At 42.5% G+C, this 72,089-nt stretch overlaps 3 protein-coding genes and 4 pseudogenes across 3 annotated transcripts; 3 read left to right on the plus strand and 4 right to left on the minus strand.

The window, feature by feature from the left end:
* Window positions 1–14,530: 14,530 nt before the first annotated feature.
* Window positions 14,531–16,411, minus strand: LOC147436611 (uncharacterized). Its single transcript, XM_086487878.1, has 2 exons — window positions 15,791–16,411; window positions 14,531–15,367 (listed from the first exon to the last, which is right to left on the minus strand). Exon 2 carries the CDS (start codon window positions 15,287–15,289, stop codon window positions 14,531–14,533), a length of 759 nt encoding a protein of 252 aa, XP_086344004.1. The 5' UTR covers window positions 15,290–15,367; window positions 15,791–16,411.
* Window positions 15,717–16,411, minus strand: LOC147436612 (uncharacterized; annotated as a pseudogene).
* A 732-nt stretch (window positions 16,412–17,143) lies between these two features.
* LOC147436613 (uncharacterized) lies at window positions 17,144–21,703 on the plus strand (annotated as a pseudogene).
* A 13-nt stretch (window positions 21,704–21,716) lies between these two features.
* Window positions 21,717–41,548, plus strand: LOC147436614 (uncharacterized; annotated as a pseudogene).
* On the plus strand, window positions 34,026–34,844 carry LOC147436615 (uncharacterized; annotated as a pseudogene).
* LOC147436616 (uncharacterized) lies at window positions 35,530–36,036 on the minus strand. Its single transcript, XM_086488238.1, has one exon. It carries the CDS (start codon window positions 36,034–36,036, stop codon window positions 35,530–35,532), a length of 507 nt encoding a protein of 168 aa, XP_086344364.1.
* LOC147436617 (uncharacterized) lies at window positions 36,091–37,444 on the minus strand. Its single transcript, XM_086488854.1, is given in 4 exon segments — window positions 36,091–36,314; window positions 36,637–37,099; window positions 37,231–37,312; window positions 37,386–37,444. Coding segments are annotated over 4 exon segments (828 nt in total).
* Window positions 41,549–72,089: the final 30,541 nt, after the last annotated feature.

Consider the following 72,089-nt stretch of genomic DNA (forward strand, 5'->3'; position numbering starts at 1 on the left):
AAGTGACAAAGATGAAGATTTGGATCTCAAGGGATGTCGCAGGTTTGTGGTAAATCACATAAATGATTGTGATAAAATTTTGTCTAGGCTGGAAGAAGTGAATCTTACATTGTCAGGGAAAAGGTCTATGTTTGGTGTCAATGAAGTGCTCAATGTGGGCACATGTGCGGGCCATATGGTAGGAAACCTTGTGCAACAAATGTAGATGCCATCAAAAGAATGAAAGAAACATGCACTAGCATCACTGAGGTTAGAAGGTTTCTGGGAGCATGTGTCTTCTATGTTATTTGGATTCCACTTTATGCACATGTAGTTGATCCTCTTCATCAGCTGCTTAGAAAGAATCTAAAGTTCAAATGGACAGAAGCATATGTAAAATCCATGAAAAAGCCAAAGGAGTTGCTCCAATCAGCACCAGATTTGAGAAAGGTAGACTATGAGTGTCAAAGGCCAGTAATTGTGATAGTAGACACCAGTCCTACAGGGATTGGACGGGCAATATGACAAGATGACGAAGAAGGACACAGGTATGTGGTGAGATTTGGAGGAAAGGTGCTAAGTGCTCGCCACAGAAACTATCCATAGATAAAGAGAGAGTTATGGGGTATGGCTATAGCCTTGAAAAATGGGAAAGAGTACCTAATTGGTGCATGTGTGGTTGTAGAAACAAATTGTCTACCACTTCTTGGGATGATTGCAAGCTGCTCAACGCCAGACATTGCTATGTTGCGGTGGATTGCCTACATTAAGTCCTTAAACCCTGAGTTTAATCACATTGCAGGTAAAGACAATACAGTGGCAGATATGCTATCAAGGGAAAGGTATGAAGATGAGTCACAGATGATTGATGAGGGAGATGATGTGGGTACAAAGTTCTATTCCATCTCTCATGTCAAAGGTAACAAGCATGACTAATCCACTTGAATTTTTCTTGAAAGAGATTTATGAAGGTGATTGGCTTCTTATTGAAAGCTAGTTGAGTACTCTAACAAAACAGGATTATTGGTCTGAACATGAATTCGAGAGGAAACGCAGGAAAGCATATGGTTACTTTTTGAAGGATGGCTACTTGTGGAAGCATCCTAAACAAAAGGGTGCTACACCATAAAGGGTTATATGTAAAAAAGAGACTCAAGTATAGCTCATGCACGAGTTTCATGAGAGTATATGGACCAGACACAGGGGCGTGTGGGCAACCTTCTCCAAATTGAAAGAAAAATACTAGTGGAAGGGAATGTACAAAGATGTATCTCAATTTGTAGAGTCATGTGTAACTTGTCAAATTTATTCAAATGTTTGACATGGTGATGAATTGCACCCTACATATCCACTAGTGGTGCACTATAAATGGGTTGTGGATCTGGTCACAATGCCTTTAGGACCCTGGCAAATGAGATACTTGGTTGTTGCATGAGAGGACCTAACTAATCAGGTTGAAGAAAGAGCATTAAGAGCTAAAACCACGAAAGCTGTGTCCAAATCCCTTCTTGATGAGGTGATTTGCCGTTATGTTTGTGTGGGAAAGACCACTGCAGACAGAGGTGAACTGGATGCCGAAGAAGGAAGGGAGTTCTTTTCCAGATTAGGAATCAAGCTTTCTCTTACTACAGCTTACAACCATGAAGGCAATGGAAAGAGTAAAAGAGGGCATCCTCATATCATTAAAGCTTTGGCCAAGGCTTGTGAAGGAAGAGTTGGAGAGTGGCCAAAATTGTTACCATATTCTTTATGGACTGATTGTATAACATATAGCTCAGTAACTGGCTACATGCCTGCGGAGCTAATGTATGGTCAAAAGCCAGTGATGCCGATTGAAGATACAATTCCCACATGGAATGTACTACCTTGGCAAGAGGAGCTTAGCAAAGAAGGCCTCCTTGCATTGCGCATAAGGCAACTAGAGAGAAGACCTGGAGACATTGAGGCTGCAAAAGAACGACTCAAAACTGCAAGATTGAAAAACAAGGACTACTTTGATAAGCGGCATCGACTTAGGAGCAAAGCAACTGACAAAGGTGACTCCGTTTTAGTGTATGACAGTAGCCTTCATAACCAGCATATAGTCATGTGTAAGTTCTCAAAAAGATGGTTTGGACCATATGTTGTAAAGAATGTGCATGAAAATGATACTTACAGCTTTTTTGAACTAGCTGGTACAGAAGTAAAGATTCCCATTGCGGGAAAAAGGATCAAAATGTTTAAGAGAAGAGGAGACAATGATCCAAAAGATGTTGATGAGGAGGAAGCACAAAACACAGGTGAAGATCAAAGTGAAGATGAAGCTTTGGAATCACCTAGTGAAGAAGTAAGCAAGGAAGATGTACAAGAGGGTTAATCTTACAAAGAGACAATGGGGCACATACCGGAGGATGTGAAGGTTTAGAGGAGGTGGATGTCGTGTTGTGACACGTACATAGTGGGAACGCATGCTACAAGAGTTATCTTGTAACTTTTTAGATACATAATTTTATTTCCTATAATGTACATATGCATATTTAACTATAATAATAAGATTTCTGTTTCATCCTATTATTTATCTCAAGGGTAACATATTCTTACTTTACTATCAAAAAGTACTATGAAAAAAGCGTTAATAGCTCCGCCTCTTTAACTTGGGAAAAAAAGCATTGATTCTTTAATTCTACCATGTCATTATCATCCTACATCCTAGCTAGATCCTATATCTAGGGTAAATTTCAGTATATATATATATTCTATATATTTTTTATATTTTTCTTATATTTCTTTTAAATAGCTACTAGGAAGGAATCAAATGCTAGTGGCACACTAGCTTCCATGATTATCAAAGATATCCCTATTTTAATGCATTATTGCAAGCATGATTAAACTTTGTCAAGGAGCAATGCCATGCTTTCATATGGCATGAGGTGTCCATTGCAATCAAATAAAAGTCTAAGCTAAGGGGACAACAAGAAGACTTTTGCTGCCAAAACTGTACCCTATTTTGATGAATTTTGTAGACAAGGTTCCAATCCGAATTGAAAAAACTATATAAAATGGGAGTCGTAGACAATGAGCTGAATTTTATGCCCATATTTTTATGTTTTTTTTGGAGCCAGAGTTGAGGAGATAGGATCAAAATACTGGACCCCAATCTACCCACATCATGGAAGGACGGCTCATTTCCAACTTTTCCAATTTTTGTTCACACTGTCTCTTCTCTTCTTGTGTAAACCCTTGGGTGTTCCCTTCACCTATAAAAGGGAACCTATTATTCCTTGAAAACCATTGAAGCATTCAAGCCATTGATGAGAGGAATTCATGAGGGAGTGAGTAGTAATGCTTAATTGCACTTAGCCATTAACATAAGCTTAAGCCTGCACTTTCTCCTAGAGGAAGACTGGCCATTCTTGGAAGCTATCCTTGGAAGATCAACTTCAATCAAAGAAGTTTTTGGATTTGGTGTATCAATCAAAGTTGAATACTTCCCTCTTCTTCTCTCTCCATCAAAAATGGTGCCGAAGGGTTTGACAAGTAAGATGTGTTCTACATTGATATTTTGCTGATTTCTTGTTGTTTTCTTTTTCATCTCTAATCCAACATATATATATCTAATCTCATCTCCTTAACTAAACCTATATCTCTCACTCTTAGAAATTCATTCTCTCTATTCTCCTTGCTACAGGGACATCTCTCCGTGCAGTATCCTTATTGCCTATGGGCAAGAATAGGGCTTGGGAGGGAAACTTCTCATCTCTTCACTTCTCTCATATCTACATGTCTTACATACTATTCTAGATGAATAATCCACATGATGAAAATTTCTATCGCTTACACTCTGTGTGATCTATTAGAATTAACATATGGATTAGCAGTAAAATACACTTTCAACAACGTATAGTGTTTCTCTTTGGTCCAGAAAGGCTCAATGAAATACTTATTTCACCGGATCCCATCATACTACGTCTTATAGACTATAACTTTTCTTTTGACGTAAGTGTAGTTATCTTGCCATGAACCAAGAGGATTTGTAGACACAGTTAATTCCAATCACTAAACAAAATATATATATTATGGTAAACACAAAACTACAACTCCAAAGAACAATGTGTAGCCTATTTGGTCGGCAAAGATTGAACGCCATTAACTCATGTATTAACCCTTTCATATTACCTATGATATGTTTTGACCATAGCCTTGATGTTTTCATTTTTGTGTTGTTTTGATATTCTCTTTTGTGTTCTTTCTTTGTGTGTGTGAGTACAAGAGAGAAAGAATGAAGCTTCTTTGATTTCACTTCCTTCCAAACCCTATACTTCATGGCATCTATGCTTTAACTCCTTCATATAGTTTTTGGAGTTCTCTCACAAACTCTCATCGCCAAAAGCCCGGTGCTTTTCTGGCAAGACCGCAAATTTCTCGACAGCGTGCACTGCCCTAGAAGTGGTCAAAAATGGAATGTGGGGATGTGGCAAAGTGGTTTGAGTATCAAGGATCAAGCATACAAAATTTGGTGAATTTTGGAGTTCGTTAGGGGTTTTTTCCACAAATCATACCCGCCGGGGGTTAAAACTGGCCAAAACTGAGTTAAAAAAGGTCAAAAAATGACCAATGATGGTGTGAAAAGGCTTCAATTTGCCACATCATTCACGGTGCCGTGACTGTTCCAGCTGAAGAGTATTTTTGAAGCCAAGTATTGGCACTTTCACCTCTCTGTGTGGGGAAGGAAGCAGGGTTTATACAGGCGGTCTAGTGCAGTCCCGTTGCGTTTGCGTCCTGTTTTCGAGTGTGTGGGGGAGCCAATGAGAGCTTTCTGTCTTCAATTTTTCACTTGGGAGAGTCTATGAAAATTTTGAGGTTTTGATGGATGTGTGTGTGCAAGGAATTGATGGAAGACGGTGCGGCTTTCTGCAAGACTATGTGACCATGTATCGGTGCCATTAGCGTTGATGCTACTCCAAAGGGTCCAACAGAGTGGAGTTTGGTGAAGATTCTCCAATGGTTTGAGAGAGGACTTTTGTGTCTGGAGTTTTTGAATTTTTGATGGTTTTTATTGTATATTTTGGTCACCATCAAGTGTGATTTCAAGTGTTGATCAACTTGACTCACCTTGTAGTGTCTGGAAGCATGCAAGGGCTTGTAGGTCGAGGCGTTTGGAGTTTGAATTGAGCTTGTGGGTAGTATTTTTATTGAGCTGTTGAGTGGTGTTGGGTGTGGGTTGAAATTCAAGTAAATTTCTTGTGTGGTGTTGAGTTGTCTGGGTGTGTGAGTGTGCGCACGGTGTCTTTCGATCCATCATCCTTTGGCAATCCTACTCGGGAGCGAAAATTTTCCAGTTGTGCACCCAGGTGAAGCAGTTTTGCTGTGAAGTTCAAGCTTGAATGAAGAAAATTCGTGGTTTGGTTGAGGTGCAAGACTTCATCTTTTGTGGAGTTACTCACGCAAGGGAGAAACGACTCTACAGAGATGTCTTATAGTCGGCCCACTGTTCACAAGAAAGGAGGATGTGAAGGACTGGATTGCGTACTTTGAGTGGCATATGCTTGGTATGCACATTTATGAATGACGAAGCAAAGCTTCATGTATTTTTTCTTGTGCTCAAAGGATAATATCGGGAGTGGTTTGAAGGTTTACAGGAAGACAAAAAGCAAACATGGGAGCAGGTGAAGCTGGCAATTTTTGACAAGTTTGGAAAGAAACTAACCGCAACAGAAGTGACAGCAAAATTGAGATGTTTGCAACAAGATGTTCATGCTAACTTTAAAGAGTTTTTGCAACACTTTAAAGGACTCTGGGTTCAATTAGAGGTGGCATCCCAAGTACCTCCAGTGGATTTCTTTAAAGTGCATCAGTTTATGGATTATCTCCATCCAAGTGTAAGGGATAAGGTCGATCAAGATGAGCCTGCTACATTTGAAAGAGCTGTGGAAATTGTCGAGGCCAAGAGAAAGAAGATCAAGAGAAGGTGGGATCAAGGCATGCCACACGCTAAGCCAGTTGTGGTGCAACCAATGGTCCCTGTGGCAACAGATGATAGAGTGGAACAAGTGGTTTAAGGTCCAGATCTTGTTACGGCCCGAGTTTGGCATGATCTTACCGATCAATTGCAAGAATTAAGAATTAACATAATAAATAGGAACCAAAGAGAGGAGCGGCCAGCTGGGAGAGGCAGGGGGCGAAGGCTACAAGGTAGATGCTAAAATTGTGATGAAGAGGGTCACTACACCCCTGATTGTCCTAAACCACCAAGAGAGAGAGGAGGGATATACCCCTTATATGGACATGGTCGAGGGAGAATAGAAGAAAATCATCAAGAGCGGGCACTAGAAGCACCACGGCCGTAACCACAACCACAACCGTTGCCTAGAAATGGAGAAGATAGAGCTATTAACATCATTACCCTTGAGCAAGATGTGAATGTTTTGGCCAATAAGAGAGCTAGGCATGATACGGAGAAAGAGAAAGAAGAAGAGAGGGAAACAAGAGCAAGGAAAGGAAAGGCTAAGGTAGAAGGAAAACTAGAGAGTAGCAAGAGGCGGCGAAGAAGGAAAATGGGTCCAAAGGACAACCTCCTTGGCCAAGGTGTTGAAGACAATGATATTTGCGATGACATACAAAATCAAAAGGAAAATATTTCTTTTGGTCAGTTGGTGGCTTTGATTGCTAAATTGAGGAGGCAGTGGGCTAAGTGTGTGAGTATGTGGCTTCCTTCCAAGAAGGAAAAGCATCAAAGCATGGTGTCATCTTTGAGGGTTGGTCACCCAGTGGATATGGTGCCAATAGTTGAATCTATGCTGGGAAAAAAGACGAAAGTGCAAGTATATGTGGATGGTGGTTCCCAGGTGTGTGTCATGACCAAGGCTATCATGAAGGAAGCAGGCGTTAAGATGTCAATGAATGCTTTGATCCGTATGAGGATGGCCAACCACAAAAATGGAAGGTGTCTTGGAATAGCTAAATATGTGAAGATAAAAGTCTTCGGGATTGAGTACTTGGTTGATTGCTACGTGATGCAAGCGGGTGAGAATGCTTATCCGATAATTTTAGGGAGGCCTTGGCTTATAACCCTTGGTGCTAAGCAGGATTGGGGCATGGGCTTGATGAACATCCTCGATAAAGAGAAAGGAAGGACCACTATCTACAACATGAAGACACATGAGAGCCATACACACCTATTGGAGATGCAAGATACAGATTCAACAGAAACCACGTCATACAATAGTGGTGCTTCGTCTATGACATCAGAAGAAAGTGTAGAGGAAGGCTTGATGCAATTATGTCCTGATCTTTTTGGGATAAAAGTGTTGAAAAGGAAGCATTGGTGCATGATGTGAAGGTCAAGGAGGAGGAGGATAGTCCAAAAGAAATTTTAGAGCCTGCCAAAGTGAACGCAAGGAGCATGCTAGGAGAGGACTTGAGAGAAAAATAAAAGGAGTATGAAGACATGTTTATAGAGTTTCCAAAGCTATTTGCCACTGAATATACAGATTTGGAAGGAGCTAAAGGAGTGGAGCATAGAATCAATTTGAAAGAAGGTACCAAGACAAAGGTTCAAAAGCTTAGGAGGGGGTCATTCATGAGAAGGCACTTCGTGAAGAGGTGACGAAGCTTTTGGAAGCAGATTTCATCTTTCGAGTAGAGGAATCCAAATGGATCTCTCCATTAGTTATTGTGCCCAAGAAGAACGGAAGATTTAGGATATGTGTTGATATCAAATTTTTGAATGCTGCCACAAAAGGGAATCATTATCCACTACCCTTCCTAGATGAAATCCTCAATCAGGTTGCAGGTCATGAACGTTACTCAATCATGGATGGATTTTCTGGCTACTTTCAGATCTTGATAGCCATTGAAGATCGATTGAAGACAACCTTCATTACTCCGTGGGGTTGTTTTGCCTACAAAAGAATGACTTTTGGGCTGGTTAATGCATATGCTACCTTCCAAGGATGGATGAATAGAGTGTTTGGTCCCTACTTGAGTAAGTTCATTCGTGTTTTCATGGATGACATTGGGTGTTATAGCTCAAGGGTCACACATTTGGAGAAGCTCAGGTTGAGTTTTGAAAGGCTTCAACAAGAGGGTGGGAAACTCAACCCAAAGAAGTGTAAGTTTGCTCATGCCTGAGTCCATTTGCTAGGACATGTGGTTTCCCAAACTGGAATAGAAGCTAACCTAGAGAAAGTTAAGGCTTTATTGCTTATGGATCCCCCGAGCAACACAAAGGATTTGGCATCATTTGTGCATAAGCTCAGGTACTTGTCACGTTTTTTTGGATGCTATGTCAGTATGTGTATCCTCTCCAGAAATTGAGTCAAAGAGTTCAAGAGTTTGAGTGGAATGCAGACATGCAACAGGATTTTGATAGTAGCAAGGAGGTATTGTGTGCTTTACCAACAGTGATTCCTCGCGACTTGCAATCAAATTTCTATTTATATATTAGAGTGGGGTCAGTAGCTTCTGGGTCGGTTCTAAATTACCAACGCAGGGAAGGAACATCAAGCCTGCCTATTTTAAGATCAAGATGAAGAATGTAAGTGAATTCTCCTACACAGAAATGGAACAGTGGGTATTTGCCTTGGTTCTTGCTTGTTGCCGGTTCAAAACCTACCTGTTGCTGCAAAAGTTCTATGTGCTCACCACATCGAATCTTTTTCCTGATGTAGTACAAAATTTGAAGCCTAGCAGAGCGCATCTTAAAGTGTACTTTGGAGCTTAAAGAGTATGAGTTTGAGTTTAAAGTGGATCATTCTGTTAAAGCTCACTTGGCAGACGTAGTGGTACAAAAAGGGGGGGGAGCTTCCATCTTACCCAAGGGTTGACAAGGATGATCATGAAGAGGAAGTAGATATTACAAATGTGTATACAATGATGTTTGATGGTGCATACACGAAATTTATTCAAAAGGCAAGTGGTGGGCTAGGCATTAAGAACCCAAAAGGTGATGTAATCTTTTCTAGAGCTTACGATCTTGATGAAGCTAAAAGCAACAATGAGGCTGAGTATCCCAGGCTTTTCCTTGGGTTGAATCAGTGTGTTGAGTTTGGATTGCAGAGGGTCATTGCAAGAGGGGATGCGTTGCTAGTCATGAATCAGCTGCTTGGTTTGTGGAATGTTAAAAAAGACAATTTGAAGAAGTGGTTCTATGGCATCAAGAAGCTTTTGCATGAGTTTGAGAAGATGCAATTTAAGCATGTTCCTTTTGAGTAGAATAAAGAATCTAATGAGTTGGCTAGGGACAATTTGGATGCCTTGGTAGCTCCTTCAAAGGTCAAGGAAGCCTTGTATACAGGAAGGGAATCATTGCAAGATGTAGAAGTATTTGTTGGTAAAGGGCAATGTCTAGAGGCAATGATCATGGACCAGGATTTAGGGGAAACCTTGTTGCTTCTCTCATGGAGAAATTGAAAATTCAGCATAGGCATTCTTCTCCTTACTACCCACAATGGAATGGATTGGTTGAGAACCGCAATGGTCAAATTGTAAAGATGCTATCAAAGTATGCTAGAGAGCATCCTAAAGAGTGGGACTTGGACTTGGAAAAGTATTTGTGGGCTTATAGAATTGCGTATAGAGTATCAACACAGTTTACACCATATGAGCTTATTTATGGAAAGAAGCTCTTATGCCCATACAAGTGCAGTCGGATGCCTTGAAGTTGTTGTCAAGAATGCAAGGTGAGCATAATGTCAAGCTCCAAGAAAGAATTCTTTCTCTAGAGTTGTTGCGAATGAATAGAGAGAAAGCCAATGATTATTATCTTCAACAAGAAGAGACAAAGATGGATAAATGAATAAGACACTGCCAGAGAAAGAGATCAAAGAGGGAGACTTGGTGATGAAGTATGATTCTCGCTTGGATTTTACTTTTCCGAAGAAGTTGAGGGACAAATAGTTGGGTCCATACAGAGTGAAGAATGTAGTTCCTAATGTCACTTATGAGTTGGAGAAATTGTCTGGTGAACGTTTACGCTATAGAATAAATGGTCATATATTGAAGAAAGGTTTTGCGAGGGATGTGGTTCCAGATGCAAATAGTCTCTTGGTTGAGCATAAATGCCTACCTAGAGGGTGGCCAGGGTGGGCAATGATGATAGACCGCTTTTGGCGTGTACAAAGTAGAATTTATATGCATGGTCATATGTACAAAAATATGTAAATACATTCTTGGGAGCTTTGTGAAGTGGTTTCAAGTTCTAAAAAAGATCCAACATGTACACATTGTGAATAGTCAGATTTGCGTGCCAGCAGTCAAGCACATGTACATGCCCGGATAGGGTATCGGGGCCTTGGATATGGTTCTAGGTGGCTTATTTTGGCTCTAGAGAATGTTTTTGAGCTTTCTATAATGTAAATAATGCAAGTGACAAGTATGGGTACTCTCATCCCGCTCGAGAAGTTTGGGACATGCAGTAACTGTCTATTTACAGTGCCTTATCTGCGGTGATGCGTGCACCACCCTAGAAGTTCTCAAAAATGGAATGTGGGGATGTGGCAAAGTTCTTCGAGTATTTAGGATCAACCGTATTAAAATTTGGTGAATTTTGGAGTCCATAGGGGGTTTTTCCCACGAAAAATGCCCGTCGAGGGTCAAAACTTGCCAAAATTGGGTCAAAAAAGGTCTAAAATGACCAAAAATGGTGTGAAAAGGCTTCAATTTTCCACATCATTCATGGTGCAGTGAGTGTTCTAAATGAGGGAGTATGTTTGAAGCCAATTCTTGGCACTTTCACCTCTCTGTGTGGGGAAGGAAGTAGGGTTCCTACAGGTGGTCTACTACAATCCCGTTGCGTTTGCGTCCTGTTTTTGAGTGTGTTGGGGAGCGAATGAGACCTTTTTATTTTCAAATTTTCACTTGAGAGAGTCTATGGAATTTTTGAGGTTTCCATGGATATGTGTGTGCAAGGAATTGATGGAAGAAGGTGCGGCTTTCTGCAAGACTATGTGACCATGTATCGGTGCCATTAGGGTTGGTGCTACTCCAAAGAGTCCAACAGAGTGGAGTTTGGTGAAGCTTTTGCAATGGTTTGAGAGAGGCCTTTTGTGGCTGGAGTTTTTGAGTTTTTGATGGTTTTTCTTGTATATTTTTTTCAACATCAAGCGTGATTTCAAGTGTTGATCAACTCGACTTACCTTGTAGTGTCTGCGAGCAGGCAAGGGCTTGTAGGTCGAGGCGTTTGGTGTTTGAATTGAGCTTGTGGGTAGTATTTTTATTGAGCTCTTGAGTGCTGTTAGGTGTGGGTTGGAATTCAAGTAAATTTCTTGTGTGGTGTTGAGTTGTCTGGGTGTGTGAGTGTGCGCACGGTGTCTTTTGCTCCATCAACGTGTGATAGCAAGGTCTCAAAGTTGAGACAATCACTTCTCAAGCTCAGTTATGCGAGAAAGTCAATGGGCATAATCGCCTTGTATAGGACCCGAGAAAAGGGGCTATGGTTTGGATTTCGGGTAAAACTATAGTGAAATGCAAAGTGACCATGATGTATGAACAAATTGAAGACATTGAGTTTTGTGTGGATGCCATTGACAACCTCACAATCTGTTCTATCTTCCAGACATTTACTCTCTTTACTTTGTCCCCTCGCATTTGCCACATGAAAATTGGTTATAGATAGCAGCCCTTTTTGGCAATTCATATGCATTCCCGACTGACCCAAATCCCTCATGGAACTACCACCTTCATTGGGTTGTTCTTTTGCACCTAAATGATGAGCTTGACATAAGGACCAGAACTTGCTGTTAGATCCTTCACTGACAGCCCCCTTGCCTCCACCAGTTTGCACACAAGTATTGTATTTTTTCCACCAGATCATGGCCTCATACTTTCAGGAATAATCCAATAAAAACACCAGAGCTTACAGATAATCCCCCCCATGCTCAGCTGGACATTTGTGTGCATGGCATTGAGTTAGAGAATGTACTGGATATCTAGCACATGGTGTCATGGATGCTTGAGAGTCAGTCGTTGCCTACATCATCACCTGTTTCATTGCCTATATCATCACAAGAAGGATTTAGAAGAATCTAGAAGCATCTAGAAGATTCTAGAAGGTTCTAACAATATCAAGGAGATTCTAGAAGTTTCTAGAAGCATGGAGAAGATTTCAGAAGAATCTAAAAGCCCCTCAGTCTTGCCAGCACCAATTGTGAGCCTCCTATGAGGAAATCCTTCTTCTAGTTCTTATGTTGAAGTCTTGTCCTTGCAATCAAGCCTTGTCTTGTACTCAAGTCATGTAATCCAAGTCATGTATCTAGCTCTCTCAATAAAGTATTAAGTCTTGTAATCAATATTAAGCTTATCATCAAATCCAAGTTCTTGTACATTGTGAGCGCCTCCTCTTGCTCTCATCTAGCTCTATACGTGCTCTGAACAGTTTGGCAAGAGTGACATCATGGCTTACCTAGCCATGAAACAATCTATTTTGGAAAGCATTGATCTACCTTGCAAAAGGTGCAACAACAAATTCAAGATCTACATGCACAACAAAAAGAAGAGAAATCACACTTGCCAAGTTTAGTGGTCCAAGAGATTCAACCCCCATCCCATTCCCAAGAGGTTCAACCCCAAGTGCAAGAGCTCCATAAAGCCATTATGTGCCAAAATCCACCCATGATTTCGGCTAGTCCAATGGGTCAAGTAGAGAAACCACACTTTAAAAGTCCAGTGGTGCAAGAGCGTCAACCACCAGTCCAAGAAGCCAATATGTGCCTAAATTTGCTCGTGGTTTCAACTCTTTCACCACAACAAAGGAAGGAACATGAGAACAACCTACCTGAAAAGTATGATGGGAGAGAATCAAAGTTTAGAGGCTTCTTCCAACAAGCGGAGTTGTTTATGTGCATGCAACCAATTTATTCGGATGTTCCTTCTCAAATTAATCTCATTGGCGCACTTCTCTCAACATGCTTTGGAGAAGTAGTAGTTGAAACCAAGCTTAGCAAGCTACACCAAGGCTATCATCCTTCTTCATTCATTGGGGAAGGAATGGAAAAGCTTTTCTTTGAGGATATGTACCACTATCATGAGCTTCCAGGTGACATTGTTTCAAACCAAGGACCAGAGTTGATATCAAGATTTTGGAGAGGCTTGTTTAAGCTTCAAGTTGTAAGGATTAATCTCTCTCTATCCAATCATCCACAAAGTGATGGACAAACAAAGGGGGTGAATGAAGCCATAGAACAGTATCATCGATGAACAATCAACACCTAAGGATGGATGTCCACATGAATCATCGAGTGAAGAATCAAAGTGCCACAAATCTAGCCATACATCTCCAAAGCATTCATAAAGAATTGATGATGAATATTAGAAAAGCTCAACAAAGATATATGGTCAACACAGAGGAGCACAGAATGCAACAATTACCTTCCAAGGTTAAGGATCGAGTGTGGCCTCTCTGCCATGATCTATGTACGTTTTTCCCTTTTCAAAATCTAAATTATCAAAGACTTGGACCATTCAAGATAGTTGGCCAAGTGAATCCACTCACATATCATCTCCAATTTCCACAATCTATACAAATTTATCCAGTCTTCTGTGTTTCAGTGTTGGAGCCTTGTCATTGGTCCAAATTCATGAGTTCTATCAACAACATCCATGGAAACCCAAGTCAAGGAACACCACTGCTCCTCGTGGAACTCGTCCCTAGAGGAGGGGGTAATGTCATGGATGCTTGAGAGTCAGTCGTTGCCTGCATCATCGCCTGTCACTACTAGCCATAGGGGGCGTTTGCGAGGGACTAATAATTGACGGGCGTCATTTAACCGATGAAGAATGTGTCGCATAGATGAGGTTTCATTCGTATAAGCAAGGATATATTTTTAGAAAAAAAATCGGCCGTCGCATAAACAACCACTGCCGTTGTATAATCAAAGACTTGAATTTGTAGCCGTGGCATAATCGCCGCTTCAAATTGGCCTTGCTTAAACGACGCTGTGAAGCGAGGCTCCTAGTGACGCCTGCGCACTTCCCTACTCTCATGCGACGAGGCACTTTTATAATATTGTTGCAATCCTTTGAAATGTAACTCGCAAGAAATTACATAGCAGCGAGCTCCACGGTAGCGCTACAGCAAAACGAGAGCAGGTACTCCTCCCTCCCCCCCCCCCCCCCCTCCTCTTCTTCATCACTTGCCTCTTTGGGTGTGAGAGCAGTGAAAAATGCAATACCGCAAGTTTACTGTAATCCAAAGGTGTGACCAAACTTAGGGGTAGGGGATCCGATCACTGTGGAATTTCTACAACATCCAAAGCAAAGTCCATACCCAACCTCAGAATGTCTTCAAATGAAAGTGCCTGCAAAATAGGTTCAAAGCTATGTTTCAAAAAGACAGTTCAATGTGTGAGTGTGCATGTGTGTAGGCATGCAGGTGGTGTGTGAAGGAGACCTTAATACTGCATGCATGTACAAGAGTGTGTGTGTGTGTGTGTGCGCGTGAACGCGCACGGATATCCAATGACAACTCAAAAGCAAACCTCTATCATCACACAACTTCACCATCATATAAGTAAGAGTGTGCATTTATACAGATAGAAGAAGCAGAGCACAATATATAAAGGGGCAAAAGCTAGCTTCAAGTAGTGTATGTGTATACACCTGCGTGCAACTTGGCAACAACTAAGCTGTAGGTGTTGCTGTGGTGGAAGGATACACCCACATCTTGAGCTTGAGGCGACTGGTTTGGCTCTGTTTTGGTAGGGAAGGCCTCCTTCTTATCTTTAACAGGATCCTTTAAATACTCCGTTTTTGGCACATGGTAGAGGCTCGTCTTGCTATCAAAGCGAAGAACGTATGCCTGAATACATCCCTCATAAAGCCTCTCCCCCAGTGTGTCAATAATGTAGTAAGCTTCTTTGCATACCTTCAATAGGAAAAAATGATCATTCCAGCTCACAATGTAGAGTTGAAATCCCCCATTGGGCTGCAAGCCTACACTCTGCTGATCTATTGATGCCCAAATCTCTTCAAAATACTTCACGCCTTGCAAGAAATTGTTGTAGGTGTCATCTAGCCCCTCAAGTTGGAAAAAGCCAATGAAGGAACGCTCATGATCCACTGCTAGTGGTCGTATTCTTGCATTTATGACAGTCTCAAGTTCAAAGTGGCCATCCACAAACTTGCTTCTGTAGGCCTCAACATCAAATAGCTTTTGCTTCTCTGCAGATCTTTCTCGAATGAGGGTGTCATATTCGGCCTTGATGGGCATACAATTTGGGTTCTTGTGTATCCAATCAGCGATCACTGCAACAAGGGCCGTGCACGCACTCTCGCCGGCTACTCTTTCTCTCCTCTGATCAATAGAGGCAAAAAATACAGATGTAGAGAACTTCATGTTACCATCCCTTCTCACCAAATCATTGCTAAAGAAAGCATTCAGATGTCGCTAAAGAAAGCATTGCTTTCTCCTCATAATGACAAACACAAAAAAAACTTATTTCCATATACAAGAGCTTTTGGAAAAATTCCTAAGAATTCTCACATTGTGACCTACCATAACATCATGGGATTCTATAAGCAAGGGTGCCACATACCTAGTTAGGTGCGGTTGGGGGCAGGAGATCACCGACCTAGTGGGCAGGCTGGTGGTCCCCACGCGCACTAGCTAGGTATGTGGTGCCTCCCAAGTGGAAGCTCGTGATGTTAAACAGTACATGCAAACAATGAGAAAGAGCCCATTTTCCTACATAAGAAAATATCAAAACCTTCTTGTGATAAATTAGGTTAAGTTAGCAAAGATTTTGTGCATTTTTTACATTAGACTAGCCTTGGCTTTGCATTATTCGAGTTACCTCATCCATCAAAATAGATATAATCGATCCATGCATATTACGTAGCAGAGAACAGCATGGCTCTATGGGGCAGCCTAACAAGCGCCTATCGCAATCAATGTCATCACCACCATCCTCTCCATATGCCTTGATCAACAACGGCTCTCCACATGCTGACGTCCGCGATCGGAAATTCAGATTTCTCCTTTTCTAGGAGAGGAGACTCCACATTGTGGTACTTTGATCCAAATCTGATGTAGATGTCTCGCTTCCGCCAGCGTCACTAGAGGCTTTGCTGCTTGTTGATAGTGAAACGTTCTCTTGGACATGTCTGTTATCTGTCAATTGAGGAAGTGCCCCTTTAACAAAGAGATTGACACCTGCAAGGGGCCATGATAGCTTTGTAAGATCATCTTGTATTCTCCAACTGAGACTTTATCCTCCTTGTGATCATCAAGTGAGTCGGAGTCATAAAGATCACCGATGTCACTTGAGCTTTCTTCGCTTGTGGCAGAGAGTTTACCATTGCACATTATATTATCTATTTCCCCTGATGTCTTCTTCCAATTGAGAGAAACTGATCTCTTCATGTCCTTGACTTCCTTCTCATACATGACGCGTATTTGGTGGTCACATAATAAAGGCCCACTAAGGCAATGTAGAGAAGGTGAGCTGAACCTTTCCATGCTAGGAATCTCATGGAATTGGAGGAGTTAACGTTGAAGGAAGAAGAGCTGAGGAATGGCAAGAACACACCGCCCTTGAGACTGCACGTGTACATCCCAAGCTTCACCTGGCCATTGTTGAGGTTGAATCCAACAGGGAGATGCATGAAGGAGCTGCTCGACAAGCTGTCAATATGTTGTGAGTGTTGGTGCGCTGCTGCTGCTTCGGTGCTTATAAGCCTGCCCACTAGTATAGCAGGAGTCAGCAGTAATAATAATATTCTTAAGCACAAGCTCAACAAATCAGCCATTCCCTCAATACGTCAAGCTTCCTAAGAACTAAGCTGCATGCTTGGAAGGCGATTAGTTACACTACAATTTACCCTATCATAATAATTATTGATGTGGAACCTTGCTAGAGCCGATTTTTACACATGAAAATGACCTATACAACATTACTCATTACAAGCACAGTTCAATTCAGAAGATGCTCACGCTCTTCCGTTTTGGTAAAGTTAATTTACATCAGCAACAATACGAGGGAGGGACCACATGGCACTAAGTGAAATGAGTCCGCACGTGGGGTGGAGTAAGGTGATCAGCGGTGGAGAGGGGCTAGCCCGAATCTCGAGGTAAACATGATCCCCCAAAAATTTAGGGCTATCTTAACTAGCCATAGGGGGGGTTTGCGAGGGACTAATAATTGATGGACATAATTTAACCGATGACCAATGCGTCGCATAGACGAGGTTTATGTCGTACATTGCGCGAGATTGTGATGCAAATGAAGGGATAGTAGTGCATAAGAAACATTCTTCAAATGGGTGTCGCCGAGTCCGGCCCCTCAACCCACTCTCGTTTGCTCGTACAGATTGTTCAAGTCACCCCAACTTGCTTGAGATCATGCTTGGGCACAAGCTTTCCATTGAATGAAAATGACTCAGATGACATGATGGTGTATGGCATTCTTAAAGAAGCTGTCAACAAGACAGGCTGGGTTCCGCGCACCCCAAAATGCGAAGATGCATCTACGAAGAGTCACCTTGCACCCAGATCATCAACACCGCAAAATACAACTCCTCCAAAGAAAGGCATGAAAAATGGTGCTGCCTCTACATTGTGCTCTGCCCCTTCAAGCTCATTATTAACACCCGTAGGCTTTCCAAGAGCTCCAACAAGAAGCATTACCGAGGAGTATGGCATCGGCCGTGGGGCAAATATGCGGCCGAGAGCTGAGACTTTGCAAGGCAAGGGGCCCGTGTTTGGCTAGGGACCTTTGACACGACTGAGGAGGCGGCTTTGGCATATGATCAAGCGGCATTGAAGATGCGTGGGGTGCGCGCATTGCTGAACTATTTAGTCAATGTCGTGTCTCCAATGCTAGAGAAAGAGGTGGAGACAAAGAGAAGAAGAGAGTGAAACGAGAAGCACCAGTCGAAGATGGAGTTGCAGGCATCGAGAAACAACGTCAACAACGCAAGCACATGCAAGAGCCATCATCATCTTCACCACCATCAAGTCTGGTAGTGAGCTTTGAAGGAGAAGGGGTGAAGATAGAAGATCTAGATGATGTGTTTTCTTTGCATGAGTTGCACGAGTGTTTCTTGCTTTTCATCGCCTCCTCATTTGCTAGTGCCATGGCTACCATGGCCAAGTGTGATGCAGCCTCTCATTTGGTAGCCTCTCATGTGATAGTAGAGTGCTTGTGCCTGTGTGTGTGTGTGTGTGTGTGTGTGAGAGAGAGAGAGAGAGAGAGAGAGAGAGAGATCTCAGTACGTATTTTTGGGCGAGAGTCCGACCATCATCAAGGACATGGTGGCAGTCCATGAGAATTAGGCGTTGGTTCCTAGTGAGGGAGTCAGTGAGAGCTTGCAGCCTCTCATTTGGCTGACAAAGAGTTGAAACTCATCGGCGAGCTCATCTACAGAGTCAACCTTGAAGGCATGTGGTACTGCACAAGATGCTGATATGGACAAAAGAATTCACTTGATATTGTTAGTCAATGGTTGTGCTTGGAACTACCTTGATCAATATTTATGCCTAATGTGGTGCACTTCATCGATCACAAAAAGTACTTTAAGAGCTTCTTGTCGCGGATGTCCCCTGATTGCGGGATATGCCTAACTTGGACAGGGCTCAAGATCTCTAGGCTGTTTTCAATGCAATGGGACATCGTGCTTGCCACTGCCTTGGTCGACATGTATGCCATATTTAGTGCACTTCATGAAGCACACGAAGTGCTTGAGGAGCTTTCTGTCTGAAATGTCATTTCTTGAGATGCACTGATTGGGGGATATGCCCAACTTGGGCACGACCAAGGAGATCTGGTCGTTTTTTAGTGGATGAAGTGAGGGTGTCTCTCTAGACACAATCACATATTCTCTAGCCTATTTTCAGCTAATGCGAAGTGAGGGTCTCTCTCTAGATGTAATGTTATTTCAAGCAGTGCATTGATTGCTACAAGGTTAGGTCAGGAAGAGAGAGAGAGAGAGAGAGAGAGAGAGAGAGAGAGAGTTTTTTTAAGCAGATGCAGAGAGAAAGTTTTTTTTTATTCTCTTCAAATGCAATCATGTACAATGGCACCTTGAGGGAATGTGGTAGTGCACAAGATGCTGATATGGGCAAAAGAAGTTAATTATGATGATGTTGTTAGTGAGTGGTTGTTGAAAGAAAATGTTGTGCTTGGCACTGCCTTGGTCGACATGTATGCCAAATGTGGTGCACTTAATAAAGCGGAAAAAGTGCTTGATGAGCTTTCTGTCTAGGATGTCGTCTTTTGAAATGCACTGATTTGAAATGCACCGCTGCACGCACAAACCCTCTCAATCTGAGCCGCTAGAAGAACCTCTTGGATGCTAAGGAGCCAATCCCATCTTCAAACCACAACATGGATCTGAGAGTGCCACTCGAATGGGGCTCCCCTGCCACTCGAGCCACACCCCTTTCCAAACCCAACAGAATGCCAGGAACCGAGGCTTACATGTTGATCTCCGAAGGAGAAAGGAGTGCAAGCCAACTCCTGCTGTCAAAAAAAGAAGAGCCAGGGTAGTCGAAGAGGATTCTACAGCCAAGTGCCCCCACCCAAGGCATTCCTCTGCATTGGCCTCAGCCCACAATCCACCCTACCTCCACTGCAAGCCCACGTGCCGTCCGTCAACCCACCCCATTGAGCCTTCCCTGCTCTTAGTGGTGGGCGAAACGAGTAGAACGAGCCTATAGGAAAAGGCTCTTGAACCCTTGTCTTGACCTCAGACCACAATCCACGCTGCCTCCACTGCAAGCCCATGTGTCATCTGTCAACCCACCCCAGCAATCCTTCCCAACTCTTAGTGGGCGAAAAGAGTAGAACGAGCCTGTAGGCGAAGTCTCTTGAACCCTTGTCTTGACCTCTTACTTTAAGTATACTTTTCGTGATCTATGGACTGCACCACATTAGGCATACATGTCGACCAAGGTAGTGCCAAGCACAACCACTAACTAACAATATCAAAATGAATTCTTTTCTCCATATCAGCATCTTGTGAAATACCATATGCCTTCAAGGTGCAAGTGTACTTGATTGCATTTAGAGAAGAAGAAAAAGAAGAAGAGGATTTTAACGTCGTAGGAAACTATCCCAAGAGACCTCAAAGACTATCCAATGAGAGTTAAACTCAAGATCTGTTATTGAAGAGAGATGCCCTCTCTCTGCATCTGTTGAAAACAAATCTCTCCCTTCCTGAACTGAAAGTACTGCAATCAATGCACTCCTTGAGATAACATCGCATTTCGAGAGATGCCCTCTATCTGCATCAACTGCAAACATTCTAGAGCATATGTGATTGCATCTAGAAGAGAGCAAGAGTGTAGGCTATCATAAGCTGGCAGTTGTAGGTGAGACATTGAGGGAGACGGCCTAGTCACATGTCCTAAAAGCTCGAGTCAATCTGCTCGATGGCCTCTAATTGCTGTTGCTCATATGTGACTGCGTCTAGAGAGATATCCTCGCTTCGTCGAGTGAAAAACGACCAGAGCTCCTTGGCCCTGCCTACGTTGGGCATATCTTGTAGTTGCTGCATTTCAAGAGACATCTCGGACATAAAGCTCTTGTTAGGTGCAGTGGAATGATTGTTTGCGCTTTGCTCAAGATGAGTGCTCCGAAATGTGCTCAAGATTCCTTTTGTTTTTATGGAAGGTAGAGTCTTCCATTCTTTATGAGAAAATGCTATGATCACAAACAAAGTGAATGGACACTGTGCGTGCAAGTGAATGAGACTGAGAGATAGAGAGAAGAGAGATACGACACCAAAGACGTTGTAAAACCCTCCTCCGAAGGTCCCACTCTCGTCGGCGAGAGTGGTCTACTTTTTGATTGCACAAAGTGGTACAATGCGTATGCAATGGACTGATGCAACCTGGGACCTGTCGATGACGACGACGGTGATGGTGATGACGACTTTAGGGCTAAAATCTGTGGTCTTCTAACTGCTAAAATTTTGCAAATCTTTGGGCTGTTTTGGGTGGCGGAAAATGACTGTTTTGGCTGCGTTTTTATGGCTGAGAATGGGGGTTCTCTGCATATGCTTCAAGGGCTTGATCTGCTACTGTGTCTAATGCTGAAAACACTGCTGCAAGTGCTTCATCAATGGTTGATCTGTGGTAATCCCTTTAGGGGTGAGAGAGAAGGGAGTAGCGATGGCTAGGGTAATCCCTTCAAGGCTGAGAGAGAAGGGAGTAGCGATGGCTGATCTGGCTCCATAGCACAGAAAACGCAGCCTAAGAGGTGAAAACGCTGCTATTTGTAGAAAACACAGCCACCAAGGGAGAGCGATCTCATTTTTGAGGGAGTTTTTCGTTACGGAAGCAATCAACATAGAATCCTCTCCTTAGGAGAAGAACCTCATCGTCTGATACCATGTGAGAGTAGGTAGCAAAAGCGAAAGCGGAAGTGCTTCCAACAACAACATATAGCTCAGATTGAGTCCTTTTCAGGAATACATCCAGGTATGCTTCATTTTGTCCACATCTGCCATATGGTTATAAGCTCGTCCTGCATTCAACCACAAACCATCAAATCTCTCATGTAGCTTACTCTTGCACTGAATTTGTTACTGAGCATGTTTCTCTTTTAGTTTTGCTACCTGATCTTACATTTGATTCATAACCTTTTGGAGCATCTGTAGCATTTTTGTTTGATCTATTTTGTTGTAGTCCACTCCATTCATGGCTGCTTCGACCTCATCTGTAGATTCTTCATCTATTAATATTTTTACTTGCATTGATGTTACATGCAGATACGATGTTTGTGTTAGTCTGACATATGGTTTGTTTTAAATATACAGATACGATGAGTGACCAGGGTCATAGAGTGAATTTGACGTTCATGAAGACTTTGCTACGTACCACTGGACTATCAGGAGAGGCTATGTCAGATTATATGGAGATGGATGATGCCACTTTAGACTACTCCATTGAGTTTCTTAGGCGATTCAGTTTGCCCGTACATCCTAGAGAGGGTACATCCTCCCAGCCACACACAGGAGTGGAGACTTCCTCTCATGCAAATCAGACGATAGCACATCGGTAATCTTCTCGATTGATAAAGTAGTAATGTCATTCTTTTTTTAATATAAAAATCTTAATATATGTATTCCCTTGATGTCTTTGTTTGCTTAGGACTCCTATTCCAGGTACATCACATCATGAGAGTCAGTGGCTTACTCCTAATGTACCTCCTAGTACTCAATTGACACCTGATTCACAGGCTAGCGGCCGTCAGTCTCAGAGGTATATCTATTATGGTGATTATGGATTAAATATCAAGTAGTTTTTAAGAACTCTCATCTAATCTGCCGTATGTTTATATTGCATGTAGGCATCATCGGTAGAGTAGCACGCCACCAGGCCGATCGACTCGTGAGACACCGCCTCAGCCGCCATCTCCCCCATCAGTGCCTCCACCTCCACCAATGCGCACGTGCATTGGCAGCTTGGGTTTCACGTGCAACATCTTGCCTGACAGGGCTATCCTCTAGCTCAGAGCCGGCATTGCCCTCAAACGTCGGATGGGAGACCTCTGCTCCTCTTATCTAAAGCAGGTTCATATACAATGGGAGTAAGTATGAATTAACATAAAAAATATAAATTTTAGTTTGTTAGTTGAATTACTAATCGACTTTATTTGCATTGTAGTGATAAGCATGAGGATGACAAGAAATATGTTATCAACACACTAGAGAAGGAGTATGGGACAGGATGGAGTTACAAGTGGATGGTCAAGCAAATGTGCAAACTCATGGGTCATCGACGCGATGCAGCACGGTAAGTAGAAAGAAAGAAATATTTTTAACATCTATGTCTCTCTCTCTCTCTCTCTCTCTCTCTCTCTCTCTCTCTCTCTCTCTCTCTCGCTCTCTCTCTCTCTCTCTCTCTCTCTCTCTCTCTCTCTCTTCTCAATTTGTCAAGGTGGAAATCGATCGGAGCTGCTCTCTGAGTAGGTGTAGCGTATAGTAGAGGTAGGCTGTAGGCAACTCTCGCAAGGGTGCACCGTGCACTGTTGGGGTGCATGATTTTTCCTCTCTTCTATCATGCTCGCTGCTTGGGACCATATGAGACAAATCAAATGTACATGGTGTCTAGCCAAATGAGCATCCTCAACACTTCCAGCTATCCTAGAATTTTCGTCTGTTGATGGCACAAGGTCTAGAAAAGGTGCATTCGTTGCAGCAGCCACTCCTCTTAGATCAAAATCTTTATCTTCCCAATGCTCAGGTCCTTGAACTATGGCACCTCCTCCAAAGATGCTGCAAGTGCTTCTTCAATTCATTTTTCCTCACTTGTTTCACAAGAAATTCCACAAATCCCTTTGACAATTGCATTTGAAAATGGAATTCATGGAGTCATGAGAGGACATCATGATAACTGGAATGTGCTTGAGGGCCCAATGGTTCATAATTCATCCCAATATACATATGCCTGATAAACAAGGCATCACGACCTCCGTCAGAACATGATCGTCTTGGTTTTTCTGGTCCATCAAAAGCTCCCATGCTAGTAACCCATTGGAGGCAGGTGTAACTTCCTAGCTGCAATCGCGTAGGAGAGCACCAACTGGATCAAGCTGAATGCATGGAACTGATGCAAGTCTAGGCTATGTCGGCAATGACAAAGGGGATGACGACACCGTCCTAAGGGCTGAAATCTGCAATCTCGTATCTACTGTCCAAAAAGGCTATGGGCTGAAATCTGCGACTATGTCCAAAAATGGTGATTCTGGGATTGTTCTGTAGGTCTTTGACATTGAAATTCTGCAGGTTTAGGGCTGAAAAATGAGGTTTCTTGGGGCTGAATGTGCTACTCTTCAGGGGCTCAATCTGCTGGTCTTTCATAGCTGAAAGCCGTCATGCTGAAAACTGTCAAAAACGCTAGGTGATGGGTCTCCAAAAACGCTAGGTTGCTAAGCTTCTGCTGCCGATGTATATGCATGTACACTAAGTGACTTCATAGCTTCAATTTCATAAGAGAAGTGGCATCATTGATTCTACTGTTTTAAGGGCCAATCTATTTTTTCAAGCTTTTGGATATGGCCTTACTAAAGGCATGGTTCAACGTGGAGGTTGCCCTCTTATGCTTTGAAAGAGCGATACGACGCGTGAGGGAACACTTTGCTGGATGGAGCGAAGGAAAACCAGGATATGACTGGGATGAGGTGCAAAAGGCTATGTAGACCTCGACTCAGACACTCTTGAGGACGACTAAGAGTTACTACAAGGATGTAGAGGCGATGCGACTGGAAAGTAGAAGAACGAGAGAAGAGCTCGAGAGAAAGAAAATGCTTATGGATGCCGAGCTCCGTCGGCAAGAGCAAGTGATGACCTAGTTTTTTGAAAAGGTTTCAATGATGCATGCCAAGCTGAGTGAAGAGGAAAAACAAGCAAAAGAAGAGAAGGAGACGGATGCCCCGTGTATGGACGAAGGAGAAGAATGTATGGATGTCCCGTGTGTGGACGAAGGAGAACAATGCATGAGTGAGGAAGAGTTGACAAAGAAATTGGATGCGATGTTTCCCGGCTATGTTGATGCCCGTTATGAGGAAAAACTATTGCATGAAACCGGAAGTAGTGCTAGTCATATCCTGTTGGATGGGGAGTTGTTGGCTTGCGAGCCATACTTAAATGGTACGTATTGTATCATTGAAGAAATTGAGGAGGAGCACCAGGTGAACCCTGTGGAATCCTATCCCCCACACAAGAGGGGAGAGCTAGAGCATGCGACACGCAGCGACCTACAAGCGGCTACCTTCGAATTGCCCGAGAAGGGGATTGTGGAAATCCGTGGCGATAAGCCATTCGTATGTGAAGAATTGAGAGCAGATGTCGCAAACCTGGAATGTGGCACTGTGGTCGTGATACTTGATTGTGAAGTGAAGATAAAGGATGTGGGCCAGGAAGGGTCTGCTGATATGCGTTGTTAGGAGTTTTTTGGAGCAAGAGATTTCACATACGTACATATACATGCATGGTGCATCAAATAAAGAATTGCCCATTTTTCAGAGCCATGTGGTTACATGGGGCCCACATGTGTACAGGTAGGACAGGGTGTACATAGTGCATCGATTTTCACTATTACCAGTACCACTGTGTTTTTTCTACAATAAGGAGGAGTTGGTAGCGCGTAAAACTTCTCGAGAAATCTATCCACGCGCTGACGACATGAGGTAAGCAGGTGCGTCAGATAACATCGAGTGGCGTCAGGAGGTCGAACGGGGTCAATACTTGCACGCGGAGAAGTATGGACACGACTTGGGTGTTTTCTTGTGATACTTATGCAGAAAGGTCATCATGAGGACCACTTTTTGGGGTCACTTCACGTGGTCGCGGGATGCATTATTTAGAAAAACTGAGTGCCAGGTGTGCGGATGATGCAAAAAGGTGACAACTATGCATTGCAAGGTCAGTTTTTGGCCTGTTCGGGGTCCGTTTCAGGTCATCTAAAAGGCCACGGGTGCCCAACTAATAAAGCTAAGTGTGGAAACTGAAAAAACTGAGAGAAGACCAGAAAAAATTTGGAGAAGAGAGGAGGAACAGCCGGAAGTGTGTTTTTGCTGTTTTTGGAGCATTTTTTGGCCCTAAACTGCTCATCCGAGGTCGGATTTGAGCACTTTGACATTGTATACTAAGGTTTTAGGCGGTTCCGAACGCGATGGCACTGTCCACTTTTCCAAATTCCTCATAGATTTTCTATTGTTCTTCTGTGTAATCTTCTCTGATGAGTGAAGCCTCTGCTTAACTTTGTGGTTGTATCTGGTGTATTTCCTCAATACTGTGTAAACTGTTTGCCCCATTGGTGTTGGGCTGATCTTCATTGAGTCTAAAAAACAAAAATTTTCCTCCTTTGTGCTGAATTGAGAGTGTGTGTGTGAGTGTGTATGTATGAGTATTGAGTGGGCAAGTGGGAAATCTCTCTCTTCTCACTTCGTCTGTGTGTTTCTTGTCTCGGCCAGGCTGGTTGTGTAAGCCGAGTGGTGCCCCATAATGTGTGTGTGTATCATCCCAAGAGTGTGTTCCATGTCATTATAGAAGCGTTGTGTGTGTTTCCATCCCGCTCACATTCTTTTGGGGCCCCCACAGAGGATCTTCTTTGAGTACCTTCTGCTTCGAGCTTCAAGCTTCGAGATTCGGGGCTACAGGTTACAGGTTATAGGGACAGGTACAGGTAAAGGTGATTCACACATGTACAGGTAGCTAGAGTACAGTGATATACTAGCAGTGATGTCACTTGCAGTTGTTGTGGGTATGCATCACTTGGCGCCTATTTGAGCGCATTGTTTGCTGGATTGTACGTTCCTTGTGGAAACTGCCATTGTACACATTTGTGGAGCCATACTTGGTTGTATTTGGCAGTCCCAGCCATTTCTGAGACTTGGTCTCGAAGATAGTCATTTCAAAGACTTGACCATGCGCGATTTGCATTAGCCTTCGTGTGATGGTCGATAGCGTGAGGTTTTCTTGAGCTGGGGGATTCTCAAATGTGGAGATCCTTTCGGTGATACAGGTAGCTGGAGCACCCTTTTTGTGACCTCGCCATAGGCTATGTACTAGTGAGTCCTACTTGATGCTCGGACTCTATTGTTGACAGTTTATGCATACATATAGAGTCTATATTTTGGGTTCCTACTACTCTACTTCTGGGGAAACTCTGCCAAAATTTTTCCGAGTTGTGATGGCTGGTTTTTTGGTCTTTTGAGCCATTTATGTTGTTATGCTGCTGAAATTTTGGCAAAATCAGAAGATAAGTCAGGTGTGCCTTCTTGGAATCTTCATGGTTGGCTTTAATGGATGATCAAAATGGCCCTCAATTCACTCCATTTAATTTAACTCAAAGAATCCAGATAAATGTTCATGTGTCCAGGAAGATTTTTTTCCAACAGCGCATAGTCTTTATGTTCGGGTCAAGAAGATTATGAGAGATCTTGGAATGTCCTTTGCTTGTTGTAATTCCGATGATCAACTATGAAAACTCATTTGATGTGCATGTGTTTGTCCTTATCTAAAGTTGAGCTCCATTGAAGTTTCTAGGGATTGGGTAGTCAAAAGTTTTGGGTTCTTGCACGTGTGTTCAAAGGGGTTCTCAAAGCATTGTAACTTGGGTAGCCATGGCTTTCTCTTATCTGGAGTTTCATGGAAGAAGTGATGAAGATGTAGAAGATTTTTTGGAAAAGATGGAGGTTGCCTACATTAGCAACCAGATTCATGACCCTGCACAGATGTTACGTCTTCTCCAAATTTGTTTGAAGAGTGATGCACGAGTCTGGTCCAAAACATTTGAAGAGGAGTTGCGTGCAGCGGATCCACCTGTAAGATTGAGTTGGGACAATCTAAGGCATGGGTTCGAAGTGGAGTTTGTGAAGATAGAAGATCCTGACAAAGTGTGGCAAGAAGTACAAGGTTTGGTGCAAAAGGAAGGTGAGCCAGTAGATGCGTATATACGTAAGTTGTCATTGGCATGGGAGCGGATGTGCAAGGCCTTAGCACCATAGGTACCCCCGCCTGACATGATGAAGAAGGACAGGTTCTTGGCTGGTCTTTGGGACAATATAAGTTGGAGAGTGGAGCTAAAGAAGCCTAGGACATATGAAGATGCACTAGAGGTAGCAAGGAACAAAGAGTGGAAGCTGAGGAAAATGAGCTAGTTAGGGGTGGAGTCTTTTCCCATGAGGTCTGAATTTCAGCCTATGGACTCTTTACAAGGTCGCATGTCACGGGTTCATCATGAACCAGTGGTTCCTGTTACTACTCAGGTTATGCCAGCAGTGGTCACTACATCGGTGCAAGATGATGGGGTAAGGCAAGACATGAGGCAAGTGGTAGATTTGATGAAGAATCTCAGCCTAAACATGCTAGGTCAAGTGGGAAATAATCGAGGTCAAGGAAGGTTTGCAAATCAGCCAGGAGGTGAAGAAAGGCCTAGAAATGGTGTTGGAAAAAGCAATGGTAGGTTTTGCAGGCAGACGCCCACATGTTACAATTGTGGAGAGTTGGGTCACATCAGCCCGCAATGTGATAAGCCACCAAGGATGGGGGGAGACATGTATCCATTGCCAAGATAGGTGCTAACTAGGTCAAATGATTATGGCATCGAAATTAAGGGAGACGAAGGAACCAGTGGACTGACCCAGGAGGAAAAGGGAACGACAAAAGTGCTAAGTGTAGTCACCTTGGAGAAGGCATCAAAGCTAGAGGATACATTAGTGATGCCTATTGGGAAGAGGACCACAGAGGATAAGGAAGGAAGAAGTGCCCCCGGTCCTAGTAAGAAGAAAGGAAAGAGCCTTGGAGGCGAGGATGTCAAGGCCAAGAGGAAAAGGAGAGCTTGTCGAAAGTTTCATGTTTCAAATTTTTCACTAGGGGATGGGTAATTAAGCTATGACTTGAAGGAGGATATGACGAGCAGGAAGGCAGATGTTACTTTTGGGCTTCTTATAGAGATGGTGCCTAAGCTAAAGCGACAGTGGAAGAGGATGGTTAATACAATGGAGAAAGAGCCAGAGAGAGGTTCAGTAAAGGTATTGGCAATGGATGAGCTACCAGACATTTGCCCAATAGTAGATGTGTGGCATAAAAGGAAAAATTTAGGACAAGGTTATGTGGATGGTGGAGCCCAAATATGTGTCATTACACACTCATGCGTTGAGAAGATGGGTCTTACAGTGTCTGGGGTGTCAGGTTTCCGGATCAGATTGGCAAACCATCAAAAAGTAAAATGCTTGGGTGTTGTAAAGAGCTTAGAAGTGGAGGCATATGATGCAAAGTCAATGGTTGATTTTCATGTGATGCCAGCAGGGTTGGGAGCATATCCTATTATACTGGGTAGACCATGGTTACGTGCAGTGGGAGCTATTCAAGATTGGTGACATGGTATGATTAGCCTCTATGGAAAGACAGGTACCAAGAAGCTTTATAATATGGACACAAGGAAACGATTAGACGAGCTTTATGAAGATGAGAATGAGTCTAGTGATGAAGACTCTTCCACAGTGACAGATGAGGACAGTGATAGCACTACCAACAGTGATGAGGATGTTGATGTTGCATTTCTTTTGATGGACAAAGAAATCCAAGAGTTTGGTTTAGTTGCATTTGCGAATGAGGTTGAAGATGAAAGTGAAGGGCCTTATGAAGTGATTGAAGGGCTGATGCAAACCAAGGTTGAGTTGTCAAAGAAGCAGGAATTGATGACACAAATGATCAGTGGAGACCTCTCAGCTATGGAGAAGGATATATATTTGCACATGTTGGCTAGTTTTCCTGATTTGTTCATTACTTCATATGAAGAGATCAGAGGGTTCAAGGGCAAAGAGATGCATATAGAGCTGAAAGAAGGTGCTAAGCCAGTGCGGCAAAGGATAAGAAGGATGGGTCAAGAGCAAATGGAAGCCTTGCGAGAAGAGGTGGACAAGTTGTTGAAGGCAGGGTTCATAGTCCTTGTGGAGACCACAGAATGGGTGAGTCCAGTTGTAGTTAGTCCAAAGAAGGATGGGAAGTGGATAATTTGTGTAGATTTTAAACCCTTAAACGCAGCCACTAAGAAGAACCTATATCCTCTTCCATTCATTGATCAGATCTTGGATTCAGTGGCAGGTTATGAGAGGTACACTGTGTGTGATGGTTTTTCAGGCTATTTTCAATTGAAGATTGCTCTTAAAGACCGCACAAAGACCACTTTTATTACGCCATGGGGCTGCTATTGCTACACAGTATTGCCATTTGGGTTGTCAAATGGACCTTCCTTCTATCAAGAGAGAGCAATTTGGGTGTTGGAACCATTCATTGATAGTTGTGTTAAAGCTTTTATGGATGACTTCTGTGTTTATAGTAGTAGGGCTGAACACCATGAGAAGCTGCAGATGGTATTGGCTCGATATGATGAATGTGGAGGACAACTAAATCCAAAGAAATTTCATCTAGCACAACCAAGGGTGAAGTTATTGGGCCACATGGTGTCAGACAATGGCATTGAGGCTGATCCAGACAAGGTTAAGTCTATTATTCTTCTTCCGTCACCTACGAGTACTAAGCAATTGGCAACCTTTATACACAAAGTGAAGTACATGGCAAGGTTTATTCCATTGTCTTCTCAGATTCTTTATCCATTACAACAAGTGGCAAAGCATGATCCATTGCAATGGAATGACAAGTGTGAAGAAGTGTTTCAAGAGGTGTTAGGGGGGTTGTGAGCCATGCAGGCTCCTGATTGGGAGAAATTTTTTTATGTAAATCCCTCAGTAGGGGATGATTCCATTGGAGCCATGCTATTGAAAAAGGGGAAGGGCAGCCATTATATGAGGCCAATGTATTGTGCAAGCCGAGTGAAGTTGGTAGCAGAGAGAAAGTTCTCGGAAGTAGAGCTAGTGATGGCCAGTGTAATATTTGCTTGTCGACGATTTCGTCATTACTTTCTACCACGGCCTTTTGTTTTATTGACGAGTTATGCCTTTTTGCCACAGCTAATTAATGGTACTAACATGTCAAATGTGGTGAAGAAATGGGTAATTGAGCTACAGGAGTTTGAGTTCTCTTTTCTAGTGGAAGATAGTACAAGGGCTACCCTAGCTGATTTGTTGACCTACAAGGAGAATCCCCTTATTCTTAAGGAAGAGGTGGTGAGAAAGTTAGTTGAAGAAGTGCCACAGATCAGCAATGCACATGTGTTGTTCTTTGATGGTTCATACAGAAAGAGCCATGATGCAGCTTCAGGGGGTATAGCACTTTATGACCTAGAGGGGAAGCTAGTATGCAAGAGAGGGTTCAAATTGGATGCTCATAGTAACAATGAGGCTGAATATGCTACTCTGGAAGCCGGATTACACATTTGTTTGAAGCATGGGGTTCGAAGGTTGAGCATAAAAGGTGATGCCTTGTTAGTGGTGAAGCAAGTGCTGGGTGTGTGGAAGAGCAAGAACACCTCATTGAAGGAAATGTGCTTCAGAATTAAAGGCCTGTTAAAAAATTTCAAAGCATGGATCATCAGACACATTGAACGTGCTCTAAATGGAGACGCACATGAAGCAGCTCAAGGCATGATTGGGGAGCTATTTGTGTTGAGGACCACTTTACCTCTTTATCATGGCCGGGAAAGTTTGGCTCAAGAAGAGGAATTTTTGCTAACAGGAATCATTCCAAAGGAGATTCAGAAGTCTAAGAAGTATGGCTTTGTACGTAGAGCATACAAGTACAAATTGATTGGTGATGTCTTATACATGAACGGGGCTGATCTCGTGTTCAGACGTGTACCTTGGCGGGAGGAGATTTACAGAGTGTTGGAAGAGAATCATGAAGGCTCATGTGTGTGGCCATTTTGCTCTAAAGATCACCTTGCATAAGATTTTGCAAGAGGGGTATGTATGGTCTAGTTTGCACAAGGATGTTCACCATTGGTGTAGGTCTTGCAATAGGTGTCAAGCATTTGGGAAGAGAGTGTTGAAGCCACAGCTACGAAAAACCATTATGGCGTTTGATGTGTTTGAAAAGTGGGGGATTGATGCAATAGGCCCATTACTTATCACAAGCAGGGCAAAAGTTATATCTTGACGGGAGTGGACTATCTCTCTAGATGGGCAGAGGCTATAGCAGTAAAACAGATCACTGCAAAGGATGTGGCAAAATTTGTGTATGATGAAATATGTTGCAAGTTTGGGGTGCCATTAGAGCTACTTTCAGATAAGGGGCCAGTATATTGAGCTAAACTGCTAGAGTTCTTATGCACAAAGATGAAGATTAGGCACCAACATACCACTCCTTATTACCCGCAGTGTAATTGCTTAAATGAAAGATTCAATGGTGAGTTGGTACAAGTTCTTTCTAAAGTGACAGAGCACCGAGGAAATAATTGGGATTTGGAATTGCCTAGTGCATTATGGGCTTACCGTACTTCGGTGAAGACAGGTATAGGGTTTACTCCATTTCATTTGGTGTATGGAAAGGAAGCACTATTGCCTGTGGAGGTAGAGTTTCCTGCGGTCAAGATGTTAGAGAAGTTGCTTGGGCCGCCTAGTGATGCATTCAAAGAGAGGCTCTTGCAGTTACAAGAGGTCCAGTTGGATAGGATGAGCGCAATGGATCATTATGGGTAGATGCAGGATCAGGCTTTGGCAAAGATAAATGAAAAGGTCAAAAGTAAGGGTATCAAGAAGCATGACTTGGTTTTGCGCTACAACAGTAAGCAGGACAACACCTTCCAAAAGAAGTTTCAAATTAAGTGGAAAGGCCCTTTCAAGGTAGTGGAGTGTTTTCCGAATGGTACATATCAGTTGGCTAACCTGGATGGGGTTCTACATAAGTCAAGGGTAAATGGATTGTGTCTTAAATTGTATTATGCCAGGTTGATGATGGTGGAGCAAGATGAGCTGTCTGCGGATCAAGCAGTGTTGGTGAGGGATGAGGAGACCTGTGATGCAGCGAGTCTCATATCTCTCTTTGCTGCTGCTGATCATCAATGATCTAGCAGGCTAGGGGATGGGCAAATTATGTCTAGAGTTTTTTGGAGCAATAGATTGCGCATATGTACATATACATGCATGGTGCATCAAATAAAGAATTGCCCATTTTTTCGAGCCAGGTGGTTACGTGGGGCCCACGTGTGTACAGGTAGGATAGGGTGTACATAGTGCATTGATTTTCACTATTACCAGTACCACTGTGTTTTTTCTACAATAAGGAGGAGTTGGTAGCGCGTAAAACTTCTCGAGAAAGATATCCGCGTGCCGACGACATGAGGTAAGCAGTTGCGTCAGATGGCATCGAGTGGCGTCAAGAGGTCGAACGGGGTCAATACTTGCACGCGGAGAAGTATGGACACGACGAGGGTGTTTTCTTGTGATACTTATGCAGAAAGGTCATCATGAGGACCACTTTTTGGTGCCACTTCACATGGTTTCCGGATGCATTATTTATAAAAACTGAGTGCCAGGTGTGCAGATGATGCAAAAAGGTGACAACTATGCACTGCGAGGTCAGTTTTTGGCATGTTCGGGGTCCGTTTGAGGTCATCTAAAAAGCCACAGGTGACCAACTAATAAAGCTAAGTGTGGGAACTGAAAAAACTGAGAGAAGACCAGAAAAAATGTGGAGAAGAGAGGAGGAACAGTCGAAAGTGTGTTTTTGCTGTTTTCGGAGCATTTTTTGGCCCTAAACTGCTCATTTGAGGTTGGATTTGCGCACTTTGACATTGTAGACTTGGGTTTTGGGCCGTTCCGGACGCGATGGCGCTGTCCATTTTTCCAAATTCCTCACATATTTTCTATTTTTTTTCTGTGTAATCTTCTCCGGTGAGTGAAGCCTCTGCTTAACTTTGTGGTTGTATCTAGTGTATTTCCTCAATACTGTGTAAACTATTTTCTCCATTGGTGTTGGGCTGAGCTTCATTGAGTCTAAACAACAACAATTTGCCTCCTTTGATCTGAATTGAGAGTGTGTGTGTGAGTGTGTATGTGTGAGTATTGAGTGGGAAAGTGGGAAATCTCTCTCTTCGCACTACATCTGTGTGTTTCCTGTCTCGGCTAGGCTGGTTGTGTAAGCCGAGTGGTGCCCCATAATGTGTGTGTGTATCATCCCAAGAGTGTATGTCGGGTCATTATAGAGGCGTTGTGTCTGTTTCCATCCCGCTCACAGCGTATAACCTATGGTATACCGCTGAGTTGGGGTGTGTGCATGAGGCCGAACCCCTCAGCAAATGGTGTTCATAGTATGGCTACGAATATCTTGGACCAGATGGCGGTCGGGAAAACAGGAAGGTTAGCAACAAGCCAACTAGCTTGGAGCACACATGGGAAGGATGATTGTGGGATTACTCGGAAAAGGTGGTCAAATTCCCCGCAACTGGGAGAAATGAGCAAAGATATGCCGGTAGTGATGAGTGCGATAGTGATGCGAGTGGTCATTGAGGTGCGAGGTATAGCAAGGTGTGATTGGGGTTAGGAATTGATAGTGGTGCAAGGTCATTGGGTCATGAAGGAGGTCATGGAGACCCGACTGGGAATGTCCTCAAGGGGCCTTATAGACTAGTGTAGGCGAGCCATAAGCTAGCTGAGGCAAACCCAGTGGGATTAATCCCCGCGTGGTTACAGTTCACCGCGTGGTTCGATGACGGGTGTTAAAAAATGCTTGGGGTTGTGGATAGTGACCTACTAGAGTTGAACATATGCATATGGGACCCGGGAGAAGGTTATTCATGCGGGGATGCATTTATTTACGGAATGACCCGAATGCGCAGAGGTGCTGAGTTGACAGCACGTTGGAATATACTTGGCCGATGCGGATAAGCCCGAAGGGTAAGAGCCCTTTGCTGGTTCTAATAGACAAAATGTAGCAAGATGAGTGATGGTACGAATACAGGCCACAGATGGCCATTGGATCCCAGCGCGACAAGGCAGGTTGCAAGAGGATGCGGAGCAAGTCAGGTGGACTCGTCATCATACTAAGCAGCCAGGGACTAGATCACATAATCGGAGATGTACCACAACCAGGAGGTATCGGGCTGCTTCGGAGAGCCAGCAAACAACTAAGGTGTAGGGTGAGATATGCAAGTACGAGAAGAACAGCATGTTGGGGCAGGTTATGTATGGCTGATGTGTTTCCCCTCGAAGAGACGGGCGATCCTTGAAGAGACGGGCGAAGCAGTGAGTACGAATGCAACACGACTACGCATTTCAAGAGGGCGCGATGAGTACCAGCCCGTCTTTCATTCGGGGATCTGTGATGTGCGAGTGATTAGGCACTTGCTATTGTACCGTAACCGATACTCGCCCGAATGGGGTTATTCGACATCGGGCAGCGGGCTGTATGCCAGGAAATTTTGGATGAGATTACTAGTAGGCCTACGGGCGTGGGGCTCCCAAGTAAGTAGTGGGGGCACAGTGATGACGATTATGCTACTGGTATGGTTGGCACTTCATGGAGGTTACAGTCAAGGGCAATGAAAAGGGAGGAATTCCAATGGGGAGAAAATGCTGCAGAGAATCACTCAGGACATACCTGAGGGCGTGAAGAATGCGTAGGAGTTGGCGTTGTCATCAGCCATAGATACACGATGGATCCCTCCACTTTGCAAGCACTGTGAATGTTCGGAGATGGGTAAAAAGTACGATGAGGATGCATGGTTGGGACAATCCAAAGAGAACAGATAGGGTCGTCATCTCAAACAGGGAACAACAAAAGTTCCTTGGATGGTTGCTTGGAAAGAGTGGGTAACCTACTCGGTTAAAGCAGACAATAGGGACAAGGCTACAATTTTGCTCAAATCGAATATACTCGATGAGGACATCGAGCTCTCTCGTAGGCGGGAGAGTGTTACGGGTCTCTATGCGTAGGTGGGTTCCGAGACCCCTCCACAGTCACTCGTCCTCTTGAGTCGACTTCGTGAGACGCGACCTCGAGGGCCCTTGGCCGACGAGAGGTCTCTACCTCCGGTGATCACCCTTGCGGAGGGAAGCTATACAAGCCACACTCGAGAAGGAAAGCTATACAAGCAGTAGAAAAACGCAAATTCAGTAGTATAAAAACACAGCAGACTCCACAGTAGAATCATTTTAATCTCACAGTAGTTCATTCTAGACCATAGTTAAACACAGTAGACTCTGCTGTATAAAATGAACTACTATGAGATTAAATCTTACCCAATATAGGTTGATTTGTGAGTTGATCGTCATCTCTGAGATTAACTGTCAATAAAATCTCATCTTCATTATCTTTGTTTACTTCTTCAAAATCCTCTGCCGTTAAATCTGTGTTGACGTTCATTTCCTCCATGTGCTCGAGATCCACTATTTCTTCCTCTTCGGTGTCTGTAGTGGCAGAGTATGGATGGTTGTCGTTCTCATCATCTACAATGTCATCATGATCGGCAAGGGAAATTCTATTTGTCTCTAACATGGATGTGTCTAGATTTGAGGATGTTACCAATTCATCCCGATTTGCTTCCTCAGGGTCAACGCAATCAAACAACTGACGACCTCTAGGTTGGACATGCACAACTTGCCACCATGGATGAGAATCTGGGTTCTTGTAAAAGAACGCTTGCTCAACATGAGTTGGCAGAATGTAAGGCTCTCTTGTTGCACGCATTAACTTTGAGGAGTCGACGGACCAAAATTTGGACGGTTCTCTTCTCATTGTGGCACTATTGCCTTTATATTCGGCACGAAACCAATCCACCTTAAGAATCACCTATCGAAATGCACGAATCAAAACTTTAGAATAATGTATAACTTCAAGAAATCTACATGTCATTGTTGTATGAAGAAGGATTTCATTCACCTGTTTGAAGATCCCATACGATATTTCATAAATGCCGACTATGGTTCCCACATAACCCAATTCACTATCAACAAGATTTGTGTCTCTTGAACTTGCAAGTGATAATTGCTTGAAAGAGGCAGCAACGGAAGAATCTTGAGTTAGACATAAGTTGTCAATAGCTTTTATTCGAAGATGTTGACCATAAGCCCACATGTTTGTATACATTCGAGCCTAGATCCATATATAAATGATATAAGAAAAAAAGGAATATTCCTTGTTTAGTTTAAAGTTTTCAAAACCCAAAAGTTACCTTTCTTTCACATCCAATCATTAACTCTCTCTGTTCCCTTGAGATTGTCTCATGATCTCTATCCGCCCGTTGCATACGAGTGTATAACCAATCCATGAAAGTAGGTACGTCTTCGATGTTATTTACGTTGGTTTGATGTCTGGATCTCCTGTTTTTACATCTGCCAACTCGTTGGTTCGCAAGTTTCTCCTCGTACTCCTCAACAAATTGTTGCATGCATTCGCTATTATAGACAATGAAAGTAGAAATATCCAAATTATCTTGGATCTTAAGTCGAAAAGGGACTCCCTTACCAGACAATACCTCGTCTAACATGGTAGAAGAAGACTCATTTGTCCATACATGTGGAGCTTCAAAATTGGTTTGCTCAAGATATTCACATACGTAATACATGCATTCTTCAAGCATCCATCCTTCCGCCATAGAACCCTCTGGTCTTGCTTTTTGACATACATAACCTTTCAGTACTCCCATAAATCTCTCGGCCCAAAACATCCATCGAGTAGAAACAACACCATCAAGCTCTATCTTGTCCACTAGATGGATTAGCCGATGAACTTGGATATCAAAAACGGAGGTTGGAAGTTCTTTCTCCATTAAACAAAGAAGCTCTATACATTCACACTTCTTTTGTTGAATTAACCCTTTGTCAATTTCTTTAGATGTAATCCATCTATCAATAAAAGAAAGAAGATATTAAAGTTATATTTGAATTAAGAACTTATCAACTAAAATTTAATGAGCGATAAATACCTTGCAAGCGATCCAAAGCGATATATTACGTCTCAGACTCATTGGGTAGCACATCCATCAATAACAAGGGGTAGAACATGTTGTATACATGATTAATCCAATCAACAAAACATGTAAGAAAATAAATACTTACAAAGATTAATAAAAAATTACCTTCACAAACTTGTGCCAATCATGTGTTTTTAAACCAGACAAGCTCTTGTCATCTAAAGTGAACATGTTTCAACAAGATGCTCTATATCCTATAGGCATACGAATCAGTTGAATCCTCTTGTTTTGATAGTTTGCACCTCTTCTGCGCTGAGTGCCCATGGGGCATGCTCATAGGTTGTGTCACGTCCAATTTCATCAGAAAGTGGCCATAGATTAGGCTTTGAGTTTCCATCCTTTAAGTCATTTCTTGTTGCCACTGTGTCTTTCAAGCCAACAAGGTGTTTCCATAACGAATGACCAACATTCTTAAATATATGCATAGGATCAAGAAGATGAAATATCTTCAAATCCGTCCAATATTCCAAAGTGTACCATATCGAAGGACTTTGAGCCAGAGAACGTTTTCCTGTGGCTCGCACCTTCACATCGTCATCATCATCACCGCTTATGATCTCCGACTCCGGATCGATAGCGGGTCCAACATTCCACTTTAGATACCAATCCTTTGGTGTGTTTGGTATTGGACATTTCCCTTCTTCTACCTTCCCGTTGAAATGTATGGCTTACCTTCTATTTCGTAGATGATGCTCTTCAAGTAAAAATAATCTATGTCGAAGATATATATTTTTGTTGAGGTTTTTGCTATAAGTTGATCTCAACCAATCACCACACATTCGAGAAGATTTATAACCCTTGGTACATATTCCTGCATGAAAAACATAACAAAGATTATTAGCGCAATAAATATACAAAAAACATATGAGAAAATGTATATATCTAAATCATTTACCTGAGCAAAAACCATATCCTTGAAAGTCGTGGATAGTCCATGCTAAAATCCCACGAACAATGAACTGTCTTTCACCAATGCTTCTTGACATATCCATGTCATCAATCCCTCTCCACAAACCTTGAAGATCATCAATGAGAGGAGCCAAATATACATTCAGGTCTTTAACTTGTCACTTTCTAGGGATTAAGAGTGAGAGCATTAAATGCTCTTTATTAATACTAAGATATGGGGGTAGATTATCGTTAATAACTACCACCATCCATGTAGACCATTTACTTGATTTTATAGAAAATGGATTCACATCATCTAATGCTACACCCATCTTTAAATTGCGTGATTCTTTTGCGAAATCTGGCCATAGAAAATCAACATGCTCAAATGCAGGACTATCCTGCGGAATTCGCATTACTCCATCTTTGCTCTTGTTCTCCGCTCCTCATGTCATAAGCTTAGTTAATTCGGGACTTTAATACGCGGAGCCAAGGGAAAATGTCTCAATACCTTTCTAGGGACCTTACCTTTCTCATCTTTATACAAGGAGTTTAACATTTTGGGCACGTCACATTGTCTTGGTATTGATGTCTATATAAAATACAATCGTTGGGACATGCATGTATAGAAGAATAGTCAAGTCCAAGACTACTTATCATCTTCTTCACCTCATCGTGTGATGCAGGAAGGGAATTGCTTGCCGGCAAGAAATTTTGAGAGACTAGCCTGCAAGTTGATTAAAAATATGATCAATAACAAGCACCAATGTTTAGAGTGTAGCAAACAAATATGTTAGATGTATACATACTTCAATAGTGCTGAAACAGATACATTACTCCATCCATTAATTAAGCTTGCACTTAGTCGTGTCAGTTGGCTTCCTTCATAGATATACTTTAGATCTTCTTCTCGAAGATACTTCTCATTGTTAGGAATATCGCTCGCACTATCATTTTGATGCCAATCCTCAATAAAATCAGCCATGCCATCGTCATTATCAAAGATATTATCACGTCCATTAAAGTCCTTAGAATATTGTTCCTTTAGTATTGCATACATATTAGGATCACTCCTGCGTAGGATCCTCATGCACTCTATTGACATTTGAGATACGTCATGTGAATGTTGATTTGTGACGCTATCGATGTCATAATCTGGAATCTCCATATTTGAAGGTAAAGAAGATTGTATCAATATCATGCTTACATATAAAAGGAGAGAGAGATGTGCATAATATCAATAACATTTGGAGACAACAAAAAATAATATCAAAATAAATTAGCGACAGTACAAAACGTAATGCAAATTAAAGTGTAGAATTAGGGTACAAGAGTTCAAAATAACATTAGTAATTGTATACAATGAGTTCTTAACCCTCATCTATTAAGGGTTCTCGTGGAGGTCTATGCCATCCATAATTGACTAGAAATTCATCACCAGCATGTAATGATTTAATAGCATGGACAACTATATATCTTGGTACATCCCTAGTCATGTGTCTTGGTTCATGACTATTCTCACACTCCACAAATGTGCAATTGGTTCTTGCACTTCTCCCTCGACTACTATTGATTAAACCTGTTATGTTTCCTTGAGAGTAAGGTCTTCCATCAACACAGAGTCTTTGGCCTTCTGCATGTGTAGCCCCTCTAGCAGAAAGAGAGGCTGCATTGAGACATAATCCATAAGTAGTCATGCTCTGGATGTAGCGAGTGAGCTAATTCCATGGACCCCATATATATATAGGTCCAAAAAAAGACATAAGGGTGACCCTTGAGTGAGGGGGCACATGCAAATCCTTTGCAATAAAGACGCCTCGTCCCGCTCCACTGATGGTGGACGGAGCAATCATGTAGCGATTGCTCCAAAAGCCAAAAACCACTCCATCTAAAGGAAGTGGTCCTCCCTGCCACCCTCTGCCGTATCGTCTACAATCGTAGCTCTGTACTAGATCATGTAAATGAGTAGGCAACGGATGATCTCCACCCATCTCAACCTCCAATGGAGGAGGTAGAGGATGTCGAGAAACCTCAAGCTGCAAACTGACAAATGACATGTCCATGCCGTGTGCGAGAGACGTGTGCACCACTACTAGTAAAGTCATCCTCGTCATCAAGTGAAGATACCTACATATATAATCTAGCTACATTATATATATCAATCTTTGATTTTTAAAACTCCAATATCAAACAAAGGGAGATCAGAAATATACCATAGGTCGATGTCGCTCCTCAGGTGGTGGTGCTTGCTCAAAAGTACCATAAGTCATTTGATGTGAAAAGCACTCTCGTCATGGCCTGCGATACGTGCCACAACAACGAGCACACCAGCATATAATAGGCTCATCATAGTAGAAATCATCGTAAACGGGTTCATGTGCAGTATCCAAACTCTGTGCACCCCGGCTACCACTAGTAGGAGGTGGTGGTGTACCCTCTAATTGATCCGAATCTGGATTTCAATTACCATAAAAACATGAGACATTTATCAAATGACCAAAACAAAAAATTCAATAAAAGTAACAAAACATTGAAGTCTAATAGCTATATGGTATATTCTTACGCTTATTGTAATTTAAAAAATAAACAGGCACTATTGAATGGTGCCGTCAAACAAGAGAAAGGCAACCATTTGCATGGAGACATGGCAATTCTTCCGCAAGGAGAGGCGCCTACGCATTAATTTTCCCCAAAAAAAGGTGTGTTCCTTTGGTAATTTATATTAGAATTAATATAAACTTTCCTAGATTGATTCTAACTTTTCTCTAATCTATGTTATTTTGTTTATTCAAATTTGCTTAGGAGGCAGCAAGAAAGAGAGTAGCTTTACGTCACACATCTAGACTAGGGCGGACAGGACAGGATGGATTTGTGGCCACATTTGTGAGTATAGACCATTCACATTTTAACTTTTAAAGGTAGTATTATTGAATGAAAAAATTAATAAGTCTTTGGTTGTGTCTTACTGTAGACGAAAGACTATGGTCGTGCACCGACGACACAAGAGATAGAGTACACCACATACTGTGGCTACCGTGCTTTGTGTCAGACACTTACTGACACACAAGATCCACTTGTACGTATCTTTGTTTTTCTTTGTAGTTTTTTTCATGGTAATTGTAATATATTCTTTTTTTATTTCACTAACTAATACACGAGCAGCATGGAGAGGCTGATATGACAGAGGTGGCTCGACAGGAGGCCGAGGGGCGACGTCGAGAGGCTGAGAGGAGCAACGGACCAATCATTGGCCATGATGGTGACGATCGCGGAGATGGGGACAATCGTAGTCCCATGGTTCGGACCAGTGGTGGTGGGACTAGCGATCATGAGACCGATGATAGTGATTCTTTCAGTAGTGATGGATCACATAGTGATCCTGTGTAGAGATTTCTTTTGCATATTTGGGATTGTTATATATGTATTTTTCAGTGTGCATTACTACATCGTATGTGATGATGAGATTTTTTTTGTATATGTGAGGATTGATCACCACACATTTTGGACACATGTACATAAACTTACTGATGATATATACTGACATATGTTTGTTGCATCACTGAATTTGTCTATTGTCAAATAATTAATTATTTTTCGATAAGATAATTAACCTAAGTAACCATCTCAATGTTATTTATTTGTCTTTATATATATATTTTTAAAAAATATGGAATGAAATCATGGTCATTGTGCTACCAAATGATGATGTTGCATGTGAAACCTAGTCCTAAGTTTTCTGTTAGTTGCTCTACTTCTCAAAATTAAGGCATTTTGATCTTATAGAACTCTTGTGCAAGTCTTTAAGAATATAAAAGAAATATCTCTAGGGACGCTGTAAGAACTAGGGAAACTAGACCTGAGATCCTCCTCGTAACCTCCCTTTATATAGGCGGGCTCCTAGCCCCTTGCCCTAGACGGATCCCCTGTCCACACTGCCTAGCCCGACCCTTGGCTGTAGTCCATGACTATCCTAGTTCTTAGGGTACAGGACCCTTGTCCTGACATTACTCCCCCCTTAAAGAAGATTTTTCTTCCTCGAAAACAAAAGTGGGAAACTTCTTCTTAAGAACACTAATGTTTTCCCAAGTGGCACCTTCTTCAGGCCAGTCTTTCCACTTGATTAAGGCTTGTTGTCGTACATGATGTCATGTATGCAACTCATGGTAATCCATAACACGTTCAGGTTCATGCCACAAAGCAGGAGGTTCAATGTAATCGACCAAAACCTTTTGGTCAATGACGTTTTCGTCCCCATGTAACCGCTATCGTAGACGCCTTACATGAAACACCGGATGAATGCAAGAATGTGATGGTAGTAATAGTTTGTAGGCACGATCATCGACTCGCTTGAGTATTTTGAAAGGCCCACAATATCCAGGAGATAATTTAGGTGTCAGTCTAGTTTTAAGACTTTTTGAATGTTCTGGCATATGTAAAAATACTTCCTCCCCTTCTTCGAAGGTAATTTGCCGACGTTTCTCATCAGCGTATTTCTTATACCAATCCTGTGCTTGCCGGACATTCTGACGAGCAAGTTTCAGCATATCCATGTGGTCTTGGAGAAAATCCTTAACCTGTTGGAGTTTTTCGGTTGCCAACCCCACCCTAACTGGTGACCTAGGTTGAAACCTGTACATGAGTATAAAAGGACTAAAACCTGTTATGACATGCTTAGAACTGTTGTAGGCAAACTCGAGAATAGGTAAGTATTCTTCCCAGTCTGTCTATTTTTTGCTGACGTATGCTCTTAGCATATCCTCTAGCACCTGGTTAACTCGACCATCTGTTTCTGGATGATCATCTGTACTGAGGTTGAGTTGTGTACCCAATCGTTTAAATACAGCTCTCCAGAAGTGGCTGTTAAACTTGGGATCATGGTCACTAACAATGTTACTTGGCAGCTCATACAATTTGTATAGATTGTCCACAAATAACCTTTCTAGTTCCGGTGTCTTAACCGTTGATTTGGCCAGAATAAACTTACATAGTTTAGACAACCTTTCTACGACCACCGAGACTGATTCATGATCTCGTATGGTGGTTGGTAAACCTACAATGAAATCCATGGAGATACTGTCCCATTTTCCATTGGGAATTTCCAAATGATGTAAGAGTCCTCGTGCTTTCAGGCGCTCTGCTTTGTTAACTTGACATTTTTGGCAATGCACAAAGCCATGTAGACCTGGCCAGTAAAACTGTCGTCGTACGAGAGAATAAGTTTTTCTAATCACCGGGTGCCCTGCACTTGGAATATAATGACATTCATAAAGAATTTGGCGCCAAATGTCTGTGTTTGTCGGTACACAAACTCTCCCCTTGTGGAGTAGGTACCCATTTGTCGATGGTAAAATGCTTTCATCGCTGTATTTCATCACTTGATAAAGGAGAACTAGGTGTGGAGGTTAACTGTACAATACCTGCATTGGAGTGAGAAGGATCCCTTTTTTGAACATGGCTCTACACTTTGGAATATGTTTCATCTTGCTCGTATTTGCCCTTGAGAGAATCCAAAAATTCACTACGAAGTTCCGTGAACAAGAGCGAATTGATCTCTGGCATTCGACTTAGAGCGTCTGCCACTACATTGTATCGGCCTTTGCGATACCTTAACTCGGCATCATATTCCTGAAGGATCTTGGCCCACTTGGCTTTTCGACCCTTTAAATATGTTTTTTGTGTAAACCATTTGATTATTTCATGGTCAAACACAATCTGGAACTGAGCAACATATAGATAATGCCGCCATGTCTTTAAGGCAGACACTATTGCATAGAGTTTGCGTTCGTAAGCAAAATAATTCTGTTGAGCTGCATCCCACTTCTTACTTTCAAATGCAATTGGCCGTCCGTCTTGTAATAGGACTACTCCAATAGTAGGATCACTGGCATCCGTTTCCAAAACAAATGGTTTCAAAGGATCTAAAATAGCCATTAAAGGAGCTGTAGCTAATGCATCTTTGAGTGTTTCAAAACTGTGTTGTTGAGCGAAACCCCACTGAAAAGCCTTCCCTTTTCCTTTTAGTTGGTCCGTCATAGGTACAACAATGTGAGCATAGTTTTTAAGGAACCTTCGGTAAAAACCTGCAAAGCCTAAAAAGATCTGTAAATCTTCCAGATTTTTAGGAGGTGGCCATTTCTGGATGGTATCCACTTTGGATTGATCCATGTATAGGCCATTAGCTTAAATAACATGCCCTAAATAATGAATTTCCTCCTTGAGAAAATCACATTTAGATTTCTTGTCATATAACTTGTTTGCACGTAACAACTCAAACAACTATCTGAGATGTTGTAAGTGCTCTTCTTCAGAAGCACTATAAACTAGAATTTCATCGAGGAACACAATGAAAAATTCTCCCAATCATTCTGTACACGATTGACTGTGTTGGTTACCGTTATCTGCTAGTTGAGTAGCTTCTACAAAGAGTTTGTCCAAGGGGTTTCACTACGTAGATTCTAATCCAAGGGCTTGGACTGCAAAGGCAACACCCAAGGTTCCCAGTGCATTGTTGTTCGTTTTTTCAATTAGGGGACGTGATCCTCTCCATTTGAATACGGGTAAGTGAACATTACGTTCAAATCTCCAGGTATGCATCTATTGATTTGGTGTTATTCCATTTTTAGTATGCTTTGCTTGGATTTTCAAGACGTATAAGTACGCTTGAATGTTACAGAGCCATACCAAGGGCATGTTGAAACAAGTCTTTTGGGCCATAGTGTCCAAAGTACATTATGCTACTATGAATCCACTTGTAGGATTCGATTTGACACATGTTGTCACATGGGATACAACATGCTCTAGGAACTCAAAGAGTTTAGTTTAGCCAGTGTGGAGCAATGAATGAGGGTCCCTCTCACTCTTGTCGTATAGTGGTTAGAGTTATCTCCACCCACGAGTACATCTTGTAATTGAAGGATATTATTTTTTCAGACATCCTTACTTGAGACATATTCCACATGTGGCGAATATGAGTCTTAGGGACTGACATTGGTGCCCCCTATTTTAAATATGTGTCACGAAAAAGTCCCTAGGTGCTGGTAAAATCTATTTTCTAGACCATTTTCAGCACGATGTATCCAGAGCAATTTTAGTGGCCAAAAATTTTTGGATACTTAGAATGACTTGTTCAGCTACAAGTATTGCTAGACAACGTTATAGATAGTTGTTTATACATATAGCAAGGCTATAAATTGTTAGTGAAAAAGTTTCATTGTCTGTACCTAGAAGTGATCAATGTTTCACCTTCTATTGTGATTCAGACGTTTCAGCACGGCTGCCAAAAGATTGCAACTAAAAGTATTTAGTTTCTTTTCAGAACAATTTACATTCCTTTTTAATGTGTGCTAGGAGCATCACATTTTCCATAAGTATTGACAAGGATCACATGGATATATAGGTTTGGATCTGTTTTTTGCTAAATGCATGCACACTAGGTGTTATGGGCCCTAGTGTTTAGCAAAGAATGATTTGGAACGGCATGCATATTCCTCAGGTTATTGCTTATGAAGCATTTTGCACTCTATGTGCACTATCTCTATGAGATTACTTTTGGGTCTACTATTCACCAATAGAGGTCATGGCTCGGTTTGGTTGTTTGTGGATTTTTCAAGTTAACCACGACGGTTATTTCGGAAATTGTTGATTCCTCAATAATGTTATACGCTACTGTGATTCCCCATTTACCAGTCGTCTGGGAAGACTGTCTGTAAACCATGGGGGAAACACACCTTAGTACTGTCAGTTATCCAAGGGGATAGACAGATTATAAAGTGTAATCTGGTGTTGAAGGATATGTAATGTGAGTACGCTAGCACCAAGTGATTCAATCAGTAAGCATTTATTGCTCTACTTAGAGTTTTCTTACTATAAGTTAAAGCATGTTTGCGACTAGGTGTAGTCTCTTCATGTATAACTCAGGTTCTCAACCTTGCACACTCGTTTGGGTGGGGTTGTTTACTGATGATGAAAATTGGGAACAAGTCAAGGACTTAAACTTGGCTGATGAGTTATGTCAGCAAGTTACTTTCATGGAAAGTGACAAGAGGTACTCTTTTTGGTACATCTTTGTTGTGATAAACTCGTTTACCATGCTCATGAGCATTCTAAATGGAGTCTACACACTATGTTTTGATAGGAACCGATACCATCAGATCGTTACAAATGGACAACAATGTACAAAATCAAGATGTTACTCTTGGTTTCATTGAACCTCCTACTGAACCGGGTTCCGCTCAAATGAATAGTTGGATCCATGAGGGAGGTTACGATAGAAAACATTAGTGTTCTTATGAATATACCATCACTTGTGATTTCGTGGAAGAAAACGCTTCTCCAAGGGGGGAGTAATGTCAGGACAAGGGTAGGAACAGTCACGGTCAAGGGCCAGGATAGACATGCAATCAAGGGGGTCACTATATTTAGCAGGCCAAGGGCCTTTATAGGCATGGCTGGGTGGAGATTAGCATGTTCAGTCCCCATGTCCTTTCACTGGTATCAGAGCAAGGTGGAGAGAAAGAGGGAAGGTGGAGCCATGGCGGAGGAGAAGGCATGGATCTCTCTCTATCCCTCAAGCGTGGATCTCTCTCTTTCGAACTCTCTCTCTCTCTCTCTCTCTCTCTCTCTCTCTCTCTCTCTCTCTCTCTCTCTCTCTCTCTCTCTCTCTCTCTCTCTCTCTCTCTCCGAATCTCTCTCCCTCAAGCTCGTCGAGGTCTTCAAGGCAACACAGGCGGGAACCAAGGCTAGGACGGGCTGAGTCTGCTCGTCGAGTAGCCGGCATCGTGGGTAACAACCCTTGTCGAAGGGGAAGGTCGAGATCCAACCTCGATGAAATTACGTGCAAATGAGATCTACGTGGTCGCCCAACCTATGGGAGCATTTTTTCTCACCTGCACGAAGCCTAGAATGCAACGCAGAGCGCTGGGACACCCTCTCTTGATCGGTGTTACAGACAGTCGTCGCCACCGCTTTGTTGAGTTCATATTATTAAGCATAAAAGTGCTCTAAGTTGGGAACCCTCCCCTGCTAAGCAACGATTCCCGCGTACAATTCCCGCATGGTGCACGGGATATGAGAGCACAACCAAGCAGATACACAAGACTTTGTCAACTTTCAAACAAAATCTGCAGGAAATCGCGGAAACCCTGCACCTTGGAGGTCTTGCATAGCTCGTGCATGGTAGTGCATGCAACCTTGGGTGATGATTTCGAAGAGATTATCGGTGGTGGAGGATTTTGAAGCTCTTTTCCATGCCAAACTGTACATGTCTCTCGGATTTCAAAGAACGTTGTCGGTACCAAGGCGGATAAAGCTCATGCCAGGCCTATCAAGGACAGGTCGGACGCTTTTCGTCAAGAGTCTTGGTATAGCATGCCCGTCATTCCATCGACATGCGAAAGGCTGTCGATCTATTGGCTTCAATATACCAATGGTATCAAGGGACACAAGGCTTCCCAGGTGAAGCTATGTTTTTCACGCCCATCACTTCATGTCTGACGGGATCTTTTTGATATAGATGTATTCGACGACCGGTAAGTACCATGACCTCGAGATTAATGCTTGAGATTAATGTCTTATCTTCATTTCTTTTTTTTTGCTAAAAGCAAGATTTGAGACTCTTGCTTATGATAGAAGGGGAGATAGTTTCCAGGTATATTTGTCACAATACAGGCAAGAATCAATGCAGCATGGCATGCATTAAACAAATGATGCAAATGAACTAATCAGCAATTCAATGGGATTACACGGGAGTCCAGCTAGTCAAAGATGCTCATGGGTATGGTTTGTGTAACACCACTAGAGCATTGCAGTTTCTCATAAGTTTCCCAATTGCTTGCAAATTGGGCAAGGCCCTTGACAGTACGAGGTCAAACAGCTGTGAACCTTGATTCCAACTTGTTCGATTCTTACGATGTCCATTTCATCGGTAGGTGTACTTCATAAGGTACACAGGTGGTATTGTTTATTGCACATGGCGTGATAACTATGGTATGCAATGGGCGTCTAAGATGGATCGTGAATATCATTCATCAACTCAAGTATGTACGAGATCAAGGTCGAGTCTCTTTGGTATTTATACATCTTGCATTGAGGCTGGCCACGTTTGGCATATGCTATGAGCATACAAAATTGGGAAGGAATAGTAAATATGTTTGCAGGTTGTTTCCTAATGTAGGTTATTTCATCACGTACTAGACATGTGTATAGGATATACGAGGGCATCTGTACAGATATGGCTATGAGCCATTTTGGAGCGAGTTTTTCTTCCGACATCTCCAGGCATTTGGATGACCAGGTTAGACCAAATTCAGTTTTGTTTATTTTTCCATGTTTACACATTTCATTTGGAAAATATTGTTGATTGTGTAAAGCAAAGTGCTTCGACAATTTCGCATGAAGCAAGGCTTTTCAGACGTGCCATGCTACTGCCTATTGATTTGGTATTTAAGGGCATTGGCACGCCAGTTTGGGGAACTGTTACGATTAGAAATTTGTTCCCCTTTTCTGTGTGGTGACATCAAGTTATGATGCATCACTACCAATGCAGACTGTGCAAGGCACTTACGGCATCGGCTCTCATCTTTGAGGCCATCACTCTCGCCACGGGCTTAAAAAAATTGTATGCAAGGCATACTAACCAGGTGGCATGAATTCCACTGCTTCAGAGATTACGCTTCAGAGATTACGCTTCCGCTATCACACTTGCAACTCTGTCACGGACAACAAACTAAATAAAGGGATTGTTTAATATGATTTTTGGTGGCTATCAACACACAAAAACACTAAAAGGAACCTACCTCTAGGACTTATTTTACGGGCAAAGAGTCGATGCTAAGTCTTCCTCATACAATCACGACGCCTGCAAGGTAGGTGGATCGGAATGAGTTTTGTGTTTTTATGTTATCTCTCTCGATGAGAGAGTCATACCAGAAAACTACGGAATGCTTATACGATAAGCTGCAAGTCAGGCATAAGATGTGTCAGAGCACAACGATTGGGCACAACATATCCAAAGTCATCACATCAGGAAAGTTACTCAACCCAGCATTTTCTCACTTTCTTTCTTCTTTCCCTCCATGAAAAATGAAAATCTTCTAAGAAGCTTTTGATATGTTTTGCTCATGAGTCAGCTTGAGCCAAAGTGCTCTCAGTCATAGCTAGCACGTGGCTAAGATGCTACTCAAATTAGTCTTCATTGGTTCGTCGATTGAACACTATTTTGCATAAGGGCTATGAGCCAAAGAGGCTAAGAGCCATTGTCAGGCCAAGGGTAAGACCCAACTATTCAAGATCTACCCAAGGAAGTACACATTGACGTTAATGGACAAGCAAGAGTCTTGTCATTACGAATGTTTAGGGTGTCATTTTTGCACTACATGTTTTCAGTGCGACACTCAAGTTGCATTTTTCATAATCTTCAACTCACAGCAGCTGATCTCTATAAGAAAGTATAGATACAGCAATCAGTTGCGGCATCATGGTTGTCCATAAGAGCTTGGCAATTCACTTGTGTGGGTCTCCTGCTCTCTCTATAGCACTACAGAGTGTCTATGGACATACTATTTTGGGGTAAGACTCGACGGGTGATTGCTACATCACTCCATAGGCATTAAGGATCACAATTTGATCTGCATTGAGGATCACAGTTTGATCTTCATTGAGGATCACACTTGATCTCTCCCAGTTATACTTTCAAGGAAACTCGTAATGTCCAAACCATGTCCGGAATTCAATCTTAGGTATATCAGCAAGCCAAATACGGACTTAGTGATATCCTGACCGCAAGTCAATTTTCATAAAAATTCGAGCATGTGTTAGCTTATCAAATAACTCATCTACCCATGGCAATGGGTATTTGTTCTTAACTGTAACCACATTTAGGCCTCGGTAGTCTACGTACATGCGTAGTGCCGTCCTTTTTCTTCACCAAAAGGATAGGCGAAGCCCATGGTGAAGAACTGGGTTGTATAAACCCTCTGCTAAGGTAGTCGGTAAGCTGACATTCCACCTCAGCAGCTTCTGAGTAACTCATACGGTAAGGTGGTTTAATTACTAACAGGTTTACAACCTGCAGTCACGTCAATACCATGTTGTACTGAGCGTGTCGGCGGTAAACCTGATGGCAAATCATTAGGAAAGACATCTTGAAATTCCTTTAATAATTTTTGTAATTGATTAGCAACGTTTGCTTGTGTAGAATTAGCCATTGGTGGAATAGAGGAGAGAGAAGCATGCGGTGTTGAGGAAGATTCAACAGACTCAATGTTAGAAAGAAAATGAGACAGTGAGTAACACAAGAAAACATGTTCTATTTCATTATAAAAAACGAGCTGCATAAGCTAAACAATACAAATCAGTGGTGATGATGGTATATCCTTTTCTCCTAACAACAACACATGTGTGCCATGGGAATCAAACATCAAATTGTTGTGCTCATAGATACACATCAGTGATGGTCCTAGGCTATGCAACCACTCCCTACCAAGAACCACATCAGCCCTTTCCATGTTCATAACTTAAAAATCCAAACAAGTAGAGTACCCTTTTACTTCCAATGGAACAGCTCGGCATTGAGAATCCCATATTTCACTATCATGTCCATTCATCATTGCTACCTTGTAGAGGTGGGTACTCGGAGTTTGAGCTTTTTCACCAATTCATAATTGATGAAATTGTGTGTAGCACCGTCATCTACCAAGATGCGCACCTTGTGCCCTTATAGATATCCGTGCATACGTACTAGCTCATGTGGTCCAAAGGTTTGTTGCCACATGGAAGCTGTGAGACAACATTCATGCACCACCTCATTGTTCGTTACTTCCACTGTAGAGAACTTTGAGGAAGACTCGAGAGGCAGTAGTTGCACCGTGTGCACTGCTTTATCCTTCCCCTAGGCAGCATATTTCCCCTTGGGAAAATCCTTTTTGCCATGGCCTCTTCCTAAGCATTGAAAACATAGATTCTCTTTCTTGGCCTTATCAAAATCCTCACGAGAGAGAGGACCCCTAGACCCCTTGGGTTTTTTAGATGCATCTAAATTAGCAACTATAAATTTTCATTTATTGTGCCCGTATTGAGTGCGTGTATTACTATTTATTGTGCCCGTATTGAGTGCGTGTATTACTATTTATTCTAGCAGGCACATTACTATTATGTGTTTTCTTATCATCAAGGTCATCATAAATATGTGCTTTCACTATGGCTTCCTCAAGTGTTTTAGGGTCCTGGGACTTGACATACTTCTTAAGTTCTAGAGTCAGACCTCGTATGAACCCTCGTACTTGTTGAAAGGTATCCAAGCCTTCCAACTTGAGGATGACATCCCTATAGTGAGAGATATATTCAAGGAGTGATAGATATTGGCGCATGGAACACGTGTCCCAAGTGGTCCAATTCCGATCGGCCTCATTTGTAGGCAAAAATTCCTTGCTAAACATTGATTCAAAGGCTGCCCAACTCTGTGGTATGATGTTATTATCCTTGATAGACATCCACCATTTGTAGGCCTTGCCTTCCAGAGTTAAGCTCGTTTGCAGAGCTCTTACTGCATCCAGAGTACGCCGTAAGGAGTGAATTCCATCCCATTTACTGAGAAAGATATTCACTGCATCCTTATTGCAATCCCAGTCTTCGCCCTTGAAAACTGGTGGTTTCAAATTCTTCAACAAATCATCTACCTCTTTGGCAGTGAGAGTATGTAGTGTTTCATTAATTGGGCCTTGCCCTTGTGTTCCAATGTGCTCATGCATGTGGGTGTCAGCAGTACTCTTAGGCTGCTCTTGCAATAATTGAATGACTAATGTGGAAAGTTTAGTAACATTTTCATTTAAAGCCTTAAAATATTCATCTATGACTGTCATGCGTGTCTGAAGTGCACAAAATTCTTGAATATCAAGCAATTCATAAGTATCTTATCCTGCCATAGCGTCGTGGGTACTCTCCTTGAGAGGATCCGGTCGCGAGCCGTCATTGGCAGAATCGGGAGTTTTGCTCAAAATCGAATGTTATGTTGATATCCGAATCCATGGCTACACAGTGCAGTGAAAGAAGTACTTAGAAAACAAAATACCTAATTTTGGTAGAACTTGCCAAGTATAGCTAACTCCCCTTTGCGTGTCGTAGCACTTGATCGTCCAAAAAAGAAGAATTTGCACTTACGGCGTAAAAGACGAACTTCGCACAATTGCCCGTGGTTCAAAAGATGACTGAACGCGTGTAGTATAGATGGTTGAAGCATCACCGTTAAAAAGAAGATAATTATTGAAAGCTTCGGCTATGATGTTGCTTATTCGTTGCAATGGAAAAAATATGCAGGTTCTGGAATTTCCTACAATTACTGAGCGTAGCCGGACTTTGTGAGACTCGATGGAAAATCGAGTGCTTGCTCCACCTTGCTTGTGATGCAGTGAATTGGTGCCTTGCTTGTGGAAAAGGCCACTACCAATGGCCAAAAGGCCTTGCAATATGAACTTGGTAAATTTTTTGAAGGAAAAACACACAGACAACGTGCCATTCACAGCGTGAGGACGAAGGTGGTTTGTGTGTGCTTGCCCAGGCGTGTGGCGGCCGCGAGAGATTGGCAAAGCTCCTACCTCCCCAGGGCACTTCCTTCAAGCCCAACTCCTCGCGATTCCGTGCACCACACAGTGGTTTCCAAAACAGGCAAGACTGTCCGCTTTAGGCAGTGCTTTGCTAAAAATGGAAAAAACCCCACTAAAGCCATGGTTGTCACCTAAAGAGCCATTTTTTTAGGAGCTAAAAGTGACCACGCCTATAGAGAGAGTGGAAGAGAGACTCTTAAGCTCTGATACCAATGTAAGAACTAGGGAAACTAGACATGAGATTCTCCTCCCAACTTCCCTTTATATAGGCGGGCTCCTAGCCCCTTGCCCTAGACGGATCCATTGTCCACACTGCCTAGCCCGACCCTTGGCCATAGTCCATGAATATCCTAGTTCTTAGGGTACAGGACCCTTGTCTTGACAGACGCTAGTCTTTCTGTTCAATTGTTGTTGTGCTAGTTTTGGGTCACCGCATGTGGCTTTTCGTTCGGTCTGTTTACACATTGTTAGAAAGGCTTCTAATGTTTTTTTAGAAGATGAAGATTTGAACTATGACGTTTCAAAGTACCAAGCATCATACGCTCCAAGTTTCAAGTTACGTACCATGTACCATGCACCAACTACAAGCATCATACGCTCCAAGTTTCAAGTTACGTACCATGTACCATGCACCAACTACAACTATCAAGTTTCATTATGGAACCTGATACCAAACCCTAAATCAACTGCCAAATCTAACACTAATAGATTTTCTTGGTTTCTATGTCAGGCTCTAGTATGAACAAGCTTTTGATTTTCATATTTTTTGTAAAGGTAGCAGATTTTATGCTAAGTGTCAGATTCTACATATCTTATATCAAATCAAGTACTAAGTTTCAAGTTGCAAGTACTAAGTATCAAATCAAGTACCAAGTACCTTATACCAAATCTAACACTAAAGAGGTTTTATTGTTTTCATGTTAATTTATTACAGTACCACAAAGTTACACCGACCAATTAGTACCATGGACCATGTACCAATTGCAAGTACGAAGTTTCATTTGGAACCTATAGCCAAATTAAAGCAAGGAGCAAGTACCAAGTACCGACATGTACCAAGTACAAAGTATCAACATGTACCAAGTACCAAGTACCGACATGTACCAAGTTTTCTTTATTTTCATGATAAACCAACATGTCCCGAGTTGTATGAAATAGGGACAAGTTTTTTTTTTCAATTGTGGACTCTAGAAACGGTCCATCGGCGAGCCGTTTGAGCTCTTGTGAGCCCACATGGAATGTCCATGTACCAATGAGGCATATGGGCAAGCTATACAGCTCGCTAAGAGCTCAAACAACTCGTTGATATATGGATCGTTCTCAAAGTCCTCGAGAAAAAAACGCTAAAAAACAATACATCGGTAAGCTGTTTGAGCTCTCGGTGAGTCCTATAGCTTGCCCACATGCCTCTTTGGCACGCGGAAAAGCTATGTGGGCATGCAGAATCTTAAATGGTTTGCTAATGGGCCGTTTCCAAAGTAGTCCGTCCAAAGTGGTCTGCGAGCGTTTTTTTATCGTGGACTTCAAAAATTGTCGATCGACGAGCTTTAGCGCATGGAGCCCACGTGCCAATGAGGCATGTGAACCAGTTATACAGCTTCTTTGAACTTTGAAAATGGCCCATTTGCAAGCCGTTTGAGCTTTTGTGAGCTCAGATAGCTTGTCCACGTGCTAACGAGGCATGTTGGTAAGCTATATGGCTCACGAGATCTGAAGTGGCTAGCGAATGGATCATTTTAGAAGTTCACAAGAATTATTTCTGTTATACATCAAGAACATTTTTCTTAACTGAACAAAGGGATCCAATTTAGGACTTATTGAAACATATGCTACATGACACAAATCATGCGTTTGAGATTTAATATTGGCTTGAGGGACTGCTATTTAATTTTCATATTATTTTTAATAACAAACATAATCGTCTATTTTTTATTTAATTTAAAGTTCTAACTTAAAAAATTAGCAAAGAGAGAGAGAGAGAGAGATCTGTTTACCATAATTCATCTTGAAGCGGAAATTACAAATTTATATCACTTACGTACGCACCGGTCCGATCAACGTCCGCACTACTATGCAAAATGCCAGCAAATATATGAGCAATGAGACCAATCACAAATGCAAGAACACCGGCATAAGAGAGAGAGAGTTAGAGTTTGTGGGTGTGTGTGTTCCACACGAGAGCTAGAGTTTGTATGTGTGTGTAGGAGATCTAGAGAGAGAGAGAGAGAGCATTAGAGCTAGATTGTTGTATGTATTATGTGTGTGAGAGAGAAAGGGGGAGCGGAGAGAGATCACTTATGAAACCCGGCATGTCATATAGTCGTTGCGTGTTCAAAGCGTCGCTGATGCGGTCTTTTTTTTAAAAGAAATTGTCGCTTAAGCATCTCGTCGCTTATGCCACGCGTCGTTTATTCCTTGCATTTTGCCATGCGTCGCTTATGCCACGCGCCTGCTGTTTCTGCGACGAAAAGTAAACATCTTATTTCTGTTGCTTATGTGATGGTAACTCATCGCTATAGACCTCGCTAAATACCTCGTTTATGTGACGTACCATAGCGACGGCTACAATGATGCCTTTTTCCCTCGTTAATGTGACGATAATTCGTCATTGTAGCCGTCGCTATAGGGGGGCAAATGTAGTAGTGATAGGGTAATTGTGTCATTGCCTACATCATCACTAGAAGGCTTTAGACGAATCTAGAGGGATCTAGAAGATTCTAGAAGGTTCTAAAAGTATCAAGGAGATTCTAGAAGTTTCTAGAAGCATGGAGAATATTTCGAAAGAATCTAGAAGTTTCTGGAAAGCTCTAGAAAGTTGAAGAGGATCTAGAAGGTTCTAGAAGAACTAGAAGGATCAAGAACTGTGTAGAAGCTTGGAGAAGGTTCCAAAAGAATCTAGAAGTTTCTAAAAAGCTCTAGAAAATTGAAGAAGGATCCTGAAGGGTTCGAGAAGAACTAGAAGGATCAAGAAGGTTCTAGAATATTCTAACCTCCTCAATAAGAACCTAGAAAGTTCTAACCTCCTCAAGTAACCTCCTCAAGAACTACTATAAATAGGGGTCTGTTAACCCTCATGGCTCACGGACACCCTATCACCTACGACGGACATTGTATTATTTACTTGGTAGAGTCAGGTACCGGGCTTGTCGGTCCAATAGGAAAAGGGTAAGAGTGATCACCGATGAGAGGCGCACTCTAAATGGAACATTCAAGGGATTAGTTGGCTAAGCATGGGCGCCCAAGTGTGAATGGGGCGAGCTCATATAGAAGTCAGCTAAACCTAAAATTCACTCATTCTCTCATTTGTACAATTGAAGAGTGCTCTTGCTCCATCTCCATCTTCTTCTTCTTCATCTCCTTGTGTGTGTTTGTATGCATGAGAGAGAGAGACAGAGAGAGTGGGATCAAGCATTGCGGCGGCACGACGGTGGCGAGGCGGTTGAGTGCTGTGTAGCGGCATCTCTCTCTTCTGAGCGGCGAGAAATCCTCCACGAAACAAGCGTAGAGCGGTGAGTGACACACCATCGTCATCTTTGAGCTTACTAGTTTAGGATTTTTGTGTGCTTGGAGCCATTTGTGGCTCACACGTGGTGTATCGGCAAGTTCCTTGCATTGACACGTGCGACATACGCGCACATTTTTGGCGCCGCTGCTTGGGAATGCCATACACTAAGCTTGAATGGCACTCTATACACTCACGCTCAGGCCTAGGCCTTAGTCGTCTTTTAAAATTATGAATTTTAGCTTCACACGTAGCTAAAAATTGATTTTTTGTGGACCAACGGAACTTCAGATGCCGGAAAATTGTGTTGTAAAGCACACAATGACCCTCTAAGTGATACGCCAGTTTCGAGCTTTCACACACTTTAATCAAAAAATCAAACATTAAAACATTAAAAATGTAAAAAACATGAGTGAAAACGGACGCTTAAAAAAGGTAAGCGGTTAACCTTCGTGGTTATTTACCGACCGACGCTTCTAGGGTGCCAAAGGCACATGCATCTGCGCTCTGGTCGTGTGCTAGAGACAGAGCAACTAGAGAGATTCTACATATCTTGTATCAAATCAAGTACCAAGTACCGAGTACCTTATACCAAATCTAACACTAAATACATCTTATTGTTTTCATGTTAATTTATTACAGTACCACAAAGTTACACCGACCAATTAGTACCATGGACCATGTACCAATTGCAAGTACGAAGTTTCATTTGGAACCTATAGACAAATTAAAGCAAGGACCAAGTACCAAGTACCGACATGTACCAAGTACAAAGTATCAACATGTACCAAGTACCAAGTACCGACATGTACCAAGTTTTCTTTTTTTTCATGATAAACCAACATGTCCCGAGTTGTATGAAATAGGGACAAGTTTTTTTTTTAAATTGTGGACTCTAGAAACGGTCCATCGGTGAGCCATTTGAGCTCTTGTGAGCCCACATGGAATGTCCATGTACCAATGAGGCATATGGGCAAGCTATACAACTCGCTAAGAGCTCAAACAACTCGTTGATATATGGATCGTTTTCAAAGTCCTCGAGAAAAAAACGCTAAAAAACAATACATCGGTAAGCTGTTTGAGCTCTCGGTGAGTCCTATAGCTTGCCCACATGCCTCTTTGGCACGCGGAAAAGCTATGTGGGCACGCAGAATCTTAAATGGTTTGCCAATGGGCCATTTCCAAAGTAGTCCATCCAAAGTGGTCTGCGAGCGTTTTTTTGGTCGTGGACTTTAGAAATGGTCGATCGGCGAGCTTTAGCGCATGGAGCCCACGTGCCAATGAGGCATGTGAAAAAGTTATACAACTTCTTTGAACTTTGAAAATGGCCCATTTGCAAGCAGTTTGAGCTTTTGTGAGCCCACATACCTTGTCCACGTGCTAACGAGGCATGTTGGCAAGCTATATGGCTCACGAGATCTGAAGCGGCTGGCGAATGGATCATTTTAGAAGTTCACAAGAATTATTTATGTTATACATCAAGAACATTTTTCTTAACTGAACAAAGGGAGCCAATTTAGGACTTATAGAAACATCTGCTACATGACACAAATCATGCGTTTGAGATTTAATATTGGCTTGAGGGCCTGCTATTTAATTTTCATATTATTTTTAATAAACAAACATAATCGTCTATTTTTTATTTAATTTAAAGTTCTAACTTAAAAAATTAGCAAAGAGAGCGAGAGAGAGAGATCTATTTACCATAATTCATCTTGAAGCGGAAATTACAAATTTATATCACTTACGTATGCACCGGTCCGATCAACGTCCGCACTACTATGCAAAATGCCAACAAATATATGAGCAATGAGAGCAATCACAAATGCAAGAACACCGGCATGAGAGAGAGAGAGGGTTAGAGTTTGTGGGTATGTGTGTTCCACACGAGAGCTAGAGTTTGTATGTGTGTGTAGAAGAGCTAGAGAGAGAGAGAGAGAGAGAGAGAGAGAGAGAGAGCATTAGAGCTAGATTGTTGTATGTACTTTGTGTGTGAGAGAGAAAGGGGGAGCAGAGAGAGATCACTTATGAAACCCGGCATGTCATATAGTCGTTGCGTGTTCAAAGTGTCGCTGATGTGGTCTTTTTTTTAAAAAAAATTGTCTCTTAAGCATCTCGTCGCTTATGCCACGCGTCGTTTATTCCATGCATTTTGCCATGCGTCTCTTATGCCACGCGCCGCTTAAGCGACGAAAAGTAAACATTTTATTTCTGTTGCTTATGTGATGGTAACTCGTCGCTATAGCCCTCGCTAAATACCTCGTTTATGTGACGTACCATAGCGACGGCTACAATGATGCCTTTTTCCCTCGTTAATGTGACGATAATTCGTCATTGTAGCCGTTGCTATAGGGGGGCAAATGTAGTAGTGATAGGGTAATTGTGTCATTGCCTACATCATCACTAGAAGGCTTTAGAAGAATCTAGAGGGATCTAGAAGATTCTAGAAGGTTCTAAAAGTATCAAGGAGATTCTAGAAGTTTCTAGAAGCATGGAGAATATTTCGAAAGAATCTAGAAGTTTCTGGAAAGCTCTAGAAAGTTGAAGAGGATCTAGAAGGTTCTAGAAGAACTAGAAGGATCAAGAACTGTGTAGAAGCTTGGAGAAGGTTCCAAAAGAATCTAGAAGTTTCTGAAAAGCTCTAGAAAGTTGAAGAAGGATCCTGAAGGGTTCTAGAAGAACTAGAAGGATCAAGAAGGTTCTAGAAGATTCTAACCTCCTCAAGAAGAACCTAGAAAGTTCTAACCTCCTCAAGCACTATTATAAATAGGGGTCTGTTAACCCTCATGGCTCACGGACACCCTATCACCTACGACGGACATTGTATTATTTACTTGGTAGAGTGAGGTACCGGGCTTGTCGGTCCAATAGGAAAAGGGTGAGAGTGATCGCCGATGAGAGGCGCACTCTAACTGGAACATTCAACGGATTAGTTGGCTAAGCATGGGCGCCCAAGTGTGAATGGGGTGAGCTCATATAGAAGTCAACTAAACCTAAAATTCACTCATTCTCTCATTTGTACAATTGAAGAGTGCTCTTGCTCCATCTCCATCTTCTTCTTCTTCATCTCCTTGTGTGTGTTTGTTTGCGTGAGAGAGAGAGATAGTGAGAGTGGGATCGAGCATTGCGGCGGCACGACGGCGGCGAGGCGGTTGAGCGCGGTGTAGCGGCGTCTCTCTCTTCTGAGCGGCGAGAAATCCTCCACGAAACAAGCGTAGAGCGGTGAGTGACACACCATCGTCATCTTTGAGCTTACTAGTTTAGGCTTGTTGTGTGCTTGGAGCCATTTGTGGCTCACACGTGGTGTATCGGCAAGTTCTTTGCATTGACACGTGCGACATACGCGCACATTTTTGGCGCCGCTGCTGGGGAATGCCATACACCAAGCTTGAATGGCACTCTATGCTTCTTTTGTGGTGCAATTTCAATTGTAGGAAAGGTAAGGAAGGAGGGTGTGTGTGTTGAGAAGAAGGATTTTGTGTTATAATGTGTATTTTTTTTGTTAATGGAGTTTTCAAAGGTATTGGGCTTATTCTCTGTGTATTAAGGTTGTTTGTTGTTTTTGTTAATGGAGTTTTCAAAGGTACTGTGTTTATTCTCAGTGTTTAAGGTTGTTAGTTTTCTGTGTACAGTAAGTAGGAAGTAGATCTGTGAGAGCTAATAGATTGTGTTAGTGTGTAACAGTAGGTGTATTAGTTAGAAGTAGGTAGATAGAGTGTGTGTGTGTGCTCTCGCGCAGGTCGCGGCGACCTTATCCTTTAAAAAAAAATAAAAAAATTTAAAGGTAGGACCAGGATCGGGAATATCTCCTAGACCCAAGCCTAAACCCAAGCCCAAGCTCACGCTCAAGCCAAGGCCTTAGTCGCCTTTTAAAATTAGGAATTTTAGCTTCACACGTAGCTAAAAATTGATTTTTTGTGGACCAACGGAACTTCAGATGCCGGAAAATTGTGTTGTAAAGCACACAACGACCCTCTAAGTGATACGCTAGTTTCGAGCTATCACACACTTTAATAAAAAAATCAAACATTAAAACATTAAAAACATAAAAAACACAAGTGAAAACGAACGCTTAAAAAAGGTAAGCGGTTAACCTTCGCGGTTATTTACCGACCGACGCTTCTAGGGTGCCAAAGGCACATGCATCTGTGCTCTGGTCGTGTGCTAGAGACGGAGCAACTAGAGAGAATTTCGACTTACGCTGCCAGGAGTTTTTTGGAGCAAGGGATTGCGCATATGTACATATACATGCATGGTGCATCAAATAAAGGATTGCCCAATTTTCATAGCCAGGTGGTTATGTGGGGCCCACGTGTGTACAGGTAGGACAGGGTGTACATAGTGCAGTGATTTTCACTATTATCAGTACCAGTGCGTTTTTTCTACAATAAGGAGGAGTTGGTAGCGCGTAAAACTTCTTGAGGAAGCTATCTGCGGACTGACGACATGAGGTAAGCAGGTGCGTCAGATGGAATCTAGTGGCGTCAGGAGGGCGAATGGGGTCAATACTTGCACGCAAAGAAGTATGGACACAACATGGGTGTTTTCTTGTGATACTTATGCAGAAAGGTCATCATGAGGATCACTTTTTGGGGTCACTTCACGTGGTTGCGGGATGCATTATTTGGAAAAAATGAGTGCCAGGTGTGCGGATGATGCAAAAAGGTGACAACTATGCACTGCGAGGTCAGGTTTTGGCATGTTCGGGGTCCGTTTGAGGTCATCTAAAAGGCCACAGGTTCCCAACTAATAAAGCTTAGTGTGGGAACTGAAAAAACAGAGAGAAGACCAAAAAAAAAACGTGGAGAAGAGAGGAGCATTTTTTGGCCCTAAACTACTCAGCCGAGGTCGGATTTGAGCACTGTGACATTGTAGAGTGGGATTTTTGGGCATTCCGGATGCAATGGCGCTGTCCATTTTGCCAAATTCCTCACAGATTTTCTGCTATTTTTCTGTGTAATCTTCTCCGGTGAGTGAAGCGTCTGCTTAACTTTGTGGTTGTATCTGGTGTATTTCCTCAAAAATGTGTAAACTATTTGCCCCATTGGTGTTGGGCTAAGCTTCATTGAGTTTAAACAACAAAAATTTTCCTCCTTTGAGATGAATTGAGAGTGTGTGTGTGAGTGTATATGTGTGAGTGTTGAGTGGGCAAGTGGGAAATCTATCTCTTCTCACTCCGTCTGTGTGTTTCCTGTCTCGGCCAGACTGGTTTTGTAAGCCGAGTGGTGCCCCATAATGTGTTTGTATCATTCCAGGAGTGTCTGTCGGGTCATTATAGAGGCGTTGTGTGTGTTTCCATCCCGCTCACATTCTTTTTGTGCCCCCACGGAGCATCTTCTTCGAGTACCTTCAGCTTCAAGCTTCAAGCTTCGAGATTCGGGGCTACAGGTTACAGGTTACAGGGACATGTACAAGTACACGTGATTCACACTGGTACAAGTAGGTGGAGTACAGTGATATACTAGCAGTGATGTCACTTGCAGTTGCTGTGGGTATCATCACTTGGCGCCTATTTGAGCGCATCGTCTGCTGGATTGTACGTTACTTGTGGAAACTGCCATTGTACGCATGTGTGGAGCCATACTTGGTTGTATTTGGCAGTCCCAGCCATTTTTGAGACTTGGTCTGGAAGATAGTCATTTCTGAGACTTGACTATACGCGATTTGCATTAGCCTTCGTGTGAGGATCGATAGCGTGAGGTTTTTATTGAGCTGGGGGATTCTCAAATGTGGAGATCCTTTCGGTGATACAGGTAGCTGGAGCACCCTTTTCGTGACCTCGCCATAGGCTATGTACTAGTGATTCCTATTTGATGCTCGGGTTCTATTGTTGACAGTTTTTGCATACATATACAATCTATATTTTGGGTTCCTACTGCTCTACTTCTGGGGAAACTCTGCCAAAATTTTTCCAAGTTGTGATGGCTGGTTTTTTGGTCTTTTGAGCCATTGATGCTGTGATGCTGCTGAAATTTTGGCAAAATCAGAGGATAAGTCAGGTGTGCCTTCTTGGGAGGTGGATGGTTGGCTTTAATGGTGCTCCAAATTTGTTTGAAGAGTGATGCACGAGTTTGGTCCAAAGCATTTGAAGAGGAGTTGCGTGTAGCGGATCCACCTGTAAGATTGAGTTGGGACAATGTACGACATTGGTTGGAAGTGGAGTTTGTGAAGATAGAAGATCCTGACAAACTGTGGCAAGAAGTACAGGCTTTGGTGCAAAACAAATGTGAGCTAGTAAATGCATACATACGTAAGTTTTCATTGGCATGGGAGTGAATGTGCAAGGCCTTAGCACCACAAGTACCCCCGCCTGACATGATGAAGAAGGACAGGTTCTTAGCTGGTCTTTGGGCGAATATACGTTGGAGAGTGGAGCTAAAGAAGCCTAGGACATATGAAGATGCACTAGAGGTAGCAAGGAACAAAGAGTGGAAGCTGAGGAAAATGAGCCAGTTAGGGGTGGAGTCTTTGCTCATGAGGTCTGAATTTCAGCCTATGGACTCTTTACAAGGTCGCATGCCAGGGGTTCATCACGAACCAATGGTTCCTGTTACTACTCAGGTTATGCCAGCACTCGTCACTACAACAGTGCAAGATGATGGGCTAAGGAAAGACATGAGGCAAATGGTAGATTTGATGAAGAATCTCAGCCTAAACATGCTAGGTCAAGTGGGAAATAATCGAGGTCGAGGGAGGTTTTCAAATCAGCCAGGAGGTGAGGAAAGGCCTAGGAATGGTGTTGGACAAAGCAATGGTAGGTTTTGGAGGCAGGCGCCCACATGTTACAATTGTGGAGATTTGGGTCACATCAACCCGCAATGTGATAAGCCACCAAGGATGGGGGGAGACATGTATCAATTGCCAAGACAGGTGTTAACTAGGTCAAATGATTATGGCATCGAAATTAAGGGAGATGAAGGAACCAGTGGATTAACCCAAGAGGAAAAGGGAAAGACAAAAGTGCTGAGTGTATTCACCTTGGAGAAGGCATCAAAGCTAGAGGATACATTAGTGATGCCTATTCGAAGGAGGACCACAAAGAATAAGGAAGGAAGAAGTGCCCCAGGTCCTAGTAAGAAGAAAGGAAAGAGCCATGAAGGCAAGGATGTCAAGGCCAAGAGGAAAAGGAGAGCTCGTCGAAAGTTTCATGTTTCAGATTTTCCACTAGGGGATGGGCAATTAAGCTATGACTTGAAGGAGGATCTCACGAGCAAGAAGGCAGATGTTACTTTTGGGCAGCTTATAGAGATGGTGTCTAAGCTAAAGCGACGGTGGAAGAGGATGTTTAACCCAATGGAGAAAGAGCCAGAGAGAGGTTCAGTAAAGGTGTTGGCAATGGATGAGCTACTAGGCATTTGTCCAATAGTAGATGTGTGGCATAAAAGGAAAAATTTGGGACAAGGTTATGTGGATGGCGGAGCCCAAATATGCGTCATAACACACTCATGTGTTGAGAAGATGGGTCTCACAATGGCTGGGGTGTCAGGTTTTCGGATCAGATTGGCAAACCATCAAAAAGTAAAATGCTTGGGTGTTGTAAAGAGCTTAGAAGTGGAGGCATAAGATGCAAAGGCAGTGGTTGATTCTCATGTGATGCCAGCAGGGTTGGGAGCATATCCTATTATACTAGGCAGACCATGGTTACGTGCAGTGGGAGCTGTTCAAGATTGGCGACATGGTACAATTAGCCTCTATGGAAAGACAGGTACCAAGAAGCTTTATAATATGGACACAAGGAAACGATTAGAGGAGCTTTATGAAGATGAGGATGAGTCTAGTGATGAAGACTCTTCCACGGTGAGAGATGAGGACAGTGATAGCACTACCAGCAGTGATGAGGATGCTGATGTTGCATTTCTTTTGATGGACAAAGAAATCTAGGAGTTTGGTTTAGTTGCATTTTTGAATGAGGTTGAAGATGAAAGTGAAGGCCCTTTTGAAGTGATTGAAGGGCTAATGCAAACCAAGGTTGAGTTGTCAAAGAAGCAAGAATTGATGACACAAATGATCAGTGGAGACCGCTCAGCTATGGAGAAGGATATATATTTGCACATGCTGGCTAGTTTTTCTGATTTGTTCATTACTTCATATGAAGAGATCAGAGGGTTCAAGGGCAAAGAGATGCATATAGAGCTGAAAGAAGGTGCTAAGCCAGTGTGGCAAAGGCTAAGAAGGATGGGTCAAGAGCAAATGGAAGCCTTGCGAGAAGAGGTGGACAAGTTGTTGAAGGCAGGGTTCATAGTCCCTGTGGAGACCACAGAATGGGTGAGTCGAGTTGTAGTTAGTCCAAAGAAGGATGGGAAGTGGAGAATTTGTGTAGATTTTAAACTCTTAAACGCAGACACTAAGAAGAACCCATATCCTCTTCCATTCATCGATCAGATCTTGGATTCAGTGTCAGGTTATGAAAGGTACAGTGTGTGTGATGGTTTTTTAGGCTATTTTGAATTGAAGATTTCTCTTAAAGACCGCACAAAGACCACTTTTATTACGCCATGGGGCTGCTATTGCTACACAATATTGCCATTTGGGTTGTCAAATGGACCGTCCTTCTATCAAGAGAGAGCAAATTGGGTGTTGGAACCATTCATTGGTAGTTGCGTTAAAGCTTTTATGGATGACTTCTGTGTTTATAGCAGTAGGGCTGAACACCATGAGAAGCTGCAGATGGTATTGGCTCGATATGATGAATGTGGAGGACAACTAAATCCAAAGAAATGTCATCGAGCACAACCAAGGGTGAAGTTATTGGGCCACATGGTGTCAAAAAATGGCATTGAGGCTGATCCAGACAAGGTTAAGTCTATTATTCTTCTTCCATCAACTACGAGTACGAAGCAATTGGCAACCTTTATACACAAAGTGAAGTACATGGCATGGTTTATTCCATTGTCTTCGCAGCTTCTTTATCCATTACATCAAGTGGCAAAGCATGACCCATTGCAATGGGATGACAAGTGTGAAGAAGTGTTTCAAGCGGTGAAAGAGGTGTTAGGGGGGTTGTCAGCCATGCAGGCTCCTGATTGGGAGAAAGTGTTTTATGTAAATCCATCAGTAGGGGATGATGCCATTGGAGCCATGCTATTGCAAAAGGGGAAGGGCAGCCATTATATCAGGCCAGTGTATTGTGCGAGCCGAGTGAAGTTGGTGGCGGAGAGAAAGTTCTTGGAAATAGAGCTAGTGATGGCCAGTGTAATATTTGCTTGTCGACGATTTCGTCATTACTTGCTACCACGGCCTTTTGTTTTCTTGACGAGTTATGCCTTTTTCCCACAGTTAATTAATGGTACTAACATGTCAAATGTGGTGAAGAAATGGGTAATTGAGCTGCAAGAGTTTGAGTTCTCTTTTCTAGTGGAAGATAATACAAGGGCTACCCTAGCTGATTTGTTGACCTACAAGGAGAATCCCCTTATTGTTAAGGAAGAGGTGGTGAGAAAGGTAGTTGAAGAAGTGCCACAGATCAGCAATGCACATGTGTTGTTCTTTGATGGTTCATACAGAAAGAGCCATGATGCAGCTTCAGGGGGTATAGCACTTTATGACCCAGAGGGGAAGCTAGTATGCAAGAGAGGGTTCAAATTGGATGCTCATAGTAACAATGAGGCTGAATATGCTACTCTGGAAGCCAGATTACACATTTGTTTGAAGCATGGGGTTCGAAGGTTGAGCATAAAAGGTGATGCCTTGTTAGTGGTGAAGCAAGTGCTAGGTGTGTGGAAGAGCAAGAACACCTCATTGAAGGAAATGTGCTTCAGAATTAAAGGCCTGTTAAAAAAGTTCAAAGCATGGATCATCAGACACATTGAACGTGCTCTAAATGGAGAGGCACATGAAGCAGCTCAAGGCATGATTGGGGAGCTATTTGTGTTGAGGACCACTTTACCTCTTTATCATGGCTGGGAAAGTTTGGCTCAAGAAGAGGAGTTTTTGCTAACAGGAATCATTCCAAAGGAGATTCAGAAGTCTAAGAAGTATGGCTTTGTGCGTAGAGCATACAGGTACAAATTGATTGGTGATGTCTTATACATGAAAGGGGCTGATCTCGTGTTGAGACGTGTACCTTGGCGGGAGGAGATTTACAGAGTGTTGGAAGAGAATCATGAAGGCTCATGTGGTGTCCATTTTGCTCTAAAGATCACCTTGCATAAGATTTTGCAAGAGGGGTATGTATGGCCTAGTTTGCACAAGGATTTTCACCATTGGTGTAGGTCTTGAAATAGGTGTCAAGCATTTGGGAAGAGAGTGTTGAAGCCAGAGCTACGAAAAACCATTATGGCGTTTGATGTGTTTGAAAAGTGGGGGATTGATGCAATAGGCCTGTTACTTATCACAAGCAGGGCAAAAGTTATATCTTGACGGAAGTGGACTATCTCTTTAAATGGGTAGAGGCTATAGCAGTAAAACAGATCACTGCAAAGGATGTGGAAAAATTTGTGTATGATGAAATATGTTGCAAGTTTGGGGTGCCATTAGAGCTACTTTCAGATAAGGGGCCAGTATATTGAGCTAAACTACTAGAATTCTTATGCACAAAGATGAAGATTAGGCACCAGCATACCACTCCCTATTACCTGCAGTGTAATGGCTTAAATGAAAGATTCAATGGTGAGTTGGTACAAATTCTTTCTAAAGTGACAGAGCACCGAGGAAATAATTGGGATTTGGAATTGCCTAGTGCATTATGGGCTTACCGTACTTCGGTGAAGACAGGTATAGGGTTTACTCCATTTCATTTCGTGTATGGAAAGGAAGCACTATTGCCTGTGGAGGTAGAGTTTCCTACGGTCAAGATGTTAGAGAAGTTGCTTCGGCCGCCTAGTGATGCATTCAAAGAGAGGCTCTTGCAGTTACAAGAGGTCCAGTTGGATAGGATGAGCGCATTGGAGCATTATGGGCAGATGCAGGATAAGGCTTTGGCAAAGATAAATGAAAAGGTCAAAAGTAAGGGTATCAAGAAACATGACTTGGTTTTGCGCTACAACAGTAAGCTGGACAACACCTTCCAAAAGAAGTTTCAAATTAAGTGGGAAGGCCCTTTCAAGGTAGTGGAGTGTTTTCCAAATGGCACATATCAGCTGGCTAACCTCGATGGTGCTCTGCATAAGTCAAAGGTAAATGGATTGCATCTTAAATTGTATCATGCTAGATTGATGATGTTGGAGCAAGATGAGCTGTCTGTGGATCAAGCAGTGTTGGTGAGGGATGAGGAGACCTGTGATGCAGTGAGTCTCATATCTCTCTTTGCTGCTGCTGATCATGAATGATCTAGCAGGCTAGGGGATGGGCAAATTATATCAAGAGTTTTTTGGAGCAATGTATTGCGCATATGTACATATACATGCATGGTGCATCAAATAAAGGATTGCCCAATTTCCATAGCCAGGTGGTTACGTGGGACCCACGTGTGTACAGGTAGGACAGGGTGTACATAGTGCAACGATTTTCACTATTATCAGTACCAGTGTGTTTTTTCTACAATAAGGAGTAGTTGGTAGCGCGTAAAACTTCTCGAGGAATCTATCTGCGGGCCGACGACATGAGGTATGCAGGTGCGTCAGATGGCATCTAGTGGCGTCAAGAGGGCGAATAGGGTCAATACTTGCACGTAGAGAAGTATGGACACGACGAGGGTGTTTTCTTGTGATACTTATGCAGAAAGGTCATCATGAGGAAGACTTTTTGGGTCCACTTCACGTTGTTGCGGGATGCATTATTTGGAAAACTGAGTGCCACGTGTGCGGATGATGCAAAAGGCTAGGTGACAACTATGCACTACGAGGTCAGTTTTTGGCATGTTCGGGGTCCGTTTGAGGTCATCTAAAAGGCCACGGGTGCCCAAATAATAAATCTAAGTGTGGGAACTGAAAAAACAGAGAGAAGACCAGCAAAAAACATGGAGAAGAGAGAAGGAACAGCCGCAAGTGTATTTTTGCTGTTTTTGGAGCATTTTTTGGCCCTAAACTGCTCATCCGAGGTCGGATTTGAGCACTGCGACATTGTAGGGTGGGGTTTTTGGGAATTCCGGACGCAATGGCGCTGTCCATTTTGCCAAATTACTCACAGATTTTCTACTATTTTTCTGTGTAATCTTCTCCGGTGAGTGAAGCCTCTGCTTAACTTTGTGGTTGTATCTGGTGTATTTCCTCAATACTGTGTAAACTATTTGCCCCATTGGTGTTGGGCTGAACTTCATTGAGTCTAAACAACAACAATTTGCCTCCTTTGAGCTGAATTGAGAGTGTGTGTGTGTGAGTGTTGAGTGGGCAAGTGGGAAATCTCTCTCTTCTCACTCCGTCTGTGTGTTTCCTGTCTCGGCCAGGCTGGTTGTGTAAGCCGAGTGGTGCCCCATAATGTGTACGTGTATCATCCCAAGAGTGTGTGTCGGGTCATTATAGAGGCGTTGTGTGTGTTTCCATCCCGCTCACAATATTGCCTATGGGATTCATGCGCTTGAAGAAAGTCCACAAAACTACATGGAGGAATATTGGGGACAAGTCAAACCTGTATATCAAGTAGCTGCTCTTGCGGAAAGAGGCCAAAATATCAATTACACTGCTAAGAGACCACCTCTTCAATGTTATGAGTGTGGAGGTCCACATCGTGTAGCCGAGTGTCCTATTAGGCTACAAAAGAACACCACACTAATGCAAAACAATCAAGCGAGCACGTCTACAATGTCGATACTCATGTGTAATCGATGTGGCATAGATCATTTGATTGCCCAATGTCCAAATAATCCAAATGCACCGAAGATCACGCCATTAAAATTGATTAAAGTTACGGAGGAGCCATGAGAAAGTGCACCTGTGGTACCAATAAGCCTACTCACACCATCGATGCTCCAAAAACAAAATTATATTCTTGAGGAAAGAGACACGGCATCAATTTCCCAATCTTAGAAAATGAAGAAAGCACGAAGAAAGAGATTGCAAAAAGCAGCGATGTCAGACCCCAGTTCAAAGAACAACATAGGGACTGGTGACGACCCCGTATATATGAATGACGTTGAAGAGGATTTTGATTCACAAGAAACCATGGAGACCAAAACGACCACTAAGACAGAAACCAACAAGGAAGATCTTCATGAGTCACAATGGCCAGGATCCAAGAGGAAGATAGGAACTTATCCAAACCCTACAGAGAAGATTGAGTGAGTCAAGCAATTAAGGAGTTTGGTAGAATATTCCCAAAGGGATCTAGAACCAGCACCTAGGAAGATCCAGATTACAAACACCATGTTCCCTACGCAACAACAACCTCACCAAAACCATAGACCCTTAGCCATACCTAGTGTTATCCAAGACGAAAGTGACTTAAAGTCATATGAAAGTGGGCATACTCACTTCTTGATGGAAAGAATGTTTACAGAGTGACTACTTGATCCTATCGAAGAAATGGAGATCCCATCTTCTCCACGTCAAGGGACTGAAGTCCAAAAGGTTCCGTTAAACATTGCCAAATTGATGGATTTCATGTCTTCAAAAAGTTAGAACCATCATCATGTCCAAAGTATATAAAGACCTTGAGCTAGTATCAGCTCTTCGAGCCTTCCTCAATGGAGAACTAAAGTTTGGGCTACCACAATTTGCACATATGGATGGAGCTGCAGAGATGCCAATAGAGGAGGAACACTTAGATCCACAACCCAAGATCCACAACCCAACCTAGATGAGAACCTTGTGATAGAAATACCTATTATTAAGTTGGGACAATACTTTGAGGGTGATGAATCCAATGCGACCATACCAATCACTACTAAGGTATTAACTGTGAAGGGAATCCTTGATGGTGGCGCTGGGGTTAGCATTGTGACTAAAAGTTGCTGGGAAACTATGGGAAGACCTCACCTTGGGACCACAACCATAGTAGTGAAGATGGACAATGGGTCTATTGTTAAACCTATTGGGATGCTAGAAGATCTCAAGATCAAGGTCTTTGGACATAAAATAAGAGTTACCTTCATTTTTATGGATTTCTACAAACAAACTATGGCATCGAAGATGAGCTTAGGACGTCCTTTCATGCGAGAAGCAAAAATGGTGCATGACTGGTCTAAAAACAATGTCTACTTGCAGTTCCAAGATTTTGTCATTCGAGTGGATATTGTGAATGGTCAAGCACATCCTCTAGGAAATAGGTTTATAATTGATCATAGATCTGACACCACAGTTCACTCATCCCCATTGCAGTATTGTTACACGTGTAAAGCGGACACTAATGTTGGGGAAGATTCTCCTTATATGGATGTACTACCTGGGATGACTGAGTCGAAAAATGTGGATTGGGTCCACCTAGCAGCAACCATAGACACTTGGGGAAACAGAGGGATGATCTGGGTAACACCTGAGGGGGATGAAAAGCATGTACCCTTAAATATGCTACAAGCAATGCATATAGCTTCTGACAAGACTCATCCTAATATAACGAAGAGAACATACAAATGGGTCCCTAAAGCTTCTTTAGCGACCATAGCAAGTGTTAAAAAACCGAAGCCTTGTAAGAAACGTCCCACTCGTCCTAGGAAACGTGGCGTTGGATTTCTAAACGACTATTGGAAGCCCAAGGCTACTATCAAGGAAATGATCAAATCTGGGTGCCAAAAAGTAGATTGTGTTCTTACTTGTCACTTGACCCATGTGAGCCCAATCTTGTAGCTCCAAAACGAATCAACGATTGCGAAAAGAAAAAAATCACAGAATGCTACACACCCGCTCCAGAGCTAGTTTGGGTACCAAAGAAAGAACGATTTGTTCCACCTAGCTCAGGAAGGGGGGAGTCCCATGAAGCTTCTATCTCCTCATGTAATGAATCCATAGAGGTAAAAGCTTCTCCACAGCCTCCACCTATAATAGTGGACCTCCATAAGGATACAAAGGAATCCACACCTCCCAGTGTTCAAGATTCACCTGATGAACCACTTCAAGTTCGATCATGGGAGAGTACCTTACCACCCTTGCAACTCGACGAGGCACCTAAGGTAATAGAAAACTAATGGCAAAAATCCTCACCTATTAACAACTGGAACAATTGGTTTCAAAGGGTGACGAGCAAATTTCAAACGGTATGATCTACCCAAGGAAGGGGGGAGTGTTTGCTGACAGTCATCATTCACTTACTTCCCTCTCAACCTTCCTCCCTGACCTCTCAATCTCCCAATCTTAGTGAATGTATATATAAAGCCTTATACTCACAAAAAAGAAAAAAAGTAAAGAGCAAGAGCAATTAGAAAACGAGTATGCACAATAAAAGTCAAAACATTGACCCGGACCTATACATTCACATCCCATACACTGAAACAGAAACCTATGTCATCAAACACCTTTGATCCTCATCACTCGAGTGATGGAGGGTAGGTAAGATTAGTACGATAGGAGTGTTTTTGTTTTAGAGTTGAGTGATTACCAAAGTTCTTTTTTCCCACTGATGTGCCTCCTAGAGGTATTCTTGTGTTTCATAGTGTGTACAGGAACATGTTGCTGTGGTTAGGAATTGGACCTTCATGGAATCTTTTTCTCATCCACTTTTCAAATCAAGCGCGACCATCAACACAAACAGGTGTTTCTTGTCCATTAGCATTGTCCCTTATCTTTTTTGCCTCTATGTTTGTCTGCTTTAATTGTGATTGATAGCATAATATTCAGTGCCTTTGTTTAGTATCAAACATTAAATTCAATTTAATTTTGTCATAATCACTTGTCTAGGCTTAAAAATCAAGCAGTCCGACTAAGCTAGTTTAACCAAGCTAGGTGTTAGAGATCTTCTCTTAATACCATGGGGAATGCCTTCCTAATTATCAATGGTTACTTAGATTCTTATCCGATTTAGG

Source organism: Adiantum capillus-veneris, chromosome 18 (genome assembly GCF_014529385.1).
Source record: "Adiantum capillus-veneris isolate H3 chromosome 18, ASM1452938v2, whole genome shotgun sequence".
Lineage (NCBI taxonomy): Eukaryota > Viridiplantae > Streptophyta > Polypodiopsida > Polypodiales > Pteridaceae > Adiantum > Adiantum capillus-veneris.

What these genes read in the sequence shown, in the direction of transcription:
- LOC147436611 (XM_086487878.1), bottom strand. Translation starts at nt 15,289, where the DNA reads ATGAAGTTCTCTACATCTGTATTTTTTGCCTCTATTGATCAGAGGAGA.
- LOC147436616 (XM_086488238.1), bottom strand. Translation starts at nt 36,036, where the DNA reads ATGAGAAGAGAACCGTCCAAATTTTGGTCCGTCGACTCCTCAAAGTTA.